Below are 72,089 nucleotides of genomic sequence, written 5' to 3'. Positions count from 1 at the left end.
ATTTTAGTTTTTTACACAAATGGAAAAGGGGCTAAGTGCATAATTGGCGCTTTAGCTAAATTTCTGATATACGACTTCAATTTATATCTATTTATCTTGCTTTAATCATCTGTTCCCAGGATCAACTTTAAGATAAATCTAAATAGAAATTCTCATAATACTATTGATTTTACAGATAACATGGCATGTGAGGGTTTAGTCGCGCAGACGCCAAGTGGTAGTCCGCCAGTTAGTCTAGCAAATGATGGAGATAAGAGATCATGTTCAAAAACAAAAGGATTTCCATTAATATTTCAGGTTGACCTCATGAAAAAGAGCATTGTACAAGGAGTGTATATAACTTTCGGTGGTATGTTAGTTAACAGTGAATATGTATCGCAACGTTTACAAACTGGATATATAAAGTTTCACTTATAACTTGATTTTCTCACTTCAATTAAATTATCAAAACCAAATACTCTACCACCAATTTCTAACTATTTTTAACCATCTTTCAACAATAAAGCTTCAACATTTTATTTCAACAGAGTGTTAAATTTTGATGCTCACAATTGTTACGTTTACAGCAATATAAAATCAATTTATTAACTTTTCAATTGTTCAAAACTTCTAGGGGTTTCTACTGGAGCCAATACATTCAGCGGCTAACGAAATATTGTAGTTGCCTTTACATAAATGAAAGACAACAATAAAAATAAAAATATACAGCAAAATCTAATCAAAGGTTAACTCTTTAATTGCTCAAGTTCTGATATGTCGCGCATCAAGATGATACAGCAACAACAGTTTAAATTATATATAGCTGATAAAGCTTCCATACATTTAGAACACGACGGGTGCCACATGTGGAGCAGAATCTGCTCACCCTTCCGGAGCACCTGAGATCACCCCCAGTTTTTGGTGGGGTTCGTGTTGCTTAGTCTTTGGTTTTCTATGTTGTGTCATCTGTACTATTATTTGTCTGTTTGTCTTTTTATTTTTGGCCATGGCGTTGTCAGTTTGTTTTCGATCTATGAGTTTGACTGTCCCTTTGGCATCTTTCGTCCCTCTTTTAGACCTATATTGTTTTTTGCAAAACACACAGCAAACTGGTATAACTCCTCGTCAGTTTGACACACATTCCTGATATTTCATAGCTCTCATTTCAGAGTAAATACTACAAAAAATAGTAACTGTGACATTTTTCTGGTTAATTTCTATGTGTGTGACCTTACTAAAACTTTTGGTTTCATACCTCCTACTTAGAAAACAAAACATAATTTAAAAAAATGATACAATTATTATCTCATCATGCACATTATTCGAACAATTAAAGAAAATCGTGTACAATTCTAAACTCGGTCTACATCAACTATACTCATCAAAGATCGCGTTTTATCTACAAAAGACTCATCAGTGACGCTCGAATCAAAAAAGTTAAAAATGCCATATAAAGAGGACCCATTACAAAAGCCGAGCTGTTGATTGGCTCCTGGTCTTTGAAAGTAGTTAATATATTTTACAGAGACTACTAGACGTTATTTTCGTAACTTAAGACAATCACAGACTTGGGACAGGCACATGTTTATGTAGTACAAAAAACTATGACGTCTTGAAATGGTATTTTGATGTATTGCTGTAACGCCTTCCTACGACATCATAACGCTGTAGGAATTATTTCGTCTGGACTCTGAGATTCATTCTCCTATCAACTTTGGGACCAAATTTTGCCATGAAATATTCATTGACGGAATTGTAGACTAGACATTATTGCACGTATAAAAATTCTTACCTTTAACATGCTTGTTTGTGCAAAATATTTCCAGATATATCCAAAAGTAATGATAAAATAAGTTACATTTCCATCCGAGATGTGCGATAACATACTTCGTTTTTAAAATGGTCTTCCAGATATCCCAAGATCCTTTACTTTCGGAGAATTAAAACTCCGTAACAATTTGAGAGACTCGAATTTCAGACACGTTTGATGTATATTATTCGGAAATTCGAGTCAATCAAATTGTAACGGGTTAGGTGTATTACAAAGAAGTATGTACAATACAAATAAGTTCAGAGATCAATTAGCTCTATTAAGCAAATTTCATGAACAACAGATTCAAATAAACTATTCAACATTACTTATAATATCAAATAATCTGCACATACCCTTAAAACAAGCTCAAAGATTTAAACTGCTGATATAAAAATAATGAAGTTCTAGAAGAAAGTCTTTACTAGTGTAGAACAATACGATATTATTGATTGCAAAAACAAATCTGAATGAAATAGTTACACAGAAAAAAAGAATAAGAAACTATACTAGAGCCCTGTTATATATGTATTTCTTATCAACATTTTTACTATACGCGAGCAGAAAGTGCATTAGGACCCTTTTTTGCCTTCCAGAAAAAAATTGTCAAGTCGGTTAAATGGGATAATTACACTGTGTAGTGTAATAGTACCTATCTTTTTCATTATGAACATTATTTATTTGTTCATGACCCCTTGATATTGCTTTTTTGATTTAGTATTACCACATATGCAATATGATTTCCAAATTAAGATGTTTTTTTGTTATTAATATTAGAAAGGACTACAAAGGAGGGCATCCATACTCTTTACGCCTCAAATACAAGCACGTCATGGAAAATTGGAATCATTTTATACCAAGGAAACACTTTGCCAAGTGAGATCAACTTTAACGTCGTTTTAAGATACTTGACATATGTACCTCCAGTCAAGGATACATTTTCTGAACTTAAAATATGTGAAATTGAAATTATTGGTGAGTGTTTGTATTAAAACAAAGTATAACGATTGGAATACACATATATTTAGAGTTGTATGAATCTAGATTAACTGAATGATACAGAGAGTTATCCTTCATAACTTCGTATTCGTATTTACGTTTTGACTGAGTACAAAATGATAGACTTACATTGTATTGTATGTGGTATGTGGGCTTCGATATAGTAGAAAATAACTTCTCGAACTTCCTGATTGATTCTATTTGCTGATTGTTTTGAATACATACTCAACGATGAAAATTGATGTAAACAATGCCATGGCAAAAAGTTTTTTTACCACATGCATATATGTTCTCATCTAGATTTTGATAATTAACGTGTTTCACTGCTATTCAATTTCACAACTGGTTTGGTTCTCCAATGGATATTTAAATTTTACTATTACAAAAGTATGACTCTTTAAATGAGAAAAATCGCCAAAGGAGAGTGCCAGAGTACAAAATAGGATTTGATGATGAAATTTTAATTTCCGATCCGGATACATCTCTATGGTAACAATATTTTCAATGGCTGTTAAATTGACACGATAGTCAAATGATGATTTATAACGACTCTGGTTATTTCATGAGAGCACCAGATTGCTATTCATAGGATTGATAGATGTTGGGACTAAATTGTTCTACTCTACAAAACTTTCCATATATATCTTATGGTTGCCAAAATTAAATCTTTTCTGTACTGTCATGTTGTATCCCATTTTATGTCATGTTCTTTCTATAGTATCCATGTCATGTTGATAGCGTCAGATTATGTTTTTGTGGTGATTTGTGTCGATAAAATCATTAAATACATATTATTCCTCTGACACCATCGTTTTATTAAACTTGGTATTGCTGCATGCGATGATAATTTAACTTCTTATGAAGAATGAAAAGAAGCTAGCATTATCCATCACGAATTGGTTGACCGTTGTGGAATATCTGTTTCATAGATAACGACGGATATGTTCCTATCGTCATAACCACAACCCCGTTCTCTTGTTAATTGGATTTGATCTTCCGAATTAGTCTTCAGTTTTCAATGTCGTGTTTTGTATACTGTTGTTTGTCTTTTCGTCTTTTCTTTTTTTTGACATGGCTATGTCAGTTTATGCTCGACTTTGAATGCCCCTTCACTATCTCTCGCCTCTCTTTTGAAATACAGAATTTCTTATTTTTTCTTTAAATGATTGTATGTCCTGGGGTCGATAGGAGCCTCCTTTATTTATTTTGATTTTTTTTTTTTTTGGTTTTTATGGAGTAAACACATGATTGTATGTCATTTTTATATACAATTTCATCATTGTCTCTAAAAGACAAGGCTAATTCGATATGAGGATTTTGGGATTTCTTTAATTTTTCCACATCAAAAACACTGAAATTTTTTTAAACTAAAAAAATGAATAATAACATATTTATTTCGACTTCTATTTTTACATGTTCTAGGATGTCCTCCATCATATTCTGGTCTTTTGTGTAATCAATCCTGTCCAGGAAACTGTCACGGACCGTGCAACCTTAAAAGAGGAAATTGTATATTTGGCTGTTTAAACGGATGGACTGGAAATAAATGTGAATACGGTATATAAGTGTTAAAGTGTATTTATTCATCTTAAAATTGACATATATTTTCATCAATATTTGAAAGCAACAGGATATATTATATATCAATATATCAATACGACATTCAATGAAAGCATAACACAGAATTAAATAAAAAAAGAACTATAAAAAGGCCTTAACTAGGGAATTTTTCAATTCCTTGCCAGGATTTGACTACAAAGAACATCTATATCTATAGAACTGAGCTTATTCATTGGCTTTAAAAAAAATTATTTTATGAGATTTTCTCTTTAGGGTTACAATGTTCAAATCAGCGATTTATGTACACGATCTCTTGTATCATGACACTCAGTTCATATCCGAAGCATTAACTAGAACCTTATGACACACTACACAATAGACAAGACAAGCAACAAGAAAATAGTCTTGATACCACTGTATTACAGAATGTTTAAAGTAATGATAAGAGACTTAGTATTTTATCTGTTGAAACAATTCATAGATATAAGAAGATGTGGTATGAGTGCCAATGAGACAACTCTCCATCCAATTCACAATTTATAAAAGTAAACCAGTATAGGTCAAAGTACGGTCTTCAACACGGAGCCTTGGCTCAAACCGCACAGCAAGCTATAAAGGGCCCCAAAAATTACTAGGGTAAAACCATTCAAACGGGAAAACTAACGGTCTAATCTATATAAAAAACAAGAATTACTTATGAACCACATCAACAAACGACAACTACTGACCCATTTACACTCTTTCAGTGGGTAATGTTACTGTACATAATAAGTTGCATACAGCCTAATCTCAATCAGTCAAAGAAGATATAATCAAACAATCGATTAATCTATGCAGAACCTTTATAAATTCGTTAAATTTCTTATATAACACGAACATGTTGTTACATATCAACAAAGAAAGGCAACATCAGAACATAAAATGCTCCATTTGTATAGCCGAGTTTCTGAGTGACTAAGGGCGTTGGATAAAATGGAAACGTAATTGACATTGAATTCATAACAGCTTGTGTTCGAATCCCTTTGATTGAAGACTATATAACATGTATAAGAGATACAACGCAGTTCTTAAAATGTATATTTATAGTTAACTCATGTAATACATGTATAATATAGATTTCCTTTTTCTTAATGATTTACAGATGATCATTGTTTTTAAAAACAGGAGGGATTTTCTCGGCTAAAATCTCATCGAATTGCGATAGCCCTGAGATAAAATGCAGCCGATTAAAGTCTCGAGTTGAGAGACATCAAACAATCTGCTAATCACTATTGTTGTAAGCAACGTGAACGACTTTGGATTAGGAAGTCATCGTGTTCTCACTATACTGTACTGAGTAACCGTTAATAACCAGATTGAAATTTATTATTCAAAAGATCAAAGCAAGATTTAAGAAAACAGCGATAAACCCTTTTCATTTAGCTCTTATGTTTCATTTTAATATGTAAAATGACATATCTATTAAATCAACGTGTATTACATTACAGCTGGTCAAACATGCATGATAATTTGATTTGCCGTTTACATAAGCAGATAATTCTTCTTACAAGCAGTGAATAAATTCAGTAAATTAAACACTTAATCGTTGTGATAGGAAATAGATATTTGGGCAATGATCTCATAATTGGATGTATAATCATACACCTTTGTACTTGTAAAGTAGCAAATCTTTGAATGGTCGCATGTTTTTATCTTCTTATATGATGATGGTGGTTTATTTCTTACACATTTGTTTCAGAATGTCTTAATGGAAGATTTGGGAGAAATTGTTTGCGGGTTTGTGAGGGTTGTATTTCAAAAACGTGTGACTCAGTAAATGGGTTATGTGATAACACCACATCATGTAACCCTGGTTTTGTACACGGATTATTCTGCAATCAAAGTACGTAAAGAATTGTCTTTAAATTGTGTATATATGAGTGTGTAATATGACTTAAATGATTAACAAAGAAAACATAGAGCAGATAGTAAAAAAGGTTCATGAGAGAAATATAGGGAATTAACGACTTGTAACCAGACCATAAACTATGTTGGAAATAGCCATGCTTCTGGACAAGTTTGAAAAATGCACTTAAGAAAGAATGCTCATTCCCAAAAATTGTCAATTGAAAAAAAAAAAATACATAACGCGAAATAAGCTTTCAAGTCATAGTATTTTGTAGTTTGTTAAACATGTGCATATTGTATTCTAACTGTTCTAACTGAAATCCGTACGACGATGACGATGTTATTCAGTCAAAAATCCGTGTATTTAAAGGAGAACATTTGATTTATCAAAAAAGAAAAATGATCTTTTACCAATTGTTTTACGAAAACCATGACTCAGAAAAAAATTAGTTTATTATGGTCGCAATTTTCAAATCTTATAAGCCACAACAAATAGATTTGAAGATAATGTCGAATCGGAAGATATGAATTAGAACTCTACGTTTAGGCCAACCGGAAACAAGGAAATCAAAGTAAATGATAAATATTGCGATGCCAATAACTTATTATTTGTTCAATCCTTTTCTACTGATGATAGTTAACAAAAACATGAGAGCGCCTGGTATTCAGATATATACAGCTTAAAAAACAGTCAATGAAAGGCAGAATTATCAAATACTAACTTGATATTTTGCCAAAGTTTATATATTGATAATAATAGAAGGCGTACGATTTTTCTTTTCAAACCTCTTATGATCTATAAACACACGCCACCAAAAGGAATTTTTTGGACTCGTAAAAAGTTAGATTGACATTGCAGCGACATATTACAGCTCGATCAACAGTTCAGGGACAGTTTGCATTCTAAACGACAATTGTTTCGAATTATGTAACTGATCGTATTATAATTTTACGCGAAAACAGGATCGATTAAAATAGTTACATAGAACTAATCTATTTTCTTCTGGTGAGATTTTTTCATACGTATGGATGATATAACACTATTAGCGTCGCCATTATAATGAATCGATAACCAATGTAGCAAAATTTAAAGATTGCCTCAACAAGAAGGCAGACCAAATATAAACTAATACCTTAATTGTCAATTTGCAACGTTTTGTGCAATTCTATACCTCAGTATAAAAATTACAAGCTGTGATACGATAACCAACGAGACAGCTATCCATCAAATACCAAAAGCGTAAGATGTAAGCAACTACAGGTTAATGATCTTTTTGATTATAGAAATGCCAATATTCGTTTGTTTGTGACTGCACATACATCATGAACATGTGTCTTTCATTTTAATAATATTTTTATTCCTTAATGACAGATTAAACAAATGTTTTACACCATATTCTATACCAAAATTGACACAATAATGCGTGTGCACAAACATGATGCAAGAAGAAGCGCTTATAAATCTAGCAAAATTCAATAAGGCGGAAATGAGTATCTCGAGATATCTTCAAAAGCAATAAAAGCATGATTTTGATACAATATACAGGCAGTTTTTGTTGATAGAATATTTAGTATGTGAGGTATCTTTGTTATTTCCCGAAATGTTGACATGCAGACCTGTTCTGATTCAGCAGATCATTTCCTTGACATGTCATCTGTTGACTTTCGTTACTGTTAATTACAAAAAAAAAAATTCATACATTCTGGAATATATAGCAAGACTGGGGTCGGTAATTTTGGATAGACGTGTAGAGTTTTTTTAAAATTATTTTAGGATTCGTAAATCCTGCTACAATCCATATATTCTTACTGGTCTTTTAAATTAACTAAATGTCATTTGTTTAACGTTATAGTTAGATCTTTAAATATTGATATAGACAGTGACTGTTATTGTCTGATGGGGTAATTTTGATAAGGAATTGTTCAGGGGTGGATTCTGGTGATTGCCAACATGCAAATATGTGTGGTTCTGCTATTATATCGCATATTTGATTGTGTCATGCCTAGATTCCAAAGTTCACACAAGTTTAAGGATTTGAATAATGATAAAACTGATAAAATCTTTGAAATATGAATTTTATGTTAGAAGACAGTGTCAAAACTTCAGATATTAAGTGAAGAAGTTTCCTAGTGATACTGAACATGCAATTAATAAATTAAACGTCTGGTTTGCTTGTGAGTTTCATCCAATTCAAGCTGTTTAACACGATATAATTGGCAGTGAAACTCATTTGTAGGCTTTGTATTTAGCATTTGACTCATGCGTAGACTCCTATGGCAAAATTTAAATTTAAATGATTTTTAGTAAAAAAAATAAAGTTGGTCAAATCTGTTGAAATTTAAATGTCATGCAAGATATCAAAAGCAGTACATCTAGATCTATTTGGCCTTCTGAATTTCATCCCATTCAACATGTTCAAACTGTTTAAAAAACCATAAATTCGTGATTGAATGGGCTAAATACAGATGCAATGAGTATCATTGTCTTAATGGAAACATCATTTTACAGCATGTAGTCATGGTTTCTACGGTAGTAACTGTCTTCAAGCATGCTCATCATTTTGCTTGTATCAACCTTGTGATGGCAAAACAGGACAATGCATTGGTGGATGCACTAGTGGATTACAAGGAATCAATTGTATGTGAGTTGATTATCTTTAAAACAATAGTTTATAAGTTAATTATTATTATTATCATGATCGTTGTCAATAGGAAGTAGATATTTTCGCATGCTTGCGCCTTCAAAATAACTTTTAAAGCGTTCTATTTGATAAATATATTTCAGAATCGCTGGAATAAGATTTTGTGAATCTGTTACATGTTTTTGCTTTGATTGTTATATATCTGATGAGTCAAGAAGCCGCTTTCGACTGATTGTTACAGTTTGCTATTTTGATGAACTGTTTCCCCCCACTTTTAAATTAGGGGAGGGTGTGGTATCCGCAAAAATGTCTAAGATCACCTCAATCTATACGTGTCTGTCCCAAGTCAAGATACTGTTATTCAGTGGTTGACGTTATTTGATTTAGATCATATTTGTTCTTAGTTATTTATTTTTTTTACATTATTTAGGCCGTTCTCTTTTTCTCGTTTGAATCGATTTGCATTTGAACATTTCGGTACTATTAAAGATTCCTATGCAGTATATGGCTTGGTTTATTGTTTAATGCCCTACGTATGGTGACCTATATTTCTATATTTATTAAAATCTATATCATTTGGTCTATGATGTATAGTTATCTCATTGGAAATCATACTTTACCTTCTTATTATATAATAAAAAACCAATGATCCGGAGTACCAAAATAAAGTTAACACCCTCTAATCAGGTAGTTTTACTTTATTTTCTAAAGGCATGCTTATATTTTTTTGATAGAAATATTCGTCTAGAGAGATTTATTTCAAGAATACTGACCTACTCATCATGCCCATTCTTTATTTCTATATACAATCATAGTATAAATAGTTACTGAGACACGAATTCAAACATAAAATATATACCAAAGACAAATGACGATGAAGAAAGGCTAATGTGACATATCTATGACCAGGTGCTTATATACTCTCAACAGAGCAAATCTCCCACTGTAGTTTATCACTTTGACATAACATATTATTACACTTTGTTTTATACCTTCAGCTTAACCAAAGTTAATACATGTGAAATATGTTTGTCGTCTAACTTTCTCGCTTAGGACTTAGTAAATGCACATTAAGATTTAAGTTGAGCTCTTAAACCAAGTGATGCAGCTACCCTAGCTAGGTAACTAGTTATCTAGCTACCTGTAGAAGCGATAACATTTTGACCTTTCTTTTTTCATCATTTGTTTGTCGTATTTTTATTTCCGTGTTAAAGTAAGTGGACATCCTGGTGGTAGTTATACTATTCAGGTTTTGTATTTTGTGAAAATGTAGACTCTGTCGGGAAACGACTTGCGATGATAACACAAAAGAAATAATTATTTTGATAATTACATCGACAGTAGGAAATTTGAGGCATAGTCACTAGGTTCCTAAAAACATTCTCAATTCTGCAAAACGAACAAACAACATACAAAAAAAAAATGTTTAAATAACACTGATATTGAGTTAATCATAATCCAGCACTTCTATAGAACATATATTAATTGTCATTTCACCTAAGATAAATACTCACGTGACTAATTTTGTTATTGTAAAACTTATGAATGATTTGATTATTTGACTCCATCCAGAGTACAAATCTTGAATTCGACATGGATATAACAAAATTCATTGACTTGGTTCTGCTTAGTTGTAAAGCACAATATGTAGAACATGTAGAATGTTATTAATTTCGTTTTGTTTTTATTTCATTTTCTTAAAATACAAATTCGCCAGTATCGACTCACATTGGTCTCTCTATTGGATGTTTCCTGTCGGGTGTGCTGGTGACATTTGTTGTGGGTTTTGTAATTATGAAGAAACGGCAACTTCGAAAAAAACAAGGTAGGACATTGTGTCGCTTAAAATTTCTTATGATAATTAAGTGCCAGTCTGCCTAGGAATCAGGCAGTGGTGAAAACATTACAAATAAAAACCCACTTATTTCAGTTTATATTCAGTATTAATGCACGAAAATAACTTTCCTTTCCATTTTTGGTTCTGGTAATAGAAGATACATTTTGGTTGAAATGCACTATATATCCGTAATTTGCTTTCATTCTAATCAAAACTTATCTTGAGTTATTTTGAATTACCAAACATACAGAATCGAAAGACATACTATTTGTAGCTCAGAATGATGGTTTCTTTAAAATAGCATGGTGGGGTAGGCGGGTTTTTATTGACCATGTTTTGTTTGAATTGCCTGATCCTGACAAATACTGGCACTTAAAATATTACATATTCCTCCTCTCCCACGAATACTCCCCATCAGAAAAAAACAGACTAACAACTACATTTGTTTAGACAACTGTTGATGCCAGTTTATATATGAAGTGACAAGACAGTCTTTTTTTGTTCATATTAATGTGAAGTACTAGTATCATTAGACAAGTAGTGTCAATCACAAATGAGTTATTATTTTTGACTCTACAGTTAACCTCGAAGAGAGTGTTCTTTTATATCAATATTTGTATCCATGATGTGTTTAACATTAAAATGTAAAACCACATAATAAAAGTTAAAGATGACTGAATTTTAATGACACTTTAGATATTCTGTTATTAAGACGACTGCTAGGTATATTGAATAAGCTGTTACATACTGTGGTTCTGTATCAAAGACTTTACAAACTGATTTTTTTTATTTCAAAATATTATTTTTATCATGTTTATAGGCAAAGAAAATGCAACACAGCAAACACAAAGGTATGTAATAAGTAATGTGATAATTCAATTTTTCACATATCTCTGATTGGTGTAACGTCCTAGATTTTTTCCCATATCTCTGATTGGTACATATGTTACAAAATCTTAGATTTTTTCACATATCTCTGATAAGTATAACGTCTTAGATTTATTCATATATCTCTGATTGGTATAACGTTTTACAAAACGGCAAAATGTAGTTCAGGTAAATATTAAAAACTTCCACTTCTATCTAAAATAACAGACATATAAGCGAAAACGTGCTTGGTGTATATGGTTCTGTTTGCTTTCCTCGTATAAGGCTCATTGCATTGCCATCAAAATTTAAGGAAACAACTTGCATCAACGTTGAACAAGGAGGAGTTTATTGATTTAATAATAATTCAATCTTCTATTTAACTTATTGAACGTCACTCACCAAATTGATCAGAGATTACATGAGCTCTATATAAAAGCATTGATCTGCACATATGACTATATTAAGTATATGAAAAAACTGAGATAAAGCTATATCAAAATGTAACACAAAAAAAAAGAGGTAAGCATTCCTTTGTATTTCCAAATATGCAAGTAGTTTTCAAAGAAAACTGAAAGAATTATACTTGACGATGCTGACGGACAGACTAGAGTGTTCAATAAAGGAGTAGGCCCAGTAAGACCCCTTTTTGGCCCAAAAATATAGCAGTTTTACAAAATTGTTAAAATGTAAATTTTAAGCTATTTATTGGAAAGAAGAATACTTCTGTTACATAAATATGGGCTGTTTTTGACAATACAATGCAAATGTATCGGGTACTAGCATCATTAAGTCATGCTAAATTACTGAAATCTTCGAAATTTTAGCATTATGGTTAATTTTTAGACGGTTTCCGTCTGAAATGGAAGTGGCCGCATTTGTGTTCATTCTTAAAATTTAAATTTAAGTTGTATTTGATGATAGTACATAACATATATAAAGGTTGAGAATGAACACGGATGCGGCCACTTTTATATTTAACAAAAACCATCTGAAAAGTGACATATTATGGCACATTTGATAGATTTTTCATATTTAAACTTGAATTCGAGCGTCTTTAATGACTAAATCAGTTCAAATCTTTCACATAAACTAATTGAATCGACTGATGAAGACACTTAAGTGTTTAAAAAGTGTCCAAAATCTTTCATCAGATGAACCTGAATTTTGAGGCCAAAATCGACCCTTACCGGACCTACTCCTTTGCTCTGGTATGCGTGTAGAAACATATGTGATGGATACTCTTTTATAATTGTGAATGTACGTGTCGGGGTCTTTTGAATCGGTATAACACGTTTATACTACAGTGACCAGCCCTCTCATTTAAAATATATTCATTACATTTCATTTCAATTTTGTATTTGCAAAATCTATAGAATTTAATATGACTAACCTTATTTATATTTTATAGTCATGAACAACAGCATTATGACGACGTTGGAATGGAATTGTATCAATATATCAGGATCTCATGAAGGGTTCAAAATGAAATGAATATGACCAGATAAACACAACATACATCAATTAGTTAATTTGCTGCTTGCTTGGAAAAATTAATAAACCAATAGTTTAATATGTAGAAATTGGAAAAAAAATAAAATAATAGTTTATGTAGAAAAGATGTACATTTGTAAGTGCTCAGAACTGAATGAAACAGATAATATCTATACGCTGCAACAACATCATGAAACGAGAGAGAGAGAGAGAGAGCGAGAGAGAGTGTATTTTGTATTGTTCTTTATATGTAATTGATACTTTTGATCATCTTTTCATTCTGCATTTTATGTTATTCAACTGTTTGATTTTTATCTTGATATATCTTCATGTCGCAGGAAAAATGTACTGCGTTGTATTTTAATTTTTTGATATACTAACAGAACAAATTAAAAAGTCATGCAAATGGACTTGAATGACCGTTATGGAAAACATCTGTATTTCAGAAGACCATACATATGTTTCGCTGTAATAGCAGCTATCTTGTACACTTTATATCGATTATAACATCACCGAATGCGTCTTATCAACATTTTGTAAAATGTCCTTGATTAACACATTGTAACACAACGATATCACTTGTGAGGTTTTATCCCTTACCTGATTTCATACTACCTGATTTCGCCACATTTTTGATGGGGTTCATGTTGATCAGTCTTTATTATTCTTTATATTGTTTATGGACATTTGTTTTACTTTATGTCGTTTGTCTATTTTGTCCTTGCCTAATGGTCTTCCCGTAGGAACCCCGTAAGATGATAAATTTAAAAAAGGAAACAGTTTGTGTTATACTGGATGTACCCATCGTGTTACTCATTGTAAGTAAAGAGACGAAAAGTCGCATTAACTTTTACACAACAATGAAAAATAAATGAAGTGTGGTCAGGGTGATACGAGAAACATATGCGTAGTCGATAATTCTTAACGGACAACCATAGTATGATGGAGTCCATTAAATATTCGAACATATGATTTCAATTTTTACATTTTGAAATTAGACGTTGCGTTAAGAAGCGTTAATACATCAACATTTTATCATTATGATTAACGACGACAATATATCTAAACATAAAGCTTTATTCTTATTATCAAATTGCCATTGTCATTTTTGTTAAAAGTACTGTGTAACAAGCATATGGTAAAGACGTCCATTTTCACTGAACTAGTACACATTTTTTTTAGGGGTCAGCTGAAGCCCTCCTCCAGGTGCGGGTTTCTATCGCTGTGTTGAAATCCCCATTGGTGGACTTCGGCTGTTTTCTGCTCTTTGGTGGGGTTGTTGTCTCTTTGGTCTCTTTGACACATTCCCATTTTCCCTTCTCAATTTTATAATTTGGTTAACATAAACATTGAATACATTGTTATTTTTCTGGTTTTTTTTTTTAACAATATAGAGATATATTCGCACTTTATTCTTTTTTAGTTAAATAAAGGCAACCGTAGTGTATCGATGTTCAAATCTTGTGAACCGACTAAAAAGTGACAAATTAAGATAACCAATAACAACTGACGGAATCGAATGACCTGTAAAGGAGCGAGACCATGTACGGCGACATGGGAAACATCTGCCGTTCATGCATTACCTACCATGTTAAAAGTGTATTTAGGAAAACACTCAGCATGAACAAAATTATGTATCCCAAAAAATAAAATAAAAAAAAAAAAACTGGTGACCAAACAATAAAAAAATTCGAATTCGATACTTTGAATACTTGAATTAGCGTTTCTAATTAACATCAATAAACTATATTTCATTGTTCGGTGACTAGTTGCATATCATTTTGTATTTTCATTCTAGGATGTTATTTTATATTCTTTTTATTACATGAAATAAACGACAAATGAACAAATCATGAATAAATATATTCTTTGACACAATACCATGAATTTTTATAGAATAGATATGCTGCAATGACCATTATGATGATTTATAAACATTGTCAATATTCCGATTATTAATAAATTGTTTTGGAACAGAAAATTCAAACAATCTCTATAAAAATACACATTATTGAATCAAAATGAAATTTATAATAAATAAAATATTATGCTGAGTTTTTAAAAAAATTAGCCAAACATGACAACGCTAAATTTTCAGATTAATTACTTTTCGATAAATCGTCCTTGTCATTTACGCTTACATTTGATATAATTTGGTGGTGATGCTGCTGTGTTAACGCCTATTTTGAATTTGATATTATTCACATGGAGGTGTTACAAACCCAAATTTACAAATCTAAGTGTATGATTACGGTATTAAGTTATTACTTTGACATGTTTGACAACGACGTTTTTGTTGTTTTGAACTGAATGAACAACGACCCTGATTGTTCGGATAATAGGTTTATTCATAAGCGTTTTATCACGAGTGTGTCATATGGTTTTTAACATTTGTTATGGTCATTGAAATCGAACCTTTGAAAGGAAACGACAGATAAGAATCTTATAAAGTAATACTACCAGTAGTTATACACTATAAATATGTTTAGGCAATTAATATAAACAAACAAGTTTATATGTTGTAGTCATGAAAACCAACATGATGACGACGTTAGAATGGAAAATATATTCACATATCAGATCTCACGAAGGATTCCATGAAGGATTCAATGTCAAATGAATATGGCCAGATAAACACAACAATCACTAAGCTGTTAGCAATATATAGATTCCACCACTGCTTTAAGTGTGTTACGATATTTATCCACTCAAGACAGTTAAATTTTAAAATTTATAACGCGAGACTTGCCGAACTTTTTAAATGTTTAAACTTTAACTGTTGAGAGTGGACAAATATCGTAATACATGAAATGTAGTGGTGGAATCTGTTTATTCTATAATTTTTAGACGATATCTAAAAACAGTTTATCCTTCCTTTTCAAAGATTTGCTGAAAGTTTTGTTCTTATATGTGACGTCATCAGGCATGGTCGCCTTTTATCATGATGTCACAATAGAAAATTCAGAAGAAATTAAAAAAATTTGACGTCATAATTGAATTTCGACCAATCATTTGATGAGAACAAAGTTTTCTCTAGAGATGTGAGATATTTTTCTCACACCGATCGAGAAATGTGAAAGTAGCATGAAAATTAGAGAAAGATATATAAATCATTAAAGATAACTCATTTAAAGTTTATATAGTTAAATATGTATTAGATAAACAAATTTAAAATAGCGCAAAATTTTATAGAATATCAGTATATGTAATATGTGTCATTAACGAACATGTAATGACTAAATATTCTATGCATTTCAATACACAAACTTTTTTTAGTTATACACAAACTGGTTGGTTTGTACAGAATGAGTATTATAATGGTGGCTACATAGTTAGTCCCCGTGTGCGTTTTTGTGATAAAAAAATGGCATGTGTTTTCTTGCTCAATTTCTTTTTGAGCCCAACAACTTATGTGAGGGTCTTGACTGGGTTTTTGTAATAGAGTATGTAAGGGAACTAATAATATATATATATATATATATATAAGAAAATTAATAAAAGATAATAACGGTTTCAATTCATCACTTTTACTAGCGCTTTCACTGCTTTTACAGATCTTCAGGTAATGTGACATGTATACATAAATGTTATACAAAACAATTGATTGACGTTAACAATAATATGACGTTAACAAATACAACGGAGACTTCTAATGTCATTTAAAAAATTGAGTAAAGTCTTTAAAGTGTTATTTAAGTAAAAAATTAAATATTATTTATCATTTAATCCCGGGTTGAGAATGTTTATTAATAATTCTTCTTTCTTCTTCCGGAGAAAATCATTTTGACGATTCAACATATACAATGGAAATATCTTAAATCGTCCATTTGAACAACGATGGAAATGGTCGTTAGACCGGATGATTGTTAAATCTTCATGGTTGGTTTGCTGCCTATGATTAGTCATTCTAGAACGCAGTTCATTTTTTGTCTCTCCAATATAGAATTCCTCACAATTTGAACATATGAGAGAATAAATGACGTTTGAACTTTTACAAGACATGTTTTGTTTAACTGTGAAATGCCTTCCATTTTTAAAATAAATTGAACTTTCTTCTATTAAATTAGGACATGTCATACATCGTTTATCGGTACATTTTCTAACAATAGGCAAAGTTTCATTAAAGTCGAATTTTGAAGATGTTAAATATCATTTTAGACTTTATGACTGTCTTTGACTGTTGATATTCTTCTTTTTTTGTAAAAGTTTGTCCATTTTTTCACTTTTGTGTAATTTATTTTCAGTTTGCCGCATGAAACTAAATATATCATAATCTCGCGGATTATATGTTGTTACAAACGGGATAATTTTATCTAAATTATTTGATGATTCTTCGGTTGGTTCGGATCGCCGTGATTCTGTAATGATTGGTCCTTTTATCAGTGCCTTTTAAATTCCGTAATCTATCACTTGTTCCGAATATTGCTGCTTTTTTAAATACACTTTTAATTCTTCCAATCTTTTATTGCGTAATAGTTCTGTACTTGTGATGGTAATTATTCTTGACGCTAGATTAAAAGGTATATTTAATTTTACATGTTTTGGATGGTTTGAGTAAAAATTCAAATACATATGTGTATTGGTGTCTTTAGAGAAAATATCTGTGACAATTTCATTGTCTTCCTTTATAAATACTAAAATATCAAAAAAACGGCATTTTGTTGACATTTCTGTTCATTGTGAAACGAATATTTGGATTTAAAGAAGTTAATTCAGATTGAAAATCTGAGACAGATATATCCGAATTCCAAATTATAAAACAATCGTCAAGAAATCGTTTCCAGTTTTGACGTATGTAAATTGCAAATTCATTTCCGTATTTAGGGTCCATTTTTTTGTATAATAATTGTTCCAAATATCCAAGTACTAAAGTGGCGTATGAAGGCGCCATTTTAGTACCCATAGCTGTTCCTTTTTTCTGATGATAGTATGTGCTGTCAAAGTAAACAATATTTCTTTCCAATATCAGTTTCAAAGATGCAAGAATAAATTCTTTTGTTAATCTGTTTTCAATGACGTTTTCCGTATTTTCTAACCAATATTTTACGGCTGTTATTCCTAAGTCATGTGGGATTTTTCTGTAAAGACTGACAATATCAAAAGTAAAGAGTTCGGAATAAGGATTTACCGTTGTTGGTAGATGATTTAAAAATTCTAAATCGTCTCGTTTAAAACTTGGAACTTCACGACATAAAGGTTTAATCACAATGTCTATAAAATGGCTTAAATTCTGTGTGACGCTGTTGGGTCCGCCCACAATAGGTCGAAATTTTAAATCATTTGGTCTTAAAAGTTCGATGTATTCACTGTTCTGTTCTGATACCGCATTTGAAATTTCCTCACTTTTGTGAATTTTAGGTAAACCATAGAAATAGCTTTCTGAAAATTTAGAGTTTGAAATGTAATCCATCTCTCCTTTACACAATTCAGTCTTATGTTTATTTAGTAGTTTTTTAATAATTGTACTTGTTTGTTTGTCCATTTTTTTATCTGTCAAAACATGTCTTGTAAAAGTTCAAACGTCATTTATTCTCTCATATGTTCGAATTGTGAGGAATTCTATATTGGAGAGACAAAAATGAACTGCGTTCTAGAATGACTGTTCATAGGCAGCAAACCACCCATGAAGATTTAACAATCATCCGGTCTAACGATCATTTCCATCGTTGTTCAAATTGACGATTTAAGATATTTCCATTGTATATGGTGAATCGTCAAAATGATTTTCTCCGGAAGTAGAAAAAAGAATTATTAATAAACATTCTCAACCCGGGATTAAATGATAAATAATATTTTATTTTTTACTTAAATAACACTTTAAAGACTTTACTCAAGTTTTTAAATGACATTAGTAGTCTCCCTTGTATTTGTTAACGTCATACTATTGTTAACGTCAATCAAATGTTTTGTATAACACTTATGTATACAAGTCACATTACCTGAAGATCTGTAAAAGCAGTGAAAGCGCTAGTAAAAGTGATGAATTGAAACCGTTATTATCTTTTAGTAATTGTCTTATATGTTACCAGCATACGGATTCTACTTAACTTTTCTTCATATATATATATAGAAAAGTTGATGCTTTAATGTCAATAAAAGAGAATAATGTGCAACGGAAAAAAATAAAAGAGAGAATGGCCTAAAGATAAATGAAAGCAGAAATGAAAAAAAAAACCCAATCAAGACTCCTTTTTTACAGTGGAACATTTGATTTATAGAATTTCAGACATATTTAGAGAATCTTGTATGCTTTTTGCTATTTGAAATCAGTAAAACATCAATTAAATACTTAATTCGAATAACCAATAATCATGTTTTCTTGTAATTTGACTATAACGAACCAAATTTGTTTTACTTTGGTTCTATAAACTACCAAAAATGTTTAACAGTACATACAGACAAATGTCTGTCCTCGTAACTTTTATTATTTTAAAGTCCTTCACACGTGTTTTTTACATTCAATTATCCTTTCAGTGCTTCTTTGATATACATTCAGTTCCTTGATTAACAAGAGTTCCTCAAGTAAAATGTCCTACAGACTAAGTGGACCAAATGAAACAATATACATAGTTTGAAGAAGAAAAATTAACAAACCAGGAGAACATGATGTATTTACTAGTTGCAATTGGCCTTGAACATGCTTACAGTACTATTATATCGGTGCTTTGTGTCTAATGTTAGTGTGTTTGTTGTTGGTGATCTTAACAGCTTGTTTTATTGTTTTAGCATGAATAATATACAATTATGGCCCGTTCAAAAGGTGAATATCCAAAATTGTCAACACGAGAAGGTTATTTCACTTTGGGCGCAGCCCGAAGTGAAATAACTTTTAAGGGTTGATAATTTTGGATATTCATCGCTTCTAAGGGGCCACAATTGTTTTATTATACCGAACTAACAATTGAAGGGCATTTTGAATCATTGTAAAAGCACTTACCCTTACTTGAGTCAGTAACAAACACAAGTTGACGTTCAAAAATACATGTAATTTGTGTCTTAGAATTCTCGTATGTACAACAAAGGTAGATTCTTTTAGTAAAATATTGATGGTCCTGAAAAGGACCATTATTAGAGATATCATCGGCACAAGATGCACGTCAAAAGCCTTATTTCCTCTTCTCTCGATCAATGGGCTTCCTGTAACTTGAACGTTGCCATTTTGTTTATTTACGTCTGTGACGTCATTTTCATGAGTACAAATCAACAAACTAAAAAGGTTATTCGCCGGTGAATAATAGGGTTATTCAACGCTGGTGTTAATTTTTAGGGTTATTCGTTTTTCCTTGCAATTGAATGAAAATTAACTGAATTATTCCATGTCACGTGATAACGTTTTACCCAATAGAATTGTTTGAAATATATGTAAGGTATAATAATATGTTTTATTTAAAATTACATGGAATACATGAACCCTTAGCAGTCCAGGGTAGCTGACATAGGGGTCCCTGCTTTAATTTTTCATATCCCATTTGCCACGGAAAATACAAATGGGTAAAAGAATTACTCAATTCATCATATATTCTATTAAAAAACTAGCATTTGTTTTCACTTAGTTTTCTACACACCTTGAAACCTTAATGTTTTCTGCAACATTTGGGGTTTACTTCTTTCCTTTTTAGGTTTCCGATGAAGAATTTGAAACGTAAGACATATTTTGCTTCCGAAATTGTTCGCCTCAATCGTTTCCGATAAGCGATTTTGTTTCCTAAACATCTGTCTTGCTCACGGTTATCAGTAAAACTACCGATTGTTTCTAATTGCCGATTGCGACTTTTTTTACTGATGGCGGATTCGCATAAAGATTGATACGTGCTTTGAAGGAGACGCGTACCCAGTCGAAGAAATTCACGTGATTCCCTCAGTTTTTTTATTTTTATTTTCATATGTTTTCTAAATAGATATATGATATTGAGCCTACTGTATAATACATGTACTTTAATTCATAGTACTTCGCACAACCCTTTCAGATGAAATAAAAACGACTTATACATGTTATAGTAATTCCGTATTTTATAAAAAAAATGTGTAGAGAATTAATATTAATAATCTAATTTATATTTTACAGTCATGATCATTAATATTATGACGATGAAAGAATTGAAAATATATCTACATTTCAGGATTTCATAAAAGTATCAACATCAAATGCAAATGTATCTACACATCAGGATTTCACGACGGATTCTGGATCAATAATATGAAAAGATACATACAACATATGTCAATTAATCAACAATTGACACATAACTCGTGTTGAAAATAAAATGAATTGTGAAGAAAAGCAACTTGGAATGAAATCGGCATTGCACAAAATATCACATTGTTACTAAATTTGGTAGATAAAGACAACATGACGTGTCCTAGCTGCAGTGTCAAAAAGATTGGGTGTAAATCACTCGTTCATTGTAAAAGGTACAAATACCCATCTAGTATATATAACAAAAGGTGGTATGATTGCCAATGAGGCAACTATCATTAAAGGTCATATGGCGTAAATGTTAGAAACCATATCGGTACGTCACTGTACGTCAATGTTAAAATCTCTTATCGTATAGTCAACTATGAAAAACCTTTTCGACATAGCAAATTGTTGAACAAAACCAACAACCTGATTTCTATTTTGTATGACAATATGCATTGTGAATCTGTATTTTTCCATTATTGTTGAAATTTGTTGATCGATCCTTCACGAAACATCAAACACCATTCAATAGTTTGACGTATATCTGTCCTTGCTTCAAAATATTCATAATATAAAAATAAGAAGATGTGGTATAATTGCCAACGAGACAACTCTCCATAAGAGACCAAATGACACAAAAATTTACAACTATAGGTCATCGTACGGCCTTCAACAATGAGCAAAACCCATACCGCATAGTCAGCTATAAAAGGCCTCGAAATAACAAATGTAAACCAATTCAAACGAGACAACTAACGGCATAATTTATGTACAAAATAATGAACGAAAAACAAATATGATACACAGAATCAAACGACAACCACTGAATTACAGGCTCCTGACTTGGGACAGACAAATACAGAATGTGGCGGGGTTAAACATAGTAGCGGGCGCCCAATCCTCCCCTTAACCTGGGACAGTGGTGGAACAGTACAACGTAAGAACAAATTATAAAAATCAGTTGAAAAAGGCTTAACTCATCAGATGGATACAAATAGAAATACATCTAACAAAAATACAATACAATATTTATGCATACAACAAAAACCTCTTTCAAAACATGCTACGATTTAATTATTATATGGATCTTAACTTAAATGTAATTACATACAATACCCATGTTATTTCCACTTGAGAGATTTATTGATAAAATCACTTTGCTAAAAAAAAGTAGGTGATTTACCTAAACCGATAACTGTAGTGTAAAAGTTTATTTAGATGACAGGTAGGCAATATTATAAAAGCAATGGGTTTTAAAATATTTGTTTTCGCTGGGTTTCCTTTATATGTTCTGTACAGGAGACTCACACTTAAATTTCTAACCTTATATCTTAATGTCATATTAGTCCTAACCCAGTACTCTTTTACACTTATCATCAACTTGGTGAAGTTTTTAAGGTGCTATAATAAATTTATATTTGTTAGTAATGTATACTTAACTAGATTCAATTCAGGTTATACATCGTTGCACTTAAACCGTTTAAAACTACACATAAAACGTACAGCTGTACTTCCTTCTAATGTTGAATAAACGGATGTGTTCATGAAACATGTTTACAAGGTACGTTTAATTTTCCTTCTTTTGTTGCATCGAGAAGATATTCAAACTAATAATATCTATGTTAATCCATCATGCCTGTAAAAAATATTTTGTGTAGGTATGTGTTTAAATTAAAACAGTTACGTACGGCCCCACAATTGTTGAAATTGTCTGTTCTATACTTTCGGAAATATAATCGTAGGATTCTGTAGTCTTAAACACCTTTACACCATCAATTTTATAATGTCTATTAATATCCATGTTTTAATTGAAAATACATTCAAACAGATCATGATAAAAAAGACGAGACAATATCTGTAATATTCAGTATTGTTTACCATAATTTTATTGTCAATATTAGGGTGTTATCAGCATAATTACACATCAAAAATCAAGATTGCTCACATTATTTGAAAAAAAACTTCGTGCTTTCGAAAAGCTTTTTTGAATTTACTTTCACAAGGAACACTTCAACCAAAATTTAAAGTTTAGAATGTTTAAGGCCTGACCGCACGAAAAGCTATATGGCCACAAGTGACAGAATTATAGCCAAGTTCATAAATATTGAAAGATGGATGATATTGAGAGTAATCAATATAAAACGATTTCAGAAAAAAATAATACAAATAAAAAGTAAAATAACAAATTACCGAACTCCAAGGAAAATTCAAAATTGAAAGTCCTTTATCAAATGTCAAAATCAAAAGGTCAAGCACATCAAACGAATGGAAAACGACAATCATATTCCTCACTTGGTACAGGCATTTCCTTATGTAGGAAATGGTGGATTAAACCTGGTTTTATAGCTAGCTAAACCTTTACTTGTATGACAGTCGTATAGAATCCCATTATGTTGACAGCAAAACAAACAGACATAATACGAACAAAAATTGGGACTCAACAGTCATTATTTAGTTATAATCTTAATCACAATAAAACAAATAACCATTTCAACAAAGAAAAAGAACAATGGCATAAAGACACTCTAAAGACGAAGTACATGAGAAAATAAAAGACAAGAATACAAAAATCACCATAGCACAATAACACAATTGCGGGACAATAATGTTATCAAAATCTAAAATCCTAGTTTTTTTGTGAAATCGTCACAATTTTAGCAAGAATATCTTCATCGCATAAATTTCCATGACCAATTAGTGTATATTGAACAGAGTACTATCTAGTAGTTGAATCCATAAACATTTCTGAATCGACAGTATATCCATAGTCGCTTTTAATATTCCATTGCAATTGTTCAACGATTACAACATGTACAAGTGAAAATTGTGCGTTTGTATCATGCTCCACTCAATTTAAACAGAACAGTATTACCTCAAAAAATAGAATATGTATATGCTTCAGAAATGCATTATCTATAATTTCTATGAACAAAAAAAAGAGGTGTTATGAGTGTCAATGAGACAACTCTCCACCAGAGACGAAATTTCATAGAGGTTAACAATTTTAGGTCACCGTACGGCCTTAAACAATGCGTAAAATCCATATCGCACAGTACGCTATAGAAGGCCCCAAAATGACAAATGTAAAACAAATATGATAAACAGCAGCACACGACAACCACTGACTTACAGGCTCCTGACTTGGGACAGACACATGCAGAATATGGCGGAGTTAAGAATGTTTGTTGGCACCAAACCCTCGCCTTAACCTGGAAGAGTGGTGTAGCAGTACACAACATAAGAACAAACTATGAAATCTGTTGAAATGGGCTTAACTCATCAGATAGATAAAAAGGCACATAAAAACCCTAAAAAAAGTCAAAAGACACTAAGTGTAGATCTGATAGTACTCGCATTCACTGGAAGCTTGTTCAAAGCAAAAACAACTAATAAAAAATCTTGAGTCTAAAACTACTATGTCAATCATTACACATTAAACATCTAATAATGTATTTTGAGTTATACAAGCATCTGTCTTTATTCATAATATGAAAAATAAGTACTGCATGTTCTTTTTTTTTGTCACCAAGTTGTGTCTTCACGTACGCAACGACGTTTGCAAATGAAGTCTTATCCGTTAAGTATAGATTTTTTTTAAGTACGAAGAACAGAGTTAGTTTAAGCCTTTCTAATCAAATAACAAAAAGAACCTAGATTTACAATTGCGAAAAATAGCGGATGACACCCTTCCCAAATTGCCACTAAACTGCAGCCGTTTTGAAAAATTTCAACAGTCAATGCCCATAAATACATCACTTCACATCTGCCTGGAAATTTTCAGGAAGTTTTGAGATTTTAAAAAAAATTCACATTTACCGTTTCCATGGTAAAGGCGGCCATTTTGAAAATTCCAAAGACAAATTGAACATCTGCATACTCCAATAAACAGTTGTGCGAAATTTCGTTTACTTTGTAGCATTTAGAATTTTTGGCATTTTTGCTCTTTCCATGGCAACTGTAGCCATATTGAAAAATCCCAACCCCAATTGCAAATCTATACATGGTGGTTAACATTTTTGTATAGTTCCTTCCACTTGGGTGTTTTCAATTCCGAGATCCCAAAAAGTGTGGAAGAAAAATAATTATGATAAAATGAAAAAGAAACAAGAACAACAATACATCACCCCAACTTCGGTCGGAATGACTTAATAAAAAGAAAACGAAACGTAGAATAACAATATGTCACCCCAAAGCCGAGATTGCCATAATTAAACATCACTAATCGATAATGTATAGAAAATGTTCAATGGCATTATGCTTTCCAATGCCCTTATATTGAATAAAAAATCCAGATTCTATCATACAATATTACACCAAGACAAGTACCATGTTTTCCTTTGACTTTAAATGAAATATATGTAGGACTCGGAGGTGCGATGGGGACGTTGAAGTGCGATAGTCACGCTGAAGTGCGATGGTTTACGCTGAAGTTCGATGGTCCTTTCGCTGATGTGCGATGGTTTATAAGACGCGTGATTACTGATGGCTAGTTTAAAATCTACAGATGTTTGATTATTAAGAGAGTTTGAATATTTTATTAGTTAGTATAATATATATACCGAACATTCAATATTTTCTCCATTTGCTTACTCCCTGTTCCCATCACATAAGCCGTATACATTTTGTTCAGTTTTTACTAAGTAAGTAGTATTTGAATTTCATACAACTACCACGTTTTCCAGTCATTGAAATAAGTTTGGTTTTAAAGGAAAATTACCTTTTATGTTGCGTCTAAAGTTGTCAATATCCGAACGATTGTATGAACTATTGTTTTTTTGGTTGAAGCTATTTACAAAATACACTACAACATTACATTTAGGACTGGAAATATAATGACGATTTATCATATAAAAATAAGGAGATGTGGTATTATTGCTAATTAGACAACTTCCCACCAAAGTTCAAGTGAAGTGGATGTATACAATTATAGTCATCCATACGGCCTTTGACAATGAGAAAAATTCATACCGGCGTATATTCGGCTATAATGGGCCCCCGAACCATGACTTTTTTTAAAAATTAAACAGGTTAAACTCTCGAAAAAAAAACTAAAAAGCTATTCCAACAAACAAATTGACTTCTATATTGACAAGTGAACATGAAGAAAACATTGAACATTGATTTATGTAGTCCATCGCACTTCAGCGTAACTACCATCGCACTTCGGCGTAGCTATAAACAAGATAGCGTCATAATCCCACCATCACACTTCGGCGTGATCAATAACGCACTTCAGCGTTAAACCATTGCATCTCAGCATGACCATCGTGGTTCGGAGTACCATCGCGGTTTACAGTCCTACATATATATTTGAATACGTTTCAGTTAAATTGAAGTAACTCTTACAGTTTACAAAGTTAACATGGTTAAGAGGGCCTAAACATTCAATTTTCATAGTTGCAAGAATTAGCAACGTTCACTCTTATATAACTTTTACGTCCATTACATTTAAAGCATAACGGATCAAACAACTGATGCTTTGTTTTACATAAACTGTCATACTCAACTGTATCGGCCATGACAATGACTTTATCGGCATTCATGTTTTACTGTTCACTCTATAGATCTTGTATAAAATCTCAACGAGAGTTGATTTTTATTAATATGATTTATTAAGTCCTTTATTCATTAAAATGTATATATCTATTTTTATTTTGCACACAGTTCTCTTTTTTTCGATTAGTGTTTTTAGTTTGAGATATGGATGAAGTTAATTCGCGTCAAAATTGCATTCAAATAATTGAAAGATTATTCTTTTTGGTTTTCTCCAATACAACCGTTGTCATTTAATTGAAGGTTACCCAATTAAAAGTAAAATGTTGTGAGAGTCAGTAAAATTTTTTAAAATGTATATCAATGTAAACATTCTACATACAATTTTCTTTTAATCGCTGTTTTTAATTTAGGTACGGTGAAGGTTTAGTCGTTTCAAAGTTTAATCATAAGTTGACTATTTTCAATCATTTTTAAAAACATTTCTCTGCTTTCAAAGGATTTCTCTATTAGATCACTACACAAATCCTGTTTATACAATCTATGTAATTACAATTGAAGATTCCCCATTTAAGTAAACAAAATACGAGAGCCAGTGAACATCTGAAACTGTTTAGCTTCCAGAAAAGAGACAAAGACTTCACTTTGAACAAAATGTAATTATTTTTAAACACAATATCTCGTCCATCTGCTTTGTTTCCTGGTGGTTTAATGCTTTTTTATCCATAATTTAATTTACGAACCTAATTTTGTTGGTTTCTTAATTTGTTACTTACATCTGTATGCTGACAATGTGAGACGAATTAGACTCGGTTGTCAATATAATGAAATTTGATACAACTGTCATATAAGTGAGAGGTTTAGCTAGCTATAAATCCAGGTTCAATCCACCATTTTTCTACATAAGAAAATACCTGTACCAAGTCAGGAATATGACAGTTGTTATCCATTCGTTTGATTTGTTTGAGCTTTTGATTTTGCCATTTGATTAGGGACTTTCTGTTTTGAATTTTCCTCGGAGTTCAGTATTTTTGTGATTTTACTTTTGAGAATAAAACTTTACGACAAAAGAGATGAGTTCATTGTTGTTATTGCTAAATTCTATGTAGCAACATTCAAGGACCGCCTGAATATGGAGTATATATCTCCCAGTTGATACGATCTCCCAGAGCTTGCATTTCCTATCATAATAATCCTGATAGATAGTTGATGCTTATTAGGAAGTTATAAAAAACAAAAGTTTCAAGTGGTGAAAACGAAATTGTCCCATCGAAAATTTGACGAACGCCACCAAGTGTCGCCGCTATGGAATATCTCTTTCACAATGACGACGGGTATGGTCCAATTGTCGTAACCACAATCCTTTCTTCTTTTCCTTGAATGTAAGCCATCGAATTAGACTTTTCATCGGGTTTGTACTTACATGAGCAACACGATAGGCTCCGGATGTGGAGCAGGGTCTGAACACCCTTGCGGAAGACACAAGATAACACCGGTTTTTGGCTGGGTTCGTGTTGCTCTGTCTTTGATTTCCAATGATCTGTTCTGTATACTTCTTTGTCTTTTGCTTTTAATTGATGAGTTTGGGCATTCATTTGCTTATATGTCAATTTTCCAATCCTTTTTTTTTCTTTTTCGGGTCAGAATATCAAACCGATATTTCTATAGCAGATGGTCATTTATAAGAAAGGTTAGTTTTTTTGAATTGTTGCGAAATTGGACAGGGTATTTGCAACAACAAAAAAAAAGAAGAGAACATTGTCAAACTTTTTTTTAAAATATATTGTTAAAAGGTTCAATATTTGTTTTCTGTGTGTTCTATTTTATTCAGTGTTAGATATTAATTTAATTGTGCGCCTTTTTTTTAAATATATATGAAATTCATGTGCAAATTTAAAAAGAAAATAATCAAGAAATACCTTAATGTTAATTTTGAAACAGTTTATACCACAAAACTCGTTACATGCAGACAAAATGTCGCCCGCAGTTACCTCCTCTGATTTCAATCACTATAGACATGATGAGAGTCATTTTCCCTTCCCGATTGTAATGTTTAATAATTTACCTGTAAATCAATACCTTCCAGATGCAGCATGCTGCGTTTAGATTATAACTTAATCACATAGAAAAGATTAATAATATTTATATCATATATAAAAAAAGATGTGGTATGATTGCCAATGAGACAACTCTCCACCAGAGACCAAATGATACAGAAATTAACAACTATACGTCACCGTACGACCTTCAACAATGAGCAAAGCCTATACCGCATAGTCATAAACATGAACGGCTCCTGACTTGGAACAGGCAACACACAGAATCTGGCGGGGTTAAACTCATCTGAAGGCGCTAACGCGCCCCTAACCTGGGACAGTGGAGTAACAGTACAACATAAAAACAACCTATGAAAATCAGTTGAAAAAGGCTTAACTCATCAGATGGATACAAATAGAACAAAAAAACAATGGGGACGTAGACGGGTACTAATACATCCCCATAACAAAAAGACACTAAGTACAGATCTGATAGTACTCGCAGTTACTGACAACTCTTTCAAAGCAAATAACATCTATTAATAAAAATTCATGCATCTAAAACTAGTACCTTGTTGACTCTTGACATTACGTTTTAATTTGATGAAACTATTGTAATCCATATAATTTCCGTTTACCATACACTTTAGCAAAGCACAAGTGCTGACTGTACCTGTTTGATGTTCATTGTAAATACGGCTGAAATGTTATTACTGATATCAATTGCCACTGTTCTGTTGAGTGTTTCAGCACAACGTAAGCTAATAATGTTAATATTTTAAAATAAAAAAGTTTCTTCACTAACAAGACTAAACACACATACTTTCTGGTTGAGTTCTGTTCAATGTATGCTTATTTTCAGATTCTGAATTTAGGCAACAGTAGTTTATAGATGTTCAATTCTCATTAACTAATTTAGAACCTATAAAATCAAGGTAACAAAAAAGAGGGAAATGCATAAACTCCATAATGAGATTTACATAGGGCATTGATAGGGTAAGTGGCTCCTTCTATGAATACACGCATCACCCGCCATGCGAGTTCACACTGAAAAAAGTCAGATTAGACTTCTATATTCTGATATCTAAAGATCTAAAACCACAAAACGTGTCGCCAGTGACACAGTTATTTTATATTAGTCAACCGATTTCTGATGCAATAGACAGGTGTCTGAATAACAAGTCATGCTGTAAATCATGCTGAATCTTTAACAATTGGGAAAGCATTTAACCGAAACATTTACTTGTATATGCATAACAAGTTACTTAAAAGAAAATATTTAAAAGAATGAACACACCTGTTGTAACTCCGAGCATAAAAAGGATTACACTTATGACATGATTTCTTCGAACTCAATGCATGTTTCTGTTTGAGATCAAAAGTTTTGAAAACCATTTATAAAAACCTTTCAGTGTATAAAAACTAAAAAAGATGTCAAGTGAACGGTCAGTGCTGTAATCTACTTTGACCGAATGAGTGATAATCTTAATTTCTCAATATAACGTAATATTATCCTGATTTTGATATTTACAAACGAAAGGCTTGTATTATTATAATGTGGATAATGAGGATATTATCAGTATATCTGAATGTGATATTAAAGAACTTTGCAAGATGATTTTAACTCCCATTGCCCGAAGTGCCAAGTAAGCTAGCTGAAGCTCGCCTCCGGGTGCGGGATTCTCTCAATGTGTTGAAGACCCATTGGTGGCCTGCGTCTGTTTTCTGCTCGTTGGTCGGGTTGTTGTCTCTTTGACGCATTCTCCATTTCCATTCTCTATTTTATATTCTCATCACTTGACATCCGATGTCCGTCGTCATCTGTCGTAGTCCGTTAATGTCAACAAACATTTCCTATGAAACTACTGGTCGACATTTTACAAAACTTTGCCACAATCATCATTGGGGTATTTTATGTAAAGTTGTTCGTCCGATAATTCAAATTGCTAACCAAAATTACCGAAATGTTTGGTCCAGCATTCATTCATTATTGCAAAACGAGTACACAGAAAATGTGTCACAGAACAGAGTGTTTCATAGCCTAGTGAATTATTTCTAATATAAAGTCATAATAACCTTTAGATTTAAAAAAAAATCATAGAATTCTTAAGTTTGCATCATTATATATATATATATATATATATATATATATATATTTCAGTGAATTTGTAAATTCTGGTATTTTGTAAAATCTGTGAAATAATAATGATTTTGTAAAATACCTAACAGTTTCAAAGATTTTGTAAAATCAGTGAAATTGTTAGGAATTTTATAAAATCACTGAAAATATTTCTAGCGATTTTATAGAAACCCTAGATCAAACTTGATATTAGAAATGAATTTTTCTTCAAAGAGATAGATCATTAATTTTGAAATATAATTTTGTAACAGATCTTACTGGTTTACACCATTTGAAAGTCACTATGAGTAAAAGGCTTATGTGCAGATTTAAAGACTATTATTTATACTTAAATCATTTTTGCATACTAAGTTTGGTTCGCACCTGTTGTAACATAATTGTTCAGAATTTTGACAAACTCGTCTAGTTTGCACTTTCCTACATCGTAGTTCTTGATACCTACATCATGACAAATATTAAACAAAACTTACTTTTTAAATATGTTTGATATAAAGAAAGGAGAAAATATATATTTTTCTAGCCCTATGTAATAGCATGGATGTACCTTATTGTATCTAAATTACGACCAAATCAAGTGAATCATGACATGCATGATTTCAATGCTTTATTGAACCACATCTAAAAATAGCTTGCATGTTTTTGTGATTCCCTGTGCTTTAAACAGAGCATTCATTCGTGGAGTTTTACCCAGTTCAACCTTTTAGGAATGTTTAGAATGAACTGCTGTTATGACAAAATCTGCAAAATGAGACATACATTGATCAATATGTTCGGCTTTCGATGTATTTTTCTATTAGATTTGGGATGACGATGAAATAGTACATTATTTTGAGTTCTGTTGATTTTTTTTGTCATTTTTGTCACAGGTCTCCTGATTGACCTCGTTTTGCTTAAAAGTTTCTTACCGTTTTCATTACTACCCACACATTTTATCTTGATAAGCTTTTTTATCTTGTCAAAAGCTTCGTTATAATTTTTCTCAACAATCTCGTTCTTGGAATTGTCATTAACCAAAGGAATGTGATTTTTTAATCTGATCTGGTTTTTGTTTTGTAAAAAAATAAAACAACAATTTATAAATTTCGAGCGTTCGAAGCCATATACATAGACCAAAACTGACAGAATAAAGTAGCTAAATCTATCGTAGAACAACTTTGTCTAAGAGAGTTGAAATCCTAGTAACTTAATAATGATTAAATTCACAAACGTACAATTGTAAACTTATGATGACCAACCATATAACCTTGTCGTGATGAATGAAAAACTATTCGAAAAACAGTTCTTTGGGTTGATGCCAATGCTGGGTGACGATTCGTACGCGGGGATATGACCGGCACAGTATCATATCATATCGTTGATACATATACGTTGTCGTCGATTTATCTGTGAATTTACTGTTCATAAAGTGCAGACTTGTTCAAACCTTAGGTAAAGGTTGCCTCGGCCTCATTTAGAACATTATTTTGGAACTTCCTGGTTTTGATTCGAGCACCACTTATGAGTTCTCCAATTCCAAACAACATGTGCATTTTATGACAAATTAAGTGTTTTTACATGTTTGTGTTTTTATCAATAACTTTTTAATCTCCTGGAGAAACATGCATAATTGACAGATATGTTTTTTCATTTGTATTTGCTATCTTTTTTGTAGATAACCTTACACCGTTTGGCAAAGCTAGCCAGAGTTCTCAATACTTTTATGGAAGACCTGTAAATGCCATAAACCCACCTATATCAAATACATTTGACAATGATTACTGTTCCCACACGAATCTTGAGAAAACAGCGGCTTGGTGGATGTTCCAAATATCTTTCGGAACAGCTTACATTACAGATATAACAATCTACTACCGGGAAAATTGTAAGTATACCAAAGACAAACATGACATACAAAAGTATGAATATCAACTTGATATTTTAATCTTTTTGCATGTATTGTTGTCGAGCACAATAAGGTGTAATAGAATACAATATACATGGAATGTGTGGAAGTATCTCTAGAACAACATCGAATATGTCAAATCCACAATTAACGTTTCTTATAGAGGCGAAGGGACGATCGAAATGATATGTTGAAGAGACAATTCGATCGCAGAAAAAGAATAAAAAAGACGAACAGTAGTATACACACACTGCATAGAAATTTAAGGACTAAGCAACACAAACCTAAAATAAAAACCCAAACTAAACGTTTAAGCAATGAGTACGACTAGCTTTAGAAAACGTATATGTTTCGATATACATGACTAAATTGCGAAATATAATTTTTTTTTCTGTAATAGAAAGTGGCCGAAAAAGAAATTGTTATAGTGTAAAACCCCTCATATTTTAGATTGAAACTTGATTAAAAAAAAGTGTTATAGAGAATGGTCTGTTTGGTCCATATTTTTGAGTTCTTCAGAAGTCTTGTTACCATCATACATAACACAATATTGAAAATGCATTTCCGTTTCTTATTAGGAGTGTGCCCCAATCAAAATTTATTAAACACACTTATTGTGGTTTATCTCTTTTCTCTTTTTTTTTCTCATACTCTTTCTTTATACTGAATTGTATCCTAATTGTAGGAACAGCACATGATGACAGCTCTTAATTTTGCATGATGTTCGGTCAGTAACGTAAGGTGTAAATTCAACATGTTTGTTTAAGCAAAAGGCCAACTAAGCACAATTTTCTTCACCCAGAAAAAAGGGTTGATATTGCTTTTAAATCAATGATATGGATTTTACGTCTAAAAAGTACAAGAGACCAATGCATTATTTGTTTTTTGGCAGTTAACTATTTTTTTTTAAATATAAATTGCATGAATTTCTCCGACGAAAAAAAAACGTGGTACGTGCAATAGACTACTTCATAATTGGCTAATCCATCCGGTGTTTTATCTGTGATCATAAGATTTATTTTATAGCACTGGGTTGAAACCGTAACAGGTATAGTAAACGTTTACAATTGTATCTGCAGATCGGTTGTCAGTGCTTTGGTACTCACCTTATTCCTAACCTTCCTTAAGTAAATTCTTCGTTCATAAATAAAGATTTTTTATTAAATCAAGAAAGTTCGCTATTCTTGTTTTTTTTACTTTTTGTCTGATATTCGGAATCCTCTTGTTTTTCCAAGAAGTTCTAATAAAAAATTTGCCCACTAACCCCGACTTTTCTTTTTATAAGTTTATTACATATTGTTCAAAAGGCTAGACTTGTAGAACAGCGTATCGAACGAGTACAATTTATAAGGAGTTATTTTCATTTATTAATGTTTCCATACGTGGGTCAAGATGGATGAGCCACTATATAGAAATTCTCTCTTTCCTCAATTTTGAAACCCAGTTATGTTTGTGAATTATCTACTCACCCTGTTAATGATATTATCCCCGTCTTTTTCTAATTTCTAAAGAGATATTCAGGTAAAGATACACACCATTATATAAAATAGCTGTTTGTCTACTTAAAATGCAAATAGATTGTCACAAAACACAGGATTTATAAAAATGCACTAGGTAAGCGAAATGTGACCAATACAGCACTTTTCCTTTAAAGTTATATTATTTATAGCATGTTGCTATATTTAAATGTAAGAAAATGAATATATAGTCTTTAATTTAATTCCAATTTTGAATACTATGCACAACTGTTCCTCAAATAAGAGTATGGCCTTTCAGTCATCGGCTACGATTTAAACTAATATTGGTGTAATTTGTGTTACAGTTGCGCGTCGCATGGATGGATTTAAGTTATATGTGACCAATACATCAACCATTCCACCTGCTGGTTATCTTTGCTATGAGGATCCTGATCCTGGTCTGCCGAACATCACACAAACTATTCCTTGTAATCAACTTGGGCAGTATGTCATTTATTTCGATAATAAAGGATCCCAAGAGAATGAAACTCGCTACGATGGACCTGTAGTTGAACTGTGTTATGTTGCCATTAATGGTGGGTTAAGCGCCATTGTGTAAGGTGCTTTTATTTTCATTATCCAAGCTTCAATATAAATGTGCCAATGGATTAATCTTTAGATTGGTTTGTTGCTTAGGTTTTATCTAATATAAAAACGCTCAACAAAACAATACATTAAATAAACTATTTTGACCACGATATTAAATATTATAATTCATAACTTGATGTTTTTTTTTAAAGTTTATTAAAACTGGAAAAAACGATCACGGCTAATTAACAAAGGACGAAAACCAAAAACAACCACAAACGAATACAATATGACGAAGATAGCGATATCTTTCTAGTAATCCCATTATGCAGATTACACGGAGCATATAGAAAATATATCTTGCATTATGTTCAAAAACATTGGTTTGTATAATGGACATCAACTTGGAAATTGCTTCAAAAACATCAAATTTTTTTAATTACTTAATTTCAACTAATAACAAGAAACCGAATCTTCTATTTAGTAGCAGTAATAACAGAAGATACCATCTCGAGGAATAGTATTGTTTCTACTGTTTCCTATTGCTGATATAATTATATTTATTCGAAATTCACGAATTTTATAATACAAAAGTTGTTTAAATTGAAAAATAAACTTATTTATGTTTAGTAGAAATTGAATTGCTGTCTGCTTCAAGTCTGTACCAAAAGTTTGATCGTAATTGGCAGATAAATGCAGAGGTTACGGGTCTTAGCCAACATATTTGTATGATGAACTCTAAGTTAATAGTGGTGTCCACAGATAAAAAAGCTTGTCCAAATTTCGTATCACGATTTCGTTGATAATAGCCAGTGGTTACTGCTTACTGAAACGTAATACACCAAGTGATCCAAGTACAATGAAGGGGAAGTAATCTCTCCGTCACGATTTGTTTGACCGTTATGGAATGTCTGTCTCACAGCTGATGATGAATATGTTCCAAACGTTGTAACCACACTACTGTCATTTGTACCTCGAATGTGACATAATTCTTTTAGACTTGAAGACTAAATTCGTACTTCCCGTGTTCAGGGAGTACCACGCTCTTTGCACGTTAAAGATCTTTCTCAACAAGCTCTTTTTGAGTGGTTCATCAGTGACCGGTTGTTTGGCAAAATTATGTCATACTGGTTTTGGCTTTGATATATTTTTCTGTGGTTTATAATTTAACTATTTGGTAATTTGGTTTTCATGGTCGAACTTTTGTCTAAAATCTGTTAGTATTCATACTTTGATGAGTTGAGCCTTCTTTCTATTCATGTATTATAGTGTGTCCTTTTATGTCGTATTGTTACACCACTGTCTCAGGTACCGGTTAGAGTGAAAGTTTGTGCCAGATAAAACGTTCAAACCCACTGCATTTGTTTGCACCTGTCCTAAGTCAGAAACCTGATGTTCAGTGGCTGTCGTTTGTTGATGTGGTTCATAATTGTTTCTCGTTTCTCGTTATTTATATAGACTAAACCGTTGGTTTTCCTGTTTGAATGATTTTACTCTAGCCATTTTGGGACCCTTTATAGCTTGCTGTTTGGTGTGAGTCAAGGCTCCTTGTTGAAGGCCGTACTTTGACATATAATGGTTTACTTTTACAAATTGTAACTTGGATGGAGAGTTGTCTAATTGACACTCATATCACATCTTCTTATATCTTTTATATCAGCAACACGACGTGTAACCCATGTAGAACAGTAATTAAATTCCCTTCAAAGCATCTGAGATCACCCTGTGATTTTTGTCATTTTCTTTATAATAAACAACATAACCCTTGTTTTAAATCATTTAGATAAAAGGAAAACGTATTATATGGTCAACGCTCTCGTTGTCAAATTTTTTTGTTAAAGGAAGCCTTTTATTTTCAGGTTGTCCAAAAAGCTTTTGGGGTAATAAATGTGATAAAGGTTGTTCCGAAAATTGCGTAGGGCGACATTGCCAGCCTAGAAATGGTTCTTGTGTTATTGGTTGTAACACTAAACATTGTTTAAATGATATTTGCGATAAACAAACTGCAGTTTGCACTGATGGTTGTAAGGAAAGACGAACAGGAAACTATTGTAGCAAGTGTAAGTAATTGTGCATAAAATAACCTTGAAATAGCATAACATTTCCTCTCACAACAATTGTAACTGATAATTAAAAGTTCATAGAAAAATCTTCCCTTTGTTGGCCTACTATAAAAACGCATAACAAACAATGTGTTTTTTAAAGTTTTGAATGAGGATTGCATGGAACGACTGACTGAAAAAGATACATATATATGCTGTTTCCCCGCATACAATTTTGGGAACAGCAGTATGTTTTCTAGTGCAATAACCGTAAATGAAAAAAAAAGTTTGTTTACATATTATCAATATTTTTTGTACCTTCTTGAGCTTACTTGAATGCATCAAGCAGCCAAAAGTTCTATCTTGACTATTTTAAAAATCTAAACCTGCATAAAGATATCGTCAGATTGAATATGACGAATAAATATAAGCCAGTGTTTTAACTTGGTCTTCAATATATCCAAAATAAAAATACTCCCAGATACATCTTGTTTCAGATAACATTGCCTCTGAAGGTTTAGTCTCGCAGACTCCAAGTGGTAGTCAACCGGCAAATCTGGCAAATGATGGATATAAAATATCATGTTCTAAAACAAAGGGAATAACCGTGATATTTCAAGTTGACCTTCAGAAAGAAAGCATTGTAACTGGAGTGCATATAACCTTTGGTGGTATGTATCTTAACTGTATATAATTAAATCTCAAAATCAAACGTGGATGTAAACCGTTTATTACTTTCATGATAACAACTTAATCATATAACCGATACAAAATTACTGCACCAGAAGCCCATTTCGATGATAAATTCAGCGATGTTCGAGGTAAAACTTTCTAAAAATCCAAACATTATTAAAAAAAAATTGAAGAGTAAGTAAAAATAAAAAAAATAAAAAGAATTAAAGGGATAGTCTTAAATTTGCAATTAGATTATACAAGCCAAATGATATTCATCAAATTGTTGTAATTTTTAACAAATCTTATTCAATTAAACCTGCTAAATTAGTGCTCTGTTGAATAATGTATGTAAAACAGGGAAATGAACAAAGTTGCTGTTAATTCATAGAATTCTATTTTGAGAGCAGGTTTTCGTTGTGTCTAAGGTCAACAAACATCAGATGATTTATTCAAATTGCAACGTTTTCGTTAGTAAAAATCGCATAATTCCATTACTTCTGTTTGCATTTGAAATAAAAAATCAAATTAAAAGTAGCTGCATCAGATTTACCTGCTTGCAAAATTAAGGCAAAAGTTCGTTCCGATGTTAAAATTAAAAAAATCGATTAGGAAATTAATAGGATCAAGGTAACAAACAGAAACTGTGGCCATTGCGTGACCTCCAAAAGGAGCGCGATCGTGTATTTAAAAGGAGCCAACGTCTCATACTATGCATGCATCATCGGCTATGAAAATTCAAACGCTGTCCAAATGTCACAATCGTGAATAAAACGCAATACAGCACACGGAATAATCATATTCTCCAACTATATCGTTGCTGTATCAATGGTTAACGTCAATAATCATACAAACAATAAATGTCTATATCATTTGACTTTTTTTATTACTTTTACATTTTGAATCTTGGGTTGTCAGTTAACACATGTTTCTATATTGGGTATACAATACCACATACAAACAAAATATATGTTTCTTACGGTAAAGCAAATCATCTGTTGTTCATGCAGTATTTACACATTCCCTTATTCATTGGTTAAAACAATATCCCGAAGTAATTTTATTAGATGACAATAACCAAGATCATTACGTATTTATTTGATGATAGCAGATAAGCGGAAAATATCGATTGGATTATTCGGATTAATAGTAGATGATAAAAACACACAAAAGACAACTACGTTCAGAGATGTTGATTATGTTTACGTTTGTAACGTAGAAATCACAAAAAAAGATTAAATGTTATCCGTTTAAGTAAATTTTTCAGCCAAATTTTAGTTAAAGGGAGCTGACTTATCTGATTTTTTTCCCTATGGTAATATGTAATTTTTTTTCAGATGTGCAATGAGCACACAGGCTACTGACCCTTTCAAGGCTCCCAAATTTGTTGATGCTTTATTCCCTATTAATTTCAAAAATGTTGTTCCAGCAAACAATACCCGAAACACTGTTGTGATTTATGCAAAAATGATTATTTGGAATATCTAAATAGAGATCTTGGAATTCAACACTAACTTCGAATCCCACTGAAACCTTACATACATTACGAAAGATGAAATGTCCATTTCTTCTTTAGTAAACATCAAACAGGACTGCGAACAAAATTCCTAAGATCAGTCGTTTTACAGTGATATATGTCCTTCAGACATATTGTCATGACTGAGGTATGTCCAACCATTGTTGTCAATTAGATTCAAATTGCTTACAATTCAGACAAAAATCTTCAAAAGCAATCTTTACAACATTCCATGTAATGAAAAATCCTTTATTTGTCTACGCTTTACACTACTGTTTGGAATGTTTAATTGAAAGACCGAATATATCCTCTCATTGAATAAAGCTTTTCTAAACAAAAATGGAAACGTATATAGATATGATCTGTTTTAGGTCATAACACATTTAACTGTGAAAAAATCACACTGATCTTTATAAAACAAATACACCGAAGATAATAATTTCAAATACTTGAATTTTGTAATGACAACATATTTTGTTTTAGTTTGGTGGATTGATATGTCTCACCAGAGTTGGTATTCAAATGAGTACTACATGTACACGCATTATTGCTGTTCTGATTTTACTTAAATGAAACAGAATTTGAACATAGGGAACCATCCTAAAACAAAAAAGATAAAAGCGTCTTGCAAAAATCCGAAATTTTAATTTCAGATAATATATAAATGATATGTCACTCAATATTCTACGTTTCAGTGAGTTTTTCCATCTCATATATATCAAAGTGAACTAAATATAAAAAAATATTACCGACAATAGAAAGTCTGCTTTATATGTTGATATTTTCCCCGATACCGATTTCGCTCCTTTTGAAGTTTATGCAATTCCTTCAGTTTCCGTTAGTTATATTGATTTGTGTTTTCTAAATCGAATTATTAGATTTTGACATCGGAAAATACTGCTGCCTTTTTTGGAAAAACAAAATCAAGGTAACCCTTATTTCCTATCAATTACGTTCGAAACGACTCCTTGATTTCTATTCTATTACAGTGGAAAATGTTCCTTCATTGCGCTGTTATTAAGGATTACTCTTTAAAGCGTAACACTCCATTAAAAAACGAACCCCTTACTATGCACAATTTTACATAATCTACCACACAATCCTATCCAAACAGTTATAAGTCAATTTGGCTGTTGTTCTTGGTATATTAGTTACTGTTACATATGCAGGAATGTCCACTAACGGTACACCTTACGCATTCAAATTAAAGTTAAACAACGTCCAATTAAACAAAGAAATATACACAAATTGGAAAAATCGTTCTAAATATTTATGCAAACATTATAGTGTACGGGAATTAATTAGTCAGGACAAATCAGTCTGAAACAAATAATACTGAAAAATACTGAAAAATATTTTCTGAGACAGTACTGAAATATTATAGATGGGACGGTAAAACAAAAATAGAACTAAAATCCATACGAGCAGTAATAGTTTCCATATGCGTATAAAATCAGAAGTACACAAGTCACATAAAGTATAACAAAACCATTTTATTATACAGCTGTATTAATATGCCCGAATAACTATTTTTATTACCAAGTTGAAACCTTTATTTTTTTTTCAGAAAGTACTACACGGGAGGGAATTCATACTATTTATGCTTCAAATACAAGCACTTCTTGGAAATCTGGCACCATTTTATATAAGGAAACCTCTCTACCATCTGAGATCAATTTGCATGCTGTTTTCAGATACTTGACCTATGAGTCTTCAGTTGAAAGTTTTTTTTCGGAACTTGAAGTATGCGAGATTGGAATTGTTGGTAAGCTGTTCACATGTATTCAATTAAAAAAATGAGAAAATTATATGTTTCGATATTGCATTGATCTGCATGAAGTATAGTTTGCATTCGTAGTATTAAGACACAATTATAAACTGCTATTTTGTTATTGGTGTTTTAATAGAAATAAGGCATTATAATGTATACCGATATTGTAAAATAGAGGCGAAAGATACAAAAGGGACATTCAAACTAATAAAGCCAGAAATAATCCGACAATGCTTAGCAAAAAAAAAGAAGGAAAAATACCAACGACAATCAACGGTTTACCAAAACACAACATATAAAACATAAGACTGCGCAACACGAACCCCACCATTATCTGGAGTGATCGCAGGTGATCCGAAAGGATAAGAAGATCCTGCTCCACAGTGTGAACCTCGGTTGCATTACAAGTGAAAGCACTTTCCCTAGAAGGATGCATTAATTAAATATCAGCTAACGAGTTGTCCTTAAATGCGTATGCAGGTAGTACTATTCAATAATCTGCATTTTAATGACCCTTTGGTATAGTTCACCTCTCTTTTAATTCATTACTATAAGCATTGTTTTTGCACACTTCAACAGGTACAAATATGTATTGTACGACTGTAAGATTAAAAAACAAAGTAGAAATATTTAGTTTCGCTTACCATCAAATGTGTTTCATATTTTGATTATTAAATCAATATTCCAGTATACTTCAGCCCTTCGATGGTGTAAACTTCCCAAAAAAAAACATGTATGGTGTAATAGTGTATGGCATATGGTGCAATGGTAGAAGATGTATGGTCCTATGGTGTATGGTGTAAGGGGAATGGTGTAATGGTGTAACGTGCGATCGGAGTGAATGAATGGTGTACGACATTTAACATGTTTAACTGATTTGTAATTTTTTACATTAAGTTACAATAGTGTGATCAAAATTCGTTTTTAAAATAAATAAATAATTTTGTAGTCGCACGTTTTCTTTGAAATTAAATTGCATTATGGTGTAATGTGTAAGGTGTATGGTGCAAAGGTGTAACGTGTATGGTGTAATGGCACAGGGTGTATGATGTAATGGTGTATGGTGAATGGTGTAATGGTGTATGGTGTTAGTGGGAAGTTTACACCATCCAAGGACTGTATAACAAACGGTCAATAGACCATTTATAAGTTATACTTTGCTATTTATCAAATTACACACACATAATCATGATAATATTGTGTCGATCTCGAATGTTTGATTTGCAATTGATGCAATTCCCTACTGATAAAATCGCAACTAACCAATGGTTTATTATACAGTTGCATTTTTCAGTGGAATAGTATTTCTCCCTTTTTATTTGAAAATCAAACAGCTTGTATTTTTATTTTATGTGCATTGTTAAAAAATATGAGAGAAGCTGTTTACATGAATATCAGGTATATAGTTATCTTCAAGGAAATGCCTGTACCAAGTCAGGAATATGACAGTTGTTGTCCATTCGTTTGATGTGTTTGTGCTTTTGATTTTGCCATTTGATTAGGAAATTTCCGTTTTGAATTTTTCTCGGAGTTCTGTATTTTTGTGATTTAACTTTTTACACTGGAAAATGCATTTAGTGGAGCACATTCGATAGAGTTTTATATTCCATATAGATAAATACAAATACAAACACTCTTTTTTAATGTTTTGTTTTAATTACTCACCCCCATCAGTTAAGTTTCAAAATATAAAGAATGTTTATAACAGTTTGTGGGAACAAACGGTGTTACAAAAATAAAGTACTTCAATTAAAATGTAGTATCGTGATTACTTCGACAACCTTTTTATTTATTCTTGTTTCAGGTTGCCCTCCTTCATACTATGGTCCTGTCTGTAATCAATCGTGCTCAAAAACCTGTAATGGGCCATGTGACCTTGACACCGGAAAATGTATATTTGGTTGTTTAAATGGATGGCGTGGAGATAAGTGTGAACAAGGTATAAGGACTTTATTTTTGAAATGACAGTTTAATGGCCTCATGTCACAGATGATTAAAGTTGAAATGCAGATCATTGTTGTTACTTTGTTTTGAATTATATGCCATGTCCGTATTTACACCAAATTCATGTTAACATGCTACACCATTAGCTGTTCAAATGATGATACTGTACAAATTGCAAATTTACGTTATGCAGGAAAAGAATGAGGAAGGTTGTCGACAGCTGTTCATACACTTTTTAGTTTGAAACGATATTCATTTCTTGATAAATGCACCGTGTGTATTAATCAGTAACTATACACTTATAATGTTTTTTCAGCATGCAAAGCTGGTACATACGGCAAAGACTGTCTTGCGACATGTTCAACAAATTGTTTAAATCAACAATGCTATGGAGTGACTGGAGAATGCTTTGAAGGATGTAATGACGGATGGCAGGGGTTCGATTGCTCACAAAGTTAGTTGTGCTTCTTTTTTCATTATATAACAAACAATGATTCTTTGAGATAAATAGATAAACACTTCATTAACTCAAACTCACAAAGAAAAACTTGTCATTAGCGTTGAATAAAATCACTGTAAACGTGAAAATTTTCACTTTCTCACTTTTTCGCACAATGGTTGAATACATGTTTTTCAAATGACATATAAGTTTTTTGAACTTGCACAAGTAATTCACACTGGTGTTGTTTCAAAAAAGAGGCAAAGGGTTACAAAGTAGTATTCAAACACATTAATTGAAAACCAACTGACAATGGCTTTGCGAAAAGCAAAAAGTGCAAATCTAGCTCCACATTTAGCACCAGTGGTGTTAATAATTTAAGTACAAACCCGTTGATAAGTTGAATTCGGTAGTCAGTGTCGAGAAAAAGAGGATGGGATTGTGGAACCGACAAGTGGATCATATATGTCGACATATATGAAACAGATATTTCTTAACGTTTAACTAACACAATTTTCGACGGGAAGATTTCAACCTTACTACTTAAAACTCTTGGTGCAATATATTCCTTCTAAGCTGCATTTCTCTTTTAATAAAATTATGATGGGAAATCCAAGCTTCTGTCATATCAGAAAATTGTGGAAGATAAAAAATAAATAAATTTTGTCTACTCATCCGGACCACCTTCGATCATTTAAGTTGTTTTATGTTCGTGTAGCTCAGTCTCATTGTTTTTATGTAAGGTTATAGGTACTATTCATTTGTTTTGTTTTGTTTTCTTTTGAGCTAGGTTTTATCTGTTTTTTCAGAATTCTATTTAAGGAATTTTATCGTCATCTTTAAATTTGTTGTTTTTTTTTAATTTTACTTATCATTACAACTGTACATTGAAATGCCAACATAAAAAGTCGAAATCTTATTTGATCGAATGTTTTTATAATAATACATCTATATGAAACTACGTAAATGTGGTAAGCTTACCAATCAGATAACAGTTCACCAAAATTCAAATGAAGTGAATGTTAGCAATCATAGACAACCGAACGGTCTTTAACAATAAGAAAAACCAATATCGTATAAGGGTTTGAAAGACCCTAAAATGAAAAATTTGAATCAATTAAATTGAGAAAAAGATCCTTATCTATATCAAAACAATTCACGAAAAACAAATATGACAGACATGAACCAACTTCAACCATTGAAAAAACATGCTCCTTACTTGGGACAGGCACATACAGAATGTGACGGGGTATAATAGATATAAGAAGATGTAGTATGAGTGCCAATGAGACAACTCTCCGCATCCAAGTCACAATTTGTAAAAGTAAACCATTATAGGTCAAAGTGCGGTCTTCAACACGGAGTCCTGGCTCACTTCGAAAAGCAAGCTATGAAGGCACTGAAAATGACTAGTGTTAAACCATTCAAACAGGAAAACCAACGGTCTAATCTATATAAAAAAACGAGAAACGAGAAACACTAAGGAACCCTCAACAAACGACAACTACTGCAAATCAGGTTACTGACTAAGGACAGGTGCAAACAAATGCAGCGGGTTTAAACGTTTTAATAGGTAATAACCTTCACCCTTACCTGAAACAATAGTGTAACATCACAACATATAAAACCACTATAAAATATCAATTGAAATGGCTTAACTCAATCAAAAGACATATAAACACAATTGAACATACACTGAACAAATAAATTTAATCTCTGACACAATGTTAATACAAAATCAACATGTTTGTAAGCGCTCAACCCTCCCTTAATCTGTGATAGCGTTGTTAAAGTAAAAAGCACATCATAAGAACAAACTGTAAAAATCAGTTGAAAATGGCTTAACTCATCATATCAATACACGTATACTGTTCTGATTTACATGTTTCATTCCAACCTTTTTTTCAGGATGCCCTACTGGTCAATTTGGGAAAAATTGTTCCATGTTATGTAAGGGTTGTGTGTCTGGAATGTGTGATCCTAGTAATGGATTATGTAATATCACAACCGCTTGTAACCCTGGTTATATAAACGGGAAATACTGTGATACAAGTAGGTGAAGTATGGTTTAAGAGTTGTGCTCACAGATGTATCAGTATGTGACAAAGATAAAACTGTTAACCAAGCACATTACAACTAGACATTTATAAGGAAAAATTCATTAAGTTAATTAAACGATTTTTACAACTTCGATCAGCCGAATCATAACTCAGATATAACTTTTGAAAACTTAAACCTAACACGTATTACCAATAGACTGACAACTCGACTTCGGTTGTAATGCATAATACGGGTTTAACTTACAGTGAGGTGAGCGTTTTTTTTTTTGTTCATTGTCGAAAGCTTCACTGTATATTTAAGACGAAGAACAGCAAATAAAGCGCTGTTCTGCTTTAAGCATGTCTTTGTTGTTCATTTACTGATTGTCTATCATGGATGGATACCTTATATCGTTTTTTTTTCTATTAAACTAACGGAGTTAGAATTCTCGTGGTGTGTGAAGGTAGTAGAAAGTTTTCCCCCGTGTGTGAGATGTATGATCATTTGTATTTTTAAAGTTATGGTGTATTTATTCTTGAGATTTCTTCTCTTATGTGTGCTACTTTTGCAATTTTAAGCTAGTGTGTGTATTAAATCTTATTAAGACGCCTATTTTTGGGCCTCATTTCTGACTATGTTAATCAACTTCAATCAATTATGGTGAATGTGGTCTATATATCGTTATTTACACTGACCATAGTAGTTACCGGACTTTTTGATATACCAAATCAGGTACTCAATATCTTTAAAAAAGTAAATATATGCCATCGTCTTTAGATGAATTCATACATGTTTGTAATATTTTAAACGGTGTCCTGCAAGGATCACCAGTCTTGTAACATTCATTTGATATCTAAATTATCAAAATATATTCTTCATTATTCGAACTTTACACCTATGCGTATGAATTATTTTGTTTTAAATATGCAATACTTTCCAGTATGTTCTATTTGACCAGACCTGATCTATTGGTGTTACATTTTACAAAGTCTTTCGGATTTCAGTTTGCAAAAAAATGCGCTCAAAGACCCCCCCCCCCCCCCCCAAAAAAAAAACAAAACAAAACAAAACAAAACAAAAAACATAAAGCAGATGTGGTTTGTTAACTTGGTTTTCAGGTTAGATGTGTTCTTATTTTTAGGCGCATCAGGATCCCAGAAATCGCTTCACACGCATTAAACTATGCAAGGGTTTTTTTTTATTAACCCGACTTCATAAATTCAGTACGTTAAAAATAAATAAATATATTGAAGTTCTGCTTTACATGTTTATAGATAATGACATACATGCAATATAGGATGATTTATATGTGTATGCATTGTTTTTTATTGAAACCTTATTTTACAGCTTGTGCGGATGGATTTTACGGTAGAAACTGTCAACAGGTATGCTCACCACTTTGCTTACATCAACCTTGTGAACGCAGGAAAGGAGAATGCATTGGAGGATGCGTGCACGGATTACAAGGATTTAATTGTACACAAGGTCAGTCTTTATCTTTCCTTTGATTTTTCATCTTTTTATAATGTCGATGCTCCCTTTTTAGTATTTGTGTTTAATATAATTTTATAATTCTTGTTATTTTCAAGGTCATATCATAAGTGGTTGATGTTTTTTTTTTTTTTTTATTTTTCGCTGTTTGACAAAATATATTTTTTTGCTTATGCAAATACATTATTTTTAAGATTTGTTTTAACATAATATCTAAGACCTTTTCAGACAGAATGCTTAATTATCTATAGCTAGAATAAAATTTAACAGCTACTTAAACAGTACTTTTTGAATTCAACTGTATACCTATGACTTGGTTATGTGAAATTATAAATCTTATTTTTGTTGCACTTTTATAATTGAATTAAGAAAAGTCATATCTTTTTATTCTATTCAATATAGTTTCTGCAAATAAAGAAAACATTGCTTCCCCAGTAATGACACAAGTTGGTCTTTTCACTGGAGGTTTTCTGTTTGGTGCTCTGACCGCATCTCTTGTCTGTTATATAGTCACGAAAAAACGACAAGAACGAAACAAACAAGGTTAGGAATAGTGTATACAGATTTTGCTATATTCAAATGGTATAGACCAGTGGAAGGTGCAATAAGTGTTCAGTATAACATTTGATTTCAATGTATATGTGAACTGACATCAAAATCTTCAACTATTGATATTATTCTAAGTATGAAGAGATTTTATGATAGCTTTCGATTAAAAAGGCATATTTATGAGATACGCTAGGTACAATTTGATTAATAATAAGGACTCTGCTGTAAACCATAAGGTATCATACTTGAGGAGAGTGTACATTTTATCAATTCAAAATTAAGTGTTCGGTAATTTGTATGTATATACTGTTTCCATTCATATCAAGACATAAGACACACAAAGAAAAGTTAGATATTACTCTGGCTAAATACAACTTGAAAACTGTTTTGTAACCATGTTAAGTAGATTTGACATATGTGAGTAGTTTATCAAAAAAACTATGCAAATCATAATTACATTGTAAATCTTCAAAACAATCATTTTATATATATATTTTTTTTATAGGAAATGAGAATACAACCCCGGGAACACAGAGGTATATATATATGTCATTGATAATGTGAATATTCATGAATACATTTCTGATTTTTCCAGGCTCGGAAAAATTCTAATTTGTAATTGTAATGTCTTGTAATGCATTACCTTTACCTAAGTAATGCATGTGATTTGTAATGCCAGAACATTGGCATTACAGGTAATAGTAATGTAAATAAACTCATCATAGATAGCAGGATTGAAATTTTGTATTTGCGCCAGACGCGCTTTTCGTCTACAAAAGACTCATCAGTGACGCTCGAATCAAATAAAGTTAAAAAGACCAAATACAGTACGAAGTTGAAGAGCATTGAGGACCAAAAATTCCTAACAGGTTTGCCAAATACAGGTTAGGTAATCTATTCATGGGGTAGAAAAGCCTTAGTATTTCAAAAATTCAAAGTTTTGTAAAGAGTTAATTTATAATTATGACCATATCAATGATAATTCATGTCAACACAGATGTGCTGACTACTGGGCTGGTGATACCCTTGGGGAATAAAAACTCCACCAGCAGTGGGATCGACCCAGTGATTGTAAATAAACTCATCATAGATACCAGGACGGAAATTTTGTATTTGTGCCAGACGCGCATTTCGTCTACAAAAGACTCATTAGTGACGCTCGAATCAAAAAAAGTTAAAAAGGCCAAATAAAGTACAAGTTGAAGAGCATTGAGAACCAAAAATTCCAAAATTTTTTGCCAAATACAGCCAAGCTAATCTATTCCTGAAGTAGAAAAGCCTTAGTATTTCAAAAATTTAAAGTTTTGTAAACAGTTAATTTGTAATCATGACCATATCAATGATAATTCATGTCAACACAGAAGTGCTGACTACTGTGCTGGTGATACCCTCGGGGAATAAAAACTCCACCAGCAATGCATCGATCCAGTGTTTGTAAATAAACTCACCATAGATACCAGGATTGAACTTTTGTATTTGCATCAGACGCGCGTTTCGTCTACAAAAGACTCATCAGTGACGCTCGAATCAAAAAAAGTTAAAAAAGGCCAAATAAAGTACGAAGTTGAAGAGCATTGAGGACCAAAATTTCCGAAAAGTTTTGCCAAATACAGCTAAGGTATTCTATTCCTACAGTAGAAAAGCCTTAGTATTTCAAAAATTCAAAGTTTTGTAAACAGTTCATTTATAATTATGACCATATCAATGATAATTCATGTCAACACAGAAGTGCTGACTACTGTGCTGGTGATACCCTCGGGGAATAAAAACTCCACCAGCAATGCATCGACCCAGTGTTTGTAAATAAACTCACCATAGATACCAGGATTGAACTTTTGTATTTGCATCAGACGCGCGTTTCGTCTACAAAAGACTCATCAGTGACGCTCGAATCAAAAAAAGTTAAAAAAGGCCAAATAAAGTACGAAGTTGAAGAGCATTGAGGACCACAATTTCCCAAAAGTTTTGCCAAATACAGCTAAGGTATTCTATTCCTACAGTAGAAAAGCCTTAGTATTTCAAAAATTCAAAGTTTTGTAAACAGTTCATTATAATTATGACCATATCAATGATAATTCATGTCAACACAGAAGTGCTGACTACTGTGCTGGTGATACCCTCGGGGAATAAAAACTCCACCAGCAATGCATCGACCCAGTGTTTGTAAATAAACTCACCATAGATACCAGGATTGAACTTTTGTATTTGCATCAGACGCGCGTTTCGTCTACAAAAGACTCATCAGTGACGCTCGAATCAAAAAAAGTTAAAAAAGGCCAAATAAAGTACGAAGTTGAAGAGCATTGAGGACCAAAATTTCCGAAAAGTTTTGCCAAATACAGCTAAGGTATTCTATTCCTAAAGTAGAAAAGCCTTAGTATTTCAAAAATTCAAAGTTTTGCAAACAGTTCATTTATAATTATGACCATATCAATGATAATTCATGTCAACACAGAAGTGCTGACTACTGGACTGGTGATACCCTCGCTGAATAATAACTCCACCAGCAGTGGCATCGACCCAGTGGTTGTAAATAAACCTTTTTTTGTTATTTAATGTTTACTTATTCAGGGTTAAATCTGGTCTATATACCAGCTTTGATAAGTGTTTGGTATTACTTTAAATTTTCACTTCTTCGTACTATAAACATAAAAATTATTTATTTTGTAAAAATATTTCCTTTCTCCATTTGAACTGCACATGTATACCTAACAACAAAATTATTTTCATTTACCTGTGTTTAAAGTAATTGCAAATGGCTGATATTTTTGTTCAAGCATCTTGTTTTTCTTAAATTGTTTAACATTTCACAGCGGCATAACATGTTACTTTAATTATTCTTCCCTTAGTTTACTTATTTTTTATTTTGTATTGACATTGTATCATAGATCAAATTTATTTGTTCAGTATATGTTCACTGGTATTAATATGTCTTTTGATTGAGTTTAGCCAATTCAATTGATATGTTATAGTGTGTCTTTCTATGTTGTGATGTTACATTATTGCTTCAGATAAGGGTAAAGGTTTGGTACCATTAAAACGTTTAAACCCACTGCAATTGTTTGCACCTGTCCTAAGTCAGGAATCTGATGTTCGGTAGTTGTCGTTTGTTGATGTGGTTCATAAGTGTTTCTCGTTTCTTGTTTTTTATATAGATTAGACCGTTGGTTTTCCCGTTTGAATGGTTTTACACTAGTAATTTTTGGAGCCCTCTATAGCTTGCTGTTTGGTGTGAGCCAAGGCTCCGTGTTGAAGACCGTACTTTGACCTATAATGGTTTGCTTTTATAAATTTTGACTTGAATGGAGAGTTGTCCCATTGGCACTCATACCACATCCTCTTATATCTACTCATCATAGATACCAGGATTGAAATTTTGTACTTGCGTCAGACGCGCGTTTCGTCTACAAAAGACTCATCAGTGACGCTCGAATTAAACAAAGTTAAAAAGGCCAAATAAAGTACGAAGTTGAAGAGCATTGAGGACCACAAATTCCTAAAAGGTTGCCAAATACAGCTAAGGTAATCTATTCCTGAGGTATAAAGGCCTTAGTATTTCAAAAATTCAAAGTTTTGTAAACAGTTAATTTATAATTATGACCATATCAATGATAATTCATGTCAACACAGAAGTGCTGACTATTGGGCTGGTGATACCCTCGGGGAATAAAAACTCCAGCAGCAGTGACATCGACCCAGTGGTTGTAAATAAACTCATCATAGATACCAGGATTGAAATTTTGTATTTGCGCCAGACGCGCGTTTCGTCTACAAAAGATTCATCAGTGACGCTTGAATAATGCATAACATTGGCAAAAGGGCATGTAATCTATGCATTGCATTGCATTACATAGCATTATGTTTATCGGATACCAAAACATTTATTCTAATATTTAAAACAAATCTATTTTATAAACATACAAACATAAAATTATACATGTTATAGTCATTGGAAAACCTATGTATAGATATTTAAAGATAAAATAAATAAGTAGAATGATTGATAATTAAAACTTGTAAAAACCACTTATTAGTTTGTCTACAAATAAATTTCTTTCTTTTGACAAGTGAATGTATCATTTTAAAGTGCTTTGATAACATTGATATTAAGTTAACAAAATAATCTAAAAACATAATGCTTATGGTAGAAAGCATAAATCATGTTAATAGTATTGGAACTATTTTCTTCTAACAATATACTCGAAAAGTGAATCTTTAGCCTTGATTTGTTGTGGGTCATTTAGTTGATATTTATGTATGCAATCACGTTCCGGCATTGGTACCTGTGGCATGAAATAACGGATTTGTGTAATTAAATCTAAACATATAAAATTGGTATTTAAAAATTTCGAAATTATTTAAAATCAGGAAAGTGTTCTACCATGCTTATTCTGCTTTGTTTAAGATTTTTATTAGTTTGTTTTTCTATTTTTATTCAGATTTTCATTGTTTGCATTAGGATTTTGATATTTAAATTAATTTTGACTCGAGCATCTTATAAAAGACATTAAGTGTCGAAATGTCCATCTCGTACAGTTAAACAAATGTTATTGCTGCTACTCTGTCGAAACTGTTGTTGAATAGCTGTAAGCTATCTACAGTTTGCATTTTGTACCTTTAAGCCAGTACTTCGGTCACAATAGAATATTGTCAAAGGTTAACATCTTTAACATGTATGTAATTACGTTGCAGCACTGACCAATTAACATGCAGATTTTATACGTCTAGTATTTCAATTTTCCGTCCATAAATTTCAAAATCAGTTTCAATACCGAAATCTATTTCCCTTCATGCATAGATCTGATCTGATTATGGGTATTGATTTTATTTAGTTTAGTTCGTTTTTGGTTTGATCAGTTTTTCAATGTTTGTATTAGGTTGTGGATTTTCAAATGTTTCGGTCTCGAACATCACTGAAGAGACATCACATTGTATTTTCGAAATGCGCATTATATGTAGTTAAAATGGTGCCGTTAATGTTATTTCTACCGCTAGGTTGACATGTCTGTTGGTTGGCTGTTAGTCACCGAGGTCACAATAAAACAAATAGAAAGGTTAATATTCGCAACAGTCATGCAAATACGAATATTATTTAATTTGAATTTGCTGTATCACTTATAGCATTTCAAAATCAGTTTTGATTTAGAAATGTTTCTAGTTAAGACCTTACTTTTGGTCCTCTTAGGGTTTATAAGCTCGTCAATCTTTGTATTAGGTAACATATTTTCATGATTTTGGCCCCATGAATTAACAAAGAGACATTGAAAGAGAGACGAAAGATGTCAGAGAAACATTTTAACACATAGACAAACTGATAACGCCTTGGCAAAATATCAAAAATCGAAGAAAAGACAAACAACAGTCTACAGAACACAATATAGAAAACTAAAGAACTACCAACACGTTAACCGCACAAAAACGTAGTGAGATATCATATGCTATGTGATAATATGTTGATCCGGGAATTTTCCGATTGTAGCATTAGCGCAGAAGTTAGAAATTTGAAAATCATTTTAAATTAAGGAATGTATCTCTCGCCTGCATACATATTTGTAAGAGTTTTCTTTACATTGATTCATTTTTGGTTTCATCAGCCCTTCAGGGGCATTTGCATTAGGGTTGGGATTAGGATTTTCAAATACTGTGGCGCAGTGAAAATGTAACGGACAATGTCATTGCAAAGTTTTGATAATGCTTTTTCTGAAGAAAACTATTGAAGTGGTACATTGTTAAACACTTATTGTTCTCTTCTGAAGCATTCCATTTAAAACATGATTTAATTGATACATGGTAAACCCTGGGAAATATCATATAAATGAATCCATAAATAGAAGTAGCGCATCGTCCATCTGCGCGCAATTACTATGGAAATTAGAAATAGTGTTGAAGGAAACTATTAGAGTGACAAGAGACACAATCTAGTATGTGTTGGACAGAAGGAATATAGTGGTTGCTCGCTTTTCGTAAAACGGATAAGGGAATAATGCAGCTGTTTCCTATGTGACATTTGCTTCTCTGAACTATCTTGCATTCCTTCCTACATGTACTGGTGCATTCAAAGAGAAACTAAAGTAAAAATAAATGTTTATTCTAAGTATTAACAAATAAATTTCAAAATTAAATATTGATAAGTTAGTTATATTTTGTAGTCGTGAACAACAACATTATGAGGATGTAAGAATGGAAAATGTATCTACTTATGAGGAACTTACAAAAGATTCCATGTCCAATGAATATGACCAGATAAACACAGCATACGTCAATCACTAAGCAATAGATATATAGGAAAAACATATTAAAGTTTATATTGTTTGATACATATGTGATGAACAGGTAAAGTCAACACCATTTGTCAAAAACGAAGAAGAAATGACTACAAAAATGTACAACTAAATGCACCAACGGTTTTTCGCTTATTCTACCTAATTTAATTGTTGATGAATGGGTATTATAACGGTTGCTACATTAATGAATGGTTGTGTGTGTGACTGGGAGAGAGAGAGAGAGAAAGAAATTTGTTAAACTTGTTAAAAATGAAAACGAGGATTAAATTGCTACATCGTAGAACATTAGAGCAATACGACGAAGTTACTGATTGAAAACATATTTGTTAAATTTAAAGATTTGTATATTAGTCTGCATTCCTACAGGCACATTTAAAAAAGCAAGAAGATCAAAGAAGCTAGATAATTTAATTTCATTTTCAGATAAATTGATGATGGTCTGTCTATTAACAATTCAGACACTTTGGTTTGGGTCTCATAGATATAGCTTTCTGAACTGAAACTACTTAAACCACAGACAGATCTTCATCCGCCTCATTTTTAAAAATTCATCAACGTTGAAATTATCCTCACCTTGAATATGTTCAACTCAGACTGTGTACAACGTCATTGGTGTCTGAAAAAAATAAATCCGGAAAGTTTCTTTTTCAAAGAACGTCTCAGTATAAATCTCACAAATAATATGGGATGGTCTTAGAAGCTCGAGTTAGAGATTCTAGATTCTGCCGCTGTGTATTGTTTAATTACTTTTCCCTTTATTTGTTTCTGTCCGTTTATAGCCTTTTGGTCGCATGACACTTATTGTGTCTCGGTATTTGTTTTTCCGGCTTACGGGATTTTAGTTTTGGGCGTTTCGGACGCATGACATGTTTGTAATGTTGTTTTCATTTTGTGTACCCTCGAATTCATATTTTACTTTTATATTTTATATTTGTGCTTTTATTTGGAAAGCGTGTATATCAATATGTTTTAATATACTGTACTCTATCATATTTACTATCAACCGCAAAATTTGTTGTTTTTTAGCATCTTTGTTTGAACTAGATGCATGTTTGTTTGATTATTTAATTTTTTATATGTTGTATATCTATGATGTAGGTTAACAAAATTTTGCTGCTGGATTCCAATTAAAGTTCCATTAATCAATCAGATGTGCTTGGGTTTCTGGCACAATTTTATCTATATAACGGAACTATTAACAACGGTCATACAAGTGTTAGGTTTAGCTACGTATACAACTAGGTTTAAATAGTTGTTTAATATAGCCGAGTGTTTTGATTTTTTTTAGATTGTATGGACTTCCACTTTTTGAATTTACCTATGAGTTTGGTACTCAATGGCACTTTTAACTTGTAAAGTAATTTTTTGTTTAAATGACACTCTTACTGTTAACGTTTAAGTGATGTAAGATTAACTTATATATTCTCAGCAGAAATATATAACAAGAAAACATAGAACTAACTCTAATAATTATAACAGGTATAGGTTAGTTATGCAGATATAGACCAAACAAACATTTATCGTAAAATATTGGGTGTATTGTTAGAAGACTTCTTGTTAATCTAAAATAATTCTGTGAGCAACCATTGCATACAGAAAAAGACAACCCATTGAGTTTAACACTTAACATACTTTTAAGTACGTAGTACATATGTATATGTCAAAATTCAGTAATCGTTTGGACCTTACCGTAAAGTAATTAGAAAAACACACCAAGAAAGAAGAGTGAATTCCAACTCTCAACAACAGGTCCAGATAAGAATGTCATAATTCCCGATTTAGATAGGAAATATTTCAATTTATCTCGTTACCATTATTTTTGACATACTTAACATATTGTGTAAACCTAACAATTTTGCCAACGAAAGACAATTATTATATTTTAAACTGTATGCTGACTTCTGGGTGTCATTTAATTTTTTTTGTTTTTGTACATTTGCATTGACGACTCATTGGCATTTTTCCCAATCTATTTGTATTATTGTAAACATAATAATTTTCAATCAAACAACAGTGTGAAAACAAAGATGTAGATACAGAGACGAGAGAATAGAGAATCATAGTGCTTTACCAATATTTTTCATTTAGATGTGGTAACGGTAGATAGAAAGCGGAAAATTAGTGCAGAAAATGAAGTGGTCGACGTATGTCTTAATTGGATACATCAATACGACAGATTAAACTGCATACAAAGAATGATTCACTCTACAAATTGCAAATTGATGAAGATTAAATTTGACATAAATACCTAGGTGTTATGTATTGTTCCATGTTATGTATTCTGAAACGCATTCTATCAATATGTCAACCTGCTCTTTAATCAAAATATATTATGGAAATAGTCACGTGAAAGTTTTACTTATATTTGAAATACATCTACATAATGTTCACACTCGATTAAAGTTTTCAATCAATCTTTTTGCTAAAAACATGTTCTTCATCTAACCACTCATGTTTTTATCTGATAACAATTGAACAACATCAAAAGTTCAAAGTTCATTTTGTATTTAGCCTTATTGCTTTTCCTAATTACTATGTTACGCGCCTGCAAGTTAATATTGTACTGTTTATTAACAGGGTTGTACTCCCGACACAAAAACTCATTAATTATGATAATGAGGAATATTGACTGCATAGACACTATCTTTACTTGGAAACACTAAATTCGGAAATTACTAAGATCCTTTATTACAGCGAATCCCTGATTACTTGTAAAAATGCAAGATCAAATAAATACGATTGCTAAAAGTTGTGGAAGGAAAATCTCAGATGAAATTATAGATGAAATTATTCATTATTGTGAATCTGATCATGTCCGTTTTTTTCCATTGATAGAACTATCGCAATAATGTCTTAATTTATTGTATTAAACATTGATGTACGAAATTTAATCATCGATTAAAAAAAAAAATATAAAAGGAACATTCCGAATTCATCAGTCTAATAAAAGCATAATATATCAAGGCCAAAAGATAAAAACAACAAAAGAAAAAACACATTAAGACGTCCAACAACGAAGAAACACCAACAACACCACAAACTGGTGGTCAACTCAAGTAGTTCCACCGCCGTGTTGCTCTAACAAGTGAACACTCAAAGTAGTTGCTCTTTGTAATGTCACGCTCGAGAAGAAGATGATGATTGGACTGCGTTACGAAAATTGGGTCATATTCATAGACATATGTGATCGATATTAACAAAGTCAATTTTACCATAACGGCGTCCGTAACTCTATCACAAGGATAACATCAACTTTCCCAGTTTGAACCCTTGATGCAATAGCTTCCAAGGAATTATACTGTAACATCAAACTTGCATGCTCACATTAGCAGCTGAACGAGGAGACGAACCACTCTTATGCCTACATGTCTCCAGGATGTATGTCATAGTGTTTCCTTTTTTGATTTTCCCACCTTTTTATGGGTGCTTAAATGCATCACTTCATTCACAAATTTTAAAATATTCTATAATCAGTACTTAGTCACATTTATCATAAAACATATGTTTAAAATGTGAAGAAACAAAAAATACGAATTTCAGTGATCATTAAAATGACAAAATTTTGATCAAACACACCTATGTTATAAACAAATGATCGCTTGAATAGACAAAGTAAAGATATTAATGACCTGAAACTGGTGTAATTTACTAGGAAGATGTACAAATATAGTTACTTCTATAGTTATGTTATAGATAATGCATACTTTAAGGTTTTTCTTGTCGTAGAACACACCGAGGGGTGTCAGGATTGATCAAATGAAAGACCGACCGTAGGGAGGTCTTTCTTTGAGCAATTCTGACACCCCGAGGTGTGTTCTACGACAAGAAAAACCTAAAAATATGCATTATCTGACTTATATACCGTCGAAAAAAATTCTGTTTATTACAATTTTGCAGAAATTTCTATCCTATTTTACCGATCATTAAAGTGGGAGATTCTGCTCAAATTAGTTTGGTTATAACCACGCCTAACATTTAAATTATAATGTATATGCAAATAAGGTGAAAATAATTCACTAAAATAAAACTCACTAATTAAGATATAAAAGTGTGTAATCATTGTCCAGTTATATTAAAAGAAAATCCACATTACGACCATGGATAGTATAGATTTGTTAGAGTGGGACCCGATTTTTCTTACGCAAAGTTCGTATTCTCAAGTAAGTGAAGAAAAAGAAAGTGATATTCTAAGTTATTTTGATTTAAAACCAAGTGGTAATGATTTGGAAATAACTAGTATAAGTCATCAATTTAGACACGGTCAACCAGAGACAGCAAAATCCCTTCAAAACAAGATTGAGGAATCGGTGCCGAAAAATTCAGTCAAAAAATATAAATGGGGTTATAATGCTTTCAATAGTTGGCAAGCCGAGCGCCGTTTACGTCCGATATCAGATAATTTAGGAATTCCTTCGAATTGTTTGCAAAAGGATTTGGTACACATGGACAAAACAGAACTGTCGACTTCGTTACAATATTTCATTGCAGAGGCCAAAAAAAAAGACGGAGGTAAATATCCGTCCAACAGTATTTATGACCTGTTTTCCTCAATACAGGGATATTATCGTCATCAGAAATCATCTAGTATAAACTTCTTCATGGATCCCGAATTTCTTCGGGCTAGACAAGTGTTAGATGCTGTCATGAAAGAAAGGGCCACTGAAGGTCTCGGTGCAAATACGCGCAAGCAGGCTGATGTGATATCGGTAGATGAAGAAGCGTCATTATATGATAAGGGTATCCTTGGCGTGGATAATCCCCAACAACTTCTAGACACGTTGCTTTATTTGTGTGGTTTGCATTTTGCATTAAGGGGAGGCACTGAACACCGACAGCTCAGACTTAGTTCTAATCCGCAAATAACTGGTCCCTTTCAAGATAAGGATGCTAAATTAAGATACCTGTTGTACAAAGAGGATGTTTCAAAAGCTAACGCAGGTGGCCTTAAGCACAGAAAAGTTGTTCCAAAATGTGTCCGAGCATTTGAAAACCCAGAAAACAGAAATAGATGTATTGTTACAGTATTTGAAAAGTACAAGTCACTTTGGTAAGTAGCTTATTATTTATAAATAACTTTATAAAATGGGGGGGGGGGGGGGCTTATATTTAACGCGTTAACGCTTTTCAACACTTACAAAAAAAACGACTAATGGTATTCCTTGTACGTTAAAATGACAATAGAAGAGGGGCGAAAGATACCAGAGGGACATTCAAACTCATAGATCGAAAAAAAAAATGACAACGCCAGTGGTATCCCCTCCTCCAAATTTAAAAGATGAAGCCCTCTCTGTACCGATTTCCTTATAAAGGTAAAGAACATGAGAAAATATGAAAATTGAATGGTGTAAAGAATATACAAACAATGTATAAAACTTTAAAAAAAAAAAACCAAAGGCAGCAGAAAAATATGAAAATCGTCTAATGTACATGTAACACATCAAAACAAATCATGAACACAAAACAGACATCCAAAGGTTGAATTAAATTTTCCAATACAAATCCACAGGATTTAATACTGTTTTCTTTAATATATCTTCTCATTATGCTTCAATGAATATGATAAAATCTGAAATATTTGTTGATCTAATCTAACGTAATTTCCTTTTACAGCTAATTTCCTAATGCATGCAGGGTAAGACTTTGGTTAGCTTGCTTGTTTTGTTTGTATATTGACAATTGTAATTGGGATAACTTTCAATCAAATTTAAATATAATATATACTTGTTTAATAATGCCTGTTTATATTGTTTGCAGATGACAATCTTAAATACAATGCTTCAGCTTACGTTTATACAAACAAAGCAAGTAAGCCAGCCAAAGTTTTACTCCACAAGCATTAGGAAATTAGCTGTAATTTACCTATAATAATTAAAATCATCTTTAATTTACATTATTACATTATGTGTGTTTGAAGTAAAATTTTACAAAACGTTTTCTTTTATTTAAGTCCAACAAATGGCGGAAAGGATTGTTTTTACCTTACACCTTTAAAACATATCAAAGATGGACAATGGTATAGCAAAACTCCTATTGGACACAACACTTTACAAGGCACTGTGAAACGGTTGTGCACAAGTATTGGACTGACTGGAAAACGTACAAACCATAGCCTCCGAGCCTCAGCAGCAACACGTCTTTATAATGCTGGCATAGAAGAACAACGTGTGGCCGAAACAACAGGTAATATAATAGTAAAATGAAACATTATAATTTCTAGTCTTTTATTTTTAATATTCTTATTTAGAACACACAAAATGGCATGAAAAAAAAACAAACACGAAGGTATTCCTTGTCTGCATGACATTACCCAATAACTGTTCTTTTTCACAGTTTTTTTTTCAATTGCTTTAATAGAGAACTGATGATTGTAAGAAAAATGTATAATTATCTTTGTACAGAGACTTCAGGAAACTTATCATTAAGATAAATGATTGTATCTGTCACGATCACGATATTTTGGGTAATCAGATTTACCATAACTCGTCCGCTCGTCTGTTTGTCCGTCATGCTTCAGTTACTGCTAAAATTTTGAGTTTTATTCCTTTTATTGTGATGTTGAATATGCAGTTCAATAAAAATAAAAAGTGCTAACGTAAACGCAAAAATAATTAAGCTATGTATTGCAGGTCATCGTAGTAATGCAGTAAGAGTTTACAAAAGGACTTCTGCCGATCAACAAATAGAGGCATCGAACATCTTGTATGGATTAAGACCGTCAGATGGAAGTAAGAAGGCAAAACCATCAGCAGTTGCCGGTGCACCAGTTGGTAGTGCTTCGGTTGAATGTTCAACAGACGAGAGTGACAAAAAAAACTGTGACTTGCAACTTTTCTTTCAATTTTTCGTTATGATTAATTCATGTAAAATAAAATGAATAAAATCTGTTAACAAACAGTTAAAGTAGTTTTTCAATCAGGATAAAATAATGACCTGACACAGGTCATTATTTTATGCCTTGGAGCATATTTCATTGAAAAATGGTATCGTCCGGGTTGATTCTGAAAAAGAATGACCTATCGTTCTGAAAGAAAATAACTCCATATAGGTATATAAATAGTTATATCTATCAAATGATTATCTCCGGATGTAATTTATGTCTTCCTCTTACTAAGTACAACATTGTTATTTGTAATGAATTGTCGCATATAAAATATTTCAAAGGACTTCTTTCATAGTTCCTGTATAGAATATCATTGGCGCAGGTATGTTTCGAAAATTACACAGAAGATGAAATATAATGTTTAAAATTTCCTGTTTTAACCTTAACAAAGATATTATGTTGCTCAGGCATTAACCGTATTTGTAACAATTTTTTTTTCTTCGAATTTTAGGTTTTCAATATGCTTTTCAACTTTCTATTAAATAATGCCACCCAACTGATTTAATTTAAGCGCCGCTGCTAAATCCTATGTCAAATGCGCTTCAGTTGGCCACTAAACAAAAATGTAAACTAGTTCAGAGAAAATGGACTTCACACTAAACTCCGAAACATATAGATGAACCAATATTAAAAAAAACAGACAAGACTAACAAAGGTAAAAGGTTCCTGACTTGGGACAGAGGCAAAATTTCGGCGGGGTTAAACATGTATTGTGAGATCTCAACCCTCCCCTATACCTCTAGCCAATGTAGAATAAACAATCACATAGCAATACGCACAGAAAAACTACCGAATTAGACTATTTACCGGATTTGTAATAACATAAGCAACACGACGGGTGCCACATGTGGAGCAGGATCTGCTTACCCTTCCGGAGCACCTGAGATCATCCCCAGATTTTGGTGGGGTTCGTGTTGCTTAGTCTTTAGTTTTCTATGTTGTGTCATCTGTACTATTATTTGTCTGTGTGTCTTTTTATTTTTGGCCATGTCGTTGTCAGCTTGTTTTCGATCTAAGAGTTTGACTGTCCCTCTGGTATCTTTCGTCCCTCTTTTAGAGGAAGTCCGAGTCCGATGTAAAATAGGTAACAGAAGAAACTAAGCAAAATGACAATGATAACATAAATTAACAAAAGACTACTAGCAGTTATTGACATGCCAGTTCCAGACCTCAATTAAACTGATAGAAAGATTATGTCTTCATCATATGAAAATCAAGCGAAATCCCTCTATTTAGGGGTTTAGTATCATACCATCATAAAATATATGAGAAGACCATAATCCGTATCATGCCAAAAACTGGTTGTTTATTTTCGATGCAAAGACCCTATGAGTGAATCAATATTAATTCCAAACAATGCCATCTTTAATGACCTGACAACCGTATCAGTTTTGTAAGGTCTACATAATAATGATGCGTATAGAAATAAAAAAAAAATTATATGACTTCATTTTGAAATAAAGAATCAAAAGGTTAAAACAAAAACATGGTTTATCATACTTTAATACCGTCACACGTACATCCTTTATTTATCAAATTATCAAGGTTATCTCATCTTATAAGGCTATTCGTATGTTTTTTTTTAAATCAACAAAGGAGGGTTCCTTTATTTAAGAAAAAAGGTCCTACTGACAGAATAAAAAAAAGTCTTAATAATAGAACAAAATAGCATACTGCTCTTTATTTAAATGAATATTCTTTTCAATGAATACTAATCCCATAAAAACTGGACACATTTTCATCTGACGTTATAGTTTGTTAACATTAAAATCATATTTTCTATATATCATATCAAAATATAGGTTGTGACTGTACCCTGCAGGAATCACATTATAACAACAGCTGATATGTTATTTCTGCTACTTATCCAAACAACAGTTTTGTTGATAGTTACAGCCCAACGTAAGTTATTTGTTTATTGTAACATTCAATGTTTGTTCATTTTACATGCTTAACACCAAACATATCTTTGATAATATAGAACCACCCATTATTTCGTATTCTTATAAAAACCGAGCAGAAGTTTGATTTTTAATTATACGTCAGTTACTTTAGACGTCAAAATAAGACAAGACAGCCAATAATGTAGTGGTGGTATGACGCATATACTACACGGAAGTTCTTCAAAACGAAATTATCAATTCCTCTACATTCAGGTTCGTACGCACAATTGAGAGTCAAATGGTTAACAAGCATATCACTGCCACTACCCAGCTTAAAGCCTCTTCCGAACATTTGAAAGTCCCTACCATGTACTGGTTACCGAAATTACACAAAAAAAACCATTTAAATTCCTTTTCATATCCGCATCTAGTAAGTGTTCTACTACTAATCTATCAGTGCTTCTTACTACCTCCCTTACTACTTTCAAAGAACTGCTTATTAACTTTTGTAATAAAGCTTATGAAAATAATGGTATTGATTATTTTTGGAGTGTTAAAAATTCTTTAGAGGTTTTACATAAAATACATGCTTTTGATGGTCCTTTTAATTCTGTTGACAGTTATGATTTTTCTACTCTCTACACTACTCTTCCACGCAATCTAATAAAGAAAAAGTTTTCATATTTAATAAAATGGTCTTTCGAAAAATCTCATTGTAAATTTATTTGCTGTAACTCGTTTAAAGCCTTTCTCTGTAACGAAAAAGGAAAGTATGCTAGTTTCATTTAGCACTAATTGTATAGTTTTATTGTTGATATACACCCCATATGTACCAAGTGTTAGATTAGTTTTATTGATATTAAAGAAATCTCTTGGTATTCCTAAACGGAAGATTTTATACACACAGAAGAAGAAGTATACTTAACAACAAAATTATTTTCATTTACCTGTGTATAATATGACGCAGGTTTCTTCAAAAGTGATGATTTTCTAAAAAAATGTTTAACATTTCACAGTCATATCATACTTTAACTTTGTTTAAACCTGTTTATTGACTTTTGACTTTAATTATTTATCCCTTATAATTTTTATTAACTATGTATTTGCATTCAGGTATCACAGATCAAATTTATTCATTCATTGTGTGTTAATTTATGTTTTTTGATTGAGTTAAGCCTTCCAATTGATATTTTATAGTGTGTGTCTTTCTATGTGGAGATGTTATACTATTGTTTCAGAAAAGGTAGAAGGTTTGGTACCATTAAAACGTTTAATCCTGCTGTAAATGTTTGCATCTGTCCTAAGTCAGGAATCTGATGTACAGTAGTTTTCGTCTGTTTATGTAGTTCGTACGTGTTTCTCGTTTCTCGTTTTTATATAGATTAGACCGTTGGTTTTCCCGTTTGAATGGTTTTACACTACTGATTTTTTGGGGCCCTTTATAGCTTGGTGTTCGGTGTGAGCCAATGCTCCGTGTTGAAGGCCGTACCTTCACCTATAATGGTTTACTTTTATAAAATGTAACTTGGATGGAGAGTTGTCTCATTGGCACTCATACCACATCTTTCTGTATCTACTTGTTAAGCTCATATGAAACTAAATGTACATGTGAACTATTGTCAATAATTCGTGTCTGTCGTCGTTGTTTTTGTTTTGGGGTATTTAGTTTTAATGTTTCCTATAATTCCACCTGCCAACCAAAAGGGCCGACATGATTAAAAATAGAACATGTAAACGGAAGTGGTGTCTATCATCTGAAAAAAAAACCGCTATAGTTATAGAAATTCTAATAAGTAAATATTTTTCAGAATTTTGAGATCTACTTACCGTCCATTTACATAAAGAATATCTATAGGTTGTCTCGAAATACAAAATTGATTTGTACAACACTTAGTACAGGTGGAATGCAAGACATTCATATCCCATTGCGAAGCGAGTATAGATATCATATATATTTCGAGACATTGTAACGTTAATTTTCTTCATACGTCAAATCTTTCATCTTTTCAACATAAGATATTTAGGGTAAACACCATCAATTTTCAATTTGAAACATTTCGCGAACCTGTAGTATTCATTAGCGTCTGATTAAAACTCTACGGACACGCATTGCTAACGCCACAAACAAGGCAATACACAGTTAGTAACTTTAAATTACAAATTACTATAGGGTAAATGCAATTTGACTGCGCAAATACAGTATAAATCAACTAAAAAGTAAAATAACAAAAATACCGAACTGCGAGGAAAATTCTAAACGGAAAGTCCCTAAGCAAATGGCAAAATCAAAAGCTGAAACACATCAAACGAATGACTTGGTACAGGCATTTTCTTATGTAGAAAATGGTGGATTAAACCAGGTTTTATAGCTAGATAAACCTCTCACTTGTACGACAGTCGCATAAAATTCCATTATATTGACAACGATTTGTAAACAAATCAAACAGACTTAATAGGTAAAAAAGTTAAAAATAGTAGTACAGCAGTCAACATTGTGTTATAATCTTAATCACAACAAAAACAAGCAAATATGTCATCAAAGACAAACAAAAAGGCATATAGACAAAGCACATTAGCAAAACCAGAAGACAATAATACAACAATTTACTATAGCACAACAACACAATGACGGGATGTACAAGTACCGAACCACGTCAAATGGATATTGCCAGAAATAGGCTAAACAGTAAAAGTAATAAATTACAAAATACAAATAAAAGAATACTATAACACGTTATTAAGATGACAAACAACGTCAGTATCTAGAATCTATACTTCAAGACCATAGTGTATTATTTGTGAAGTTGAAACGAAATATTTATCAACAAGGTCTTGGTATCTTCCGATGAACCTTTTTTTAGAAAAAGGACAAGACGTTCTTTGACATACCCTTGGTTCATCAACTTTCTGCTCAGACACTGTTGACGTTATACAAAGTCTGAATAGCAGCTGCAAGCTCCTGAATACCGAATGAGTTGGGAAACTAACTGTTAGTCAACTTCTCATAGGAGTTATGAGGAATTTTACCGATTTTCTTTATTTTTGACAATTGTCTTCTTGAAAACTAAAAAAGATTGAGAAAAACTTTAAATAGCCCAAATGATCAGTAAGACAACATCTACAAATAATTCAACATGGCCGAAATTGTTAGTTGACTCCTCATATATATATATCTCAACTTGTTCCATTTACTCGTGTGTGTAACAACGTTTTTGATTTTAATAAAAGAAAACCTGTACTACTGAACAATTATGACACTAGGGTTTCGATACCACACGTTTGTCAAAACTTTTACTAAATTGTATCATCGCTACAAGGAAATCCTTTGTAGATATAGATCAACGTGTAGACATCTTAAAAGTTCAAGTAATTCACATCCCATCTTTTATGATAACATTCTAAACAAACCACACACATGTCGTCATTCACCTCAAAAAATAATCAAGACTTGAAACAGACATATTCAAAAGGAATATAGTTACGATACTGTTGTCCAGTCATAAAAAGATGGCATTTTTTTGGAAATAATATTGATTCACTCATAGGGTCTTTGCATCAGAAATAAAAACATTTATTCTAAAACAGTAATTGGCATGATACGGACTATGTTCTTCTCGTATAATTTATGATGGAATCATATTTAAGCCCCAATGGGAGGGACTGTGGTTTATTTCCACATGATGACGAAATAATATTTCAATCAATTTAATTGAAGTCTGAAGCTGGCATGTCAGTAGCTGTATGTTTATCATTGTCATTTTGCTTAGTTTCTATTGTTCTATTCTTACATCAGACTCGGACTACCTTTAAACTGAGTTCAACTGTGCTCTTTGCTGTGGTCTTTGTTTTTATTCCACATTAGCTAGAGGTATGGGGGGGGGGGGGGTTGAAATCTCACAAAACTTGTTTTACACCGCCGCATTTTTGCTGCATTTTTGCTGCATTTTTGCGCCTGTTCCAAGTCAGGAACCTCCAGCTTTTGTTAGTCTTGTGTGGTTTTTGTTTAACTTTGAGTTCATTTGTATGTTTCGGAGTTTATTTTGGCGTCAATTTCGCTGAATTAATTTATATCTTTGTATAAGGGCCAAATGAAGCCCGCCACAGGATGCGGGATTTTCTCGCAGCGTTGAAGACCCATTGGTGGCCTTTGAATTTGTTCTGCTCTGTGGTCGGGTTATTGTCTCGTTGACACATTCCCCGTTCTCTATTCTATCTGAATAAGAGTGATAGCCCTTACATAACGCTGTTTATGTTTTGTATAAGCACTATATAAGACAGAGAGAATCTATAAACAGTAAAAATAATAAGCAATACAAGATTTACAAACAAAAGATATTTTAGTCATAAAATATATTTGAGTCTAAAATATAAAAATTGGAGAATGCCGTTTGTTGAAGATGCAATAAGATATAGCTTAGCGATACAGACTCTTCAGAGTCTCTTTTTACGGGTGGCTCTATATAAATTCTGCTTACTATTACTATTAAACTAGTACACAAACAAGGCGGCCAGTAGTGGTGAACAGTTAATACCGATTGCAATCCTGACTCTTTGCTGAAATATCAATCCAACAAAGTCAATAAATATGTTGTCGATCACAAAGTCCAGTATTTTGAAGATATCATATTCGGCAAAGTTTTATTGGAATTAGTAATATTCTTTACACAGTAAATTTTATAGGATCTGAAACAAGGAATTTGTATTTAAGATTCCAATTTTTATAGAAAATGCTCTGTTAAATGCGAAACTGTAATATAAAGAAAGAACACAGTTTTTGTGAAGAGGGGACAAAACATACCCAACCTAGGGCTTCTTCAAAGCTTAAAAACGCGTGTGGTCATTGTACGTCGTAGATTATCAATATTTATATATTTCAATTAAAATGTTACCATAAGATAAAACCCTAATTGTTTGTTCATATAAATGAAAGCTTACATAAATAGATCAACTTTGCTATTTTAGTAAAATATGGACCAATAATTTGCAGCTTTTCTCAATCTAAAAATAATTTGGTCCCTGGTCTACGTTTACAGCACAAAAATGCTTGTAAATAAAATGTATAGCTGTGCAAGTGTCTTTAAATTTACTGCTTATAATCCATAAATTATGGTTTTCATTATGTCAATCTGAAAAAAGTAACTTTTTGGAATTTTGGGTCCTCAATGCTCTTCAACTTCGTACTTTTTTGGTCTTTTTCACTTTTTTTATTCCCGTTTTACTGATGAGTCTTTTGTAGACGCAAGTCTGGCGTAAACATTAAAATCCTGTTATCTATGATGAATTAATGTATATACCTTTAAACATTATGTTAACTTGATATTGTATGAATTATCAAATCGATTTTGTTTACAGAAGAACTAATAAAGTACTCGTGTCAATGCTGTATTGAACTCAGCTACAAATAGTGTGCATATTTTTGTGATTCCCGGTGCTCCTTCAGTAGAGGGGTACCCCGGTAAACCTGCAAAGCTGCAAAGCTGCAACAATAAACATACATTGATGAATATGTTCCGGCTTTCAATGCATCTTTTCTACGGGATTTTGATAACGATTATGTAGTGCTTTTTTTTTAGTTTTGTTGATTTTATTTTTGTCATTCGTGTGACTGGACTCCTGATTTAGATCGTATTGCTTAACAATTTCCTACCGGTTTCACGACTACCGACATATTTTATTTTGTAACGAATTAAGACCTTGTCAAATGCCTCGCTCTTCCTTTTCTCGACCAAACACAATTGGAATTGGCAAAAATTAAAAGAATCTGATATCTAAATCTGATCTTGTTTATGTTTTATCTTATGAAAAAAAACGCATTGTTTTCTTTAAATTTCGTGCGCCCGAAGCGCTTTTCTAGATTTACCTTCGTCCTGAACGCTCCAAGCCGAATATTTGAAAGCCAATGATATATTAGAACCGTAATAGTTGAAGAGCTATATGATCAAAAAGAACAAAATAACAATAGCAAAATTCAGCACTTTGTATGAGGAGTTGAAACCTTAGTTGTTAAATAATTTATAAATTTATAAACGGTCAATTTGAGAAATTATGCCAGGACCAGGTAACTGACACTGAGTTGATGGTACCCTTTTGGAATGACAGTCTACCATCAGTGGTATCGACCCCGTGCTGTAACATCAATTTGTAAATTATACGCGTCCAAATTTCTTTTTTAGATTTACATTCATCAGGAACGCTCAAGGCCAAATATTTTACAGCCAATGATGTATAAGAATCGAAACAGCTGAAAAGCTATATGACCATAAATGACCTGACGTGTATAATACTTATCAAATCAATCTAAAGTCAACTTTGCCTGAGAGAGTTGAAATCATATAGTTTCTTAATAATTTATAAATTCATAAACGGATAATTGTAGCATGTGATGATCAACAGTATAAGCTTTTAGTGATCAATGAAGCACAATTCGAAAAAAATCCCACTGAGTTGATGTCATTGATGTGTATGCGAGAGTATGCCCGGCATAGTAGTTAGCACTGTTGTGTTGATATGACATATCATTAATACGTTAATTTGTTTGTAAATTACTGTGTATAAAGTGTGGAATTATTTGAAACTTTAAAGAGTTTATACCTTAGGAATAGATTGCCTTTTTTGGCACAATGGTTTAGAATGTTCTGGTTTTAATACTCCTCAATTTTGTTTTCAAGTTCGCCTTCCAAACGCTATGATTTGAGGGTCAATGATGAGTCTTTTGTAGACGAAACGTGCGTCTGGCTGACAAATTCCTGGTATTTGTGATGAGTTTTTACAACCACTTATTCAATGCTGATACACATGATACAGTGGTTATACTTGTGGACGTTTCATCCCATATGTTATAACCAGTTGTCAGCACTTTTGTGTTGACATGAAGTGTCCTTGATATGTCCGTTTCCTGTAAATGTATTATTTATGAAGTGTTAAATTATTTAAAACACTAAGGGTTTTCTGACCCAGTTGTACAATGCAATGGCTTTATTTCGAGTTTTGATCTCTTCAACCTCGTATTTAATATGGCCTTTCAACTGTTGAGTCCTCTATGGACAAAACACAGGCAAAATTCTGGTATTCTTGATGAATTTTTACTACAACAGATGCGTATTATAATAGATAATGTCTTTTTGTTATTATTAAGTTTATTTTCATTAATATGTTTATTTTTAGCTGGACAAACATGCATAACTTACAAATAATTATGTGATTTTTTTTTCATTTGTATTTGCTGTGTTTTTTTTTCACAGATAACCTTACTCCGTTTGGTAAAGTTGCGCAAAGTTCTATATAATCAGCAGCTGAACATGCCATAAATCCACCTATATCAAATACATATTCCCTTTTAAACTGTTCCCACACGAAAATTGAAAAAAAACAGCAGCTTGGTTGGATGTTTCAATTGTCTTTCGGAGCTGCATTCATTACAAGTATGAATATCTACTACAGAGAAAATTGTAAGTATATGCAAGAAATAACAAAGTATAAATATCAACAAAATATGTTAGTTTATTTACATGTAAAGTTGCCGGGCTACTCATCACAATAAGGTGTAAAGAAATAAAATTTACATTTCACGTGTGTTAGTTTCTTCAGAACAACATCGTAGATGTCAAATCCATAAGTAAAATTTCTTATATATAGAGACGACGGAAAATTCGAAATAATCTTTCAAAGAGACAACTTCATTGCAGAAAAAGCATAAAAAAAGACAAAAAGAAAAACAATAGAATATTCACACTGCATAGAGATTTAAAGACTAAGCAATACGAATCTAAACTAAAAAGCTATTAAACATATAAGCAATGACTATGACTGACTTTAGAAAGGTCTCCATATACAGACCTAAATTAAGACTAATTTAAGATTTTTCATTTTCCCGACTGTAATAGAAGGTGACCTAGAAGGAATGTAAAAACCCAATTATTTTCAGTTTGAACCTTGATAATTAACATGTTGTAAAGAATGGTCTGTTTTGTTTGTGATAATTTTGAGTTGTTAGAAATTCCTACATAAGAGAGTCCCCGTTTTTTATTATGAGTGTGCTCCAACCTAAATGTTTAAACACTTACTGTGTTTATCCCTATTCTCTTTTTATTCTCTTTCTTTTTCTATGTCATGAATTCTCTTGTTGTTATTTTGGAAACAGCAAATGATGGCAACACTATATTTAGCCTGATGCTCGGTCTGTAACGTAAGGTGTTAATTTAACATGTCTTATTGAACTATCGTCAACTAGGCACAATTTCATTGACTCAGATAAAAGAATGGATATTGTTTTTAAATCTAGCATATAGCTGCTACATCTAAAAAGTATAAGAGACCAATGCGTTATTAAATGCTTGCAGCTTGCTGTTTCTTCTAAACATAGATTTGCATAGTAACAGTGAGTCGAAGAGTGCAAATTTGAGTATTTTGTAAATATTTCAAGACTATTAGACAGTGTAGATTTTACCAAAACATACGCGAAATATCATGTTTTATTAATGATATTTTCTCTGAAACACAGGTCTACGGGTGAATTCATTTAGTTTTTTGTTTGTAACTTTTAAATATTAAATAATCAAAACTTGAATATGTCAATTTTATTAAGTCTGTGATATGTTTTGTTGCAAATATGTCTCAATTCAGCCTAAAGGCCTACTTTGGTCTGGATAAAATATGATTCGGCATCGTTAGAAAGGTTTTTTGTTGATTTTTGCCTAAGCACTTATAGAAAGAACATCCATTTCAAAATAAACGTCGGGCAGTAAAATAGACCGTGTTATCCTTGTCTATGCCGACTTAATATTAAATCTGGTCTCATAAGATTATACGTGTAATTTTGTAGTTTCTAACACTGCGTCGATGCCGCTGCTGATCATCAGCTCAGTTGTCAGTGTTCCGGAACTGATAGGATTCATAACATATATTTCATGCATTCTCCGTTGATGAATTAAGAAAATCTCATGACACTAAATTTGAAACTCCCTCAGGCAAAGTTAACTTATGATCGAAATAGTTATTATTTCAAGCCCCTTTTTGTCACATGACTATCACGTTTTTTGGCCCTGATACATCATTGGCTTTCAAATAAATGGCTTTGGGCTTTTCCGAGGAAGGTGAATCTAGGTATTTGCGTCGGACGTGTATAATTTGAAAAAAATATTATTTTTATTAAATACTGTTGCCGTGCAGTGGGATTTACTGCCATTAAAAACTCCTCTCTTTCCTCAATTTTCAAATTCGTTATGTTCATGATGTTTGTGAATCATCTACTCTACATGTTATTCTCTTTATCTGCGTCTGTTTCTCATACATATTCTAATTTCTAAAACTTTATTCCGGAAAAATTCCATTGATATAAAATGACATTGAACACACCATTTTACGGAAGAACTGTTTTATACTTTGAGCAGAAATAGATTTGCCCAAATCACAGGACTTATAATAATGCCATATTTAAACAATGAGCGAAATGAGACCTACTGAGCACTCTTTCTTTCAAGTTATATCATTTAGCATGTTTCTGTGTTAAGATGTAAGATGAAGAAGATGCAGTTTTCATAATTTCTTTTCAATTTTGAATGTTTTCTTCTCTTTTTTCATCAAATTTGCTAATCGCGTTGTAGTAGTTGGCTAAATTTAAAACAGGTGTAATTTGTGTTTCAGATGCGCACCGCATGGATGGATTTAAGTTATATGTGACTAATACATCAACCATTCCACCTGATGATTATCTTTGCTATGAGGAT

At 32.1% G+C, this 72,089-nt stretch overlaps 1 protein-coding gene and 1 long non-coding RNA gene across 3 annotated transcripts; both read left to right on the top strand.

The window, feature by feature from the left end:
- Positions 1-22,754: 22,754 nt before the first annotated feature.
- Positions 22,755-56,015, top strand: LOC127709661 (multiple epidermal growth factor-like domains protein 11). Of its 2 annotated transcripts, XM_052215275.1 has the most exons (14): positions 22,755-22,818; positions 29,437-29,542; positions 32,578-32,787; positions 34,631-34,861; positions 36,713-36,913; positions 37,393-37,566; positions 40,651-40,848; positions 42,659-42,793; positions 43,115-43,252; positions 45,146-45,289; positions 46,625-46,762; positions 47,171-47,311; positions 47,823-47,853; positions 53,467-56,015. In XM_052215275.1, the coding sequence occupies exons 1-14, from the start codon at positions 22,801-22,803 to the stop codon at positions 53,585-53,587; spliced, it is 1,986 nt and encodes a 661-aa protein (XP_052071235.1). In that variant the 5' UTR covers positions 22,755-22,800; the 3' UTR covers positions 53,588-56,015. The 2 variants fall into 2 exon arrangements, with proteins under 2 accessions (XP_052071235.1, XP_052071237.1); XM_052215277.1 differs by lacking the exon at positions 47,171-47,311.
- A 2,472-nt stretch (positions 56,016-58,487) lies between these two features.
- On the top strand, positions 58,488-60,407 carry LOC127709685 (uncharacterized). The gene is made up of 3 exons (XR_007985709.1): positions 58,488-58,648; positions 59,549-59,781; positions 60,228-60,407. It is a non-coding gene; the product is annotated as an uncharacterized LOC127709685 (long non-coding RNA).
- The last annotated feature ends 11,682 nt before the right edge of the window (positions 60,408-72,089 follow it).

This window comes from Mytilus californianus, unplaced genomic scaffold, assembly GCF_021869535.1.
Source record: "Mytilus californianus isolate M0D057914Y unplaced genomic scaffold, xbMytCali1.0.p SCAF_7, whole genome shotgun sequence".
NCBI lineage: Eukaryota > Metazoa > Mollusca > Bivalvia > Mytilida > Mytilidae > Mytilus > Mytilus californianus.
Note: the sequence above shows the minus strand (reverse complement) of the source record. Positions and strands in the feature narration are given on the sequence as shown.

Excerpts from the sequence above, each read along its gene's own strand:
- LOC127709661 (XM_052215275.1), top strand. Across the intron at positions 34,862-36,712 it reads GTGTTATGTTGCCATTAATG|GTTGTCCAAAAAGCTTTTGG; the intron begins GTGGGTTAAGCG and ends TTTTATTTTCAG. Across the intron at positions 43,253-45,145 it reads GGGGTTCGATTGCTCACAAA|GATGCCCTACTGGTCAATTT; the intron begins GTTAGTTGTGCT and ends CCTTTTTTTCAG.